At 44.7% G+C, this 68,374-nt stretch overlaps 1 protein-coding gene and 1 non-coding gene across 2 annotated transcripts; one reads left to right on the forward strand and one right to left on the reverse strand.

The window, feature by feature from the left end:
* Nucleotides 1-31,683: 31,683 nt before the first annotated feature.
* trnav-uac lies at nucleotides 31,684-31,756 on the forward strand. Its single transcript has one exon. It is a non-coding gene; the product is annotated as a tRNA-Val (tRNA).
* Nucleotides 31,757-39,488: 7,732 nt separating this feature from the next.
* Nucleotides 39,489-55,101, reverse strand: si:dkey-251i10.3 (UTP14A small subunit processome component). The gene is made up of 14 exons (XM_042340707.1): nucleotides 54,980-55,101; nucleotides 52,722-52,800; nucleotides 51,614-51,684; nucleotides 51,159-51,223; nucleotides 50,648-50,796; nucleotides 49,370-49,525; nucleotides 48,926-49,045; nucleotides 48,501-48,595; nucleotides 47,290-47,413; nucleotides 45,844-45,921; nucleotides 43,384-44,295; nucleotides 42,862-43,055; nucleotides 42,230-42,329; nucleotides 39,489-40,407 (listed from the first exon to the last, which is right to left on the reverse strand). The coding sequence occupies exons 1-14, from the start codon at nucleotides 55,021-55,023 to the stop codon at nucleotides 40,123-40,125; spliced, it is 2,472 nt and encodes an 823-aa protein (XP_042196641.1). The 5' UTR covers nucleotides 55,024-55,101; the 3' UTR covers nucleotides 39,489-40,122.
* Nucleotides 55,102-68,374: the final 13,273 nt, after the last annotated feature.

The following is a 68,374-nucleotide window of genomic DNA, read 5'->3' on the forward strand; positions in this document are numbered from 1 at the left end:
CAGAGTAAAGAGCAGCTTGATGCTGTGATGGTGAGGCAGGTATTCTGGAGGAACGAAATCAGATGGGACAAAGGGCCTTCTTCATCCAAACCAAACCTATGATCTTGTGAGGAGCCATCATATCCAAACCTGATCCTCTCCACATGTGACATGTCAAACACATGCTCCAGAAGGAGGCCACCACCAGAGTCCTGGTCAATGTTCTCCCTCTGTCTGAGGTTAGTCACAGGCTATTCATCTTTACTCCAGCTGAGGTTGGCTGATTCAGCACAGGCCAGGAATCAAACCTGGGACCTTCCTGATCCACCTGGCTCAGGGCCACACACAGGAGGGGATTGTCTTTACGACAGCTGCACACATCTCCATGTTCCAGCAGAGATCACGCGATCGCAGCGAAGAACAGGAACTGTGAATGATTTTTCCCTCTCTTCTCCAGCCAAGCTTTGTTGAGACTAATCACAGCCTTTCTACTTGCCGTCTCTGTGAAATCAAGGAACTCAACACATTTGAGGGATCAATGCTGGGATTCTCCTGGTCTACATGGGTCAGTTTAATTCCAGGCAGTCCGTTTTCCCAATAAGGTTATCCTTTGTGTATCTGGTAAGCATCCTGCAAAGCTCTCTACCACGTACTGCATCGTTGAAGGGCTTTTGACAGCAAGTGCCAACAATCACCGATGTGGTCACCTCATTCATTGCTCATGTCGAAACTGACATCAAAAGTGTAAGCTGCGTTCCAGAGTCATACGTCATCTTCTGCAGCAAAGAACCCCCTTCATCAGTCTGTCTCACCCATATTTTAACAAGAGTTTTCCCAAGTTGGCTTTTCTTGGAACTTAAGACGTCTCTGGAAAATACCCAGTGTGCTTAACAAACAACACCTCATTCATTTTATTTTGGAAAAAAGAAATGATCTGAAGCATTTTTAGATCGAAATTACTTTTTAGGGCAAAAGGCAGTGACATTAAAAGGCAATAGCATACGTCCAACCACTTCTTCAGACGATCTGCCCGTCTATAATAATAATAATAATCCTTGCATTTGATATAGAGTCTTATCACATCGTTGACACATCTCAAAGCGCTTCACAGAATATATTGTGAAGTGCATTGACTGTGCATTTTGTGGGCAAAACGCAGCATCCAGTTGTGCACAGCAACGTCCCACAGTGGTGGATTGAGTGACCTAATTATTATTTAATTACTTTGTTGAAGGGATTGTTAACCCTGGAAAGCGATCCGCAAATCAACTAACACCCGGGTTCCTACTTACTGCTAGGTAAACAGAGGCGTGTGGAATAAGGAAACTTGCCTACGGTTTTGCCCTGCCTGGGAATAAAGGCAAGAATAAAGTCTTCTCACTTGTGAGGAGAGTGAGCTAACCACTGTGCTACAGGACTCTATCTGTCTATTTATGTACAGGATTCCTATGGATTTTTTAAAAGTAAAAGCTGATCAGCTGCCATGTCATAGTTTGCAGGCAGAATTCTCATGACCAGCGAGCTGTTTTGGAGAGGTTGTATTGTATTATGGGGAACTGAAAAGCAAACAGTTGACTTATGATGCAACCAGTTCCCAACTATAAAACCACTGTACTGGTGGAGCTAGGCTTTCCCATGTGGATTCAGTACAGTATAGCTCCCATGGTGATGGGTTTCCGCATTTGTCAGACACCCGGCTGACCAGAAAAAAATACCTCCGTGTGTCACAATCCTGAGGAACTGTATCAAAGTTTCAAATGACTGTTTGGTTCTAATCCAGACACTATTTTTAAATATACTTTTAAAACAAGTTTTTTTGCTGAGCTCATCTATTCACTAAACTTGCACTCTAAAACGGTTGTATTTTTTCTCCAGAAAAATAAATTCTTTTACAACTTTCACACCTCCCGAAGGAACAGACTTAAAAGCCGGGGACTCAAGTTAACGCTCCTCAAGTCTGAACCCAGACATTTGCCCGGTTCAGTTGAGTGTTGGTGGCTGTTCAAATGTGTTGTGTGTGTGTGTGTTTGCGAGGGAGGGGTCATTTGAGGAGTCCTGTAGCTCAGTGGTTAGAACACTCGCTTTGCAAGCGAGAGACCTGAGTTCAATTCCAGGCAGAGGGCGAAACCTTGGGCAAGTTTCCTTACTCCACACAGAGCCTAATAATAATCCCTCCAAAAAAAACAATAATAAATTGGTCATTTTCAATCCACGACTGTTTGTGGGACATTGCTGTGCGCAATTGGCTGCCGCGTTCGCCCACAAATATACAGTCAATTCACTTTACAGTGTGTTCTGTGAAGCGCTTTGGGACGTCCTCCCGACATGGAAAGCGCTATATCAAATGCAAGGATTATTATTATTATTTCACATCATCTCACACCCGAGCCCAATCCTTGACTCACCAGATGGTGCACACACCCCTACATTCCAGCAGGGGTCACTGCATAGCAGACGCCAACCTTTTAGTTACATTTTTAAAACTTGTCCAACTTTCTTTCTCGAGAATAAGCAAATGCCTTCTTCTCAAGTCGAAGCGACTCAAAGTGCTTGCAGGGGCAGCTAACGACTGGTCCAGAGCAGCAGACTGGGGGACCTGTTTCTATCGAAACAGCCACCAGCAAAATAAAATAAAACAAAACAAAATAAAACAGCCATGAACTTTTTTTGCTTAGTGTTAGGCAAATGTCAATGCAGGAAGCAGATGCGGTGAAGTTGGTTTGGGGTTTGGTCCGGTGGGACTGGAGGGGGGGGGTGGGCGGGGGTGTGGGAGTTGGGGGTTGGGGAAAAGAATAGGAACAGTATAAAAAGTTTCCTTTTTGGCTTTCATTTCATTCCTATGTTGTTGCATTTCCTTTCGTGTCGTTTCCTATCTGGGATCTTTGCCTTTTATCATGACCCATGTGTGGGCTGCGCTCTCGCTCTCTCTCCTCTCTCTCTCCACATTCAGTCGAGTGAGTGAGTCTCTCTCTCTCTCTCTCTAACTCTGGGGCTGAAATAATTCTCTTTGTTGCTCCAAATACAGCCAGCAGCGGAGTCCTTCATACGATTTTGAACACGCATGCCTATTTCCTACAGCAGTGAACAGTACACATTGAGTTTTTTTTTTACACAGGGCTTTGTGCTTTATACCGAAGCCGCACATAAGCACACACACATAAACACACACACACACACAACAGAGTACTTTTTGTTAGGCCTCTCTACAATATCTCACTCACTGGCCACACTCATGTGTCTGCAGGGGGGGTTGCAGTTAAGACAAAAGCAGCAGTGAGTGTAGATGGAAAGAACGTGTGTGATGCCGTGCAGTGTCACTTTAGCTTGCAATTCACCTGCTCTTGCCTCAACCATATTTTCCACCCTGCAGCACCGGATGAATCCCAAACATTGTGTTTGCAAGGCCCAAGGTATTTATTTACCTTTCGGCTGACTCCAAGGGTTCATAGATACATATATTATATATGTATAGAAAAAGAATGATAGCACATAATGCATTTTTTTTGTGGGGAATGGTGTCACTGCTCTTGTATTCAGACTCTACAAACAATAGGACAATTCAGAAGATGTATTATAATAATATTTATCCTTATATTTGATGTAGTCCTTTTCACGTCTTCTAAACGTTTCAAAGTGCTTCACAGAATAGACTGTAAAGTCAATTGACTGTATATTTGTGGGCGATAGGCGGCAGCCAATTATGCACGGCAGTGTCCCGCAAACAGTCGTGGTTTGAAGTATCAAATTTATTATTGTTTTATTTTCTTGAGGGATTATTATTAGGCGTGTGGAGTAAGGAAACTTGCCCAAGGTTTCCCCCTGCCGGGATTTAAACCCAGGTCTCTCGCTTGCAAAGCGAGTGCTCTAACTACTGAGCTACAGGACTCCACTGAAATATTTTGCTTCAATAAAGTTGAATTTTGTCGTAAGGAACCCAAACAAAGACACAAGTGTTGGGTACGATATAGCGCATCATTTGGTGCATTTTCTCGTTTTTTACCCAAAGACAAACGAAACATACAAAAATAATGAGAGTTCCTTAAGAAAGGTGGCTCCAATATATACGGGGTCCCTAGTTCTGTAATCTCATTGGTTTTTACTTGTTCATTCCAATTCAGCTTCTGAGACTGAGAATTCAGATCATTATCTCAAGCAATGTTAAACACAAGCAAACCAGTTTCCCTAGTTCTTGTTACACGTTTCATGGCTCTTTCTGGGACATTCACCTTCAAATACACAGTCACTTCACTTCATGGTAAATCCTGTGAAGCGCTTTGAGATGTCCTCCTGACGTGAAAGGTGCTTTACCAAATGCGAGGATTATTATCATTATTACTCAACTAACAGTTTAGTTTAGTTTCAGGTTTACTTAAAAAATATGCACACTAAAATAATCGCCCAGAAACATTCACAGGCAAATATTCACATGCAAACATTCACACATAAATATTCACATGCAAATATTTGCATGGGTACAATATACCACAATAATACTTTGCACTTATTATCATCTTTCACACGGAATAACATCTTGAAGCAATCTGAAGGTGCAAAATGGGAAACCAAGCAAGGTGGAATGTGGGGGGTTGCCCAAAGGCATGGTTGGTGAGGTATCTTTTCAGAGGGCATCTGAGACAAGGGAGGGAGGGAGCAAGACAGAGCAAGTTCCAGAGAGTGGTGGTTATAGTCATGAGTGGACTGGATATCAGGAAATTTCCCGAGTGTGATTATATCGTAGCATAGCGGTTAGAGTACGCGCCTCGCAAGTGAGAGGTTTGATTCCTAGGCAGAGCGAAACCTTAGGCAGCTTTCCTTACTCCACGCGCTTCTGTTTACCCAGCAGTAAGTAGGAACCGGTTGCTGGTCGATTGGCAGATTGTTTTCCAGGAGCAATAATCCCTCCGAAAAACCAATTCAAATTTGGTCACTCAATCCACGACTGTTTGTGGGACGCTGCTGTGCGGAATTGGTTTCGCCACAAAATACAGTCAATTCACTTTACAGTATAAGCTGTGAAGCGCTTTGAGACGTCTCGAAAACGTGATAAGGCGTTATATCAAATGCAAGGATTATTATAATTGTTATTATGATCGGCTCCCGCTGCTTACCACTCTTTACAGCCTAATTCAGAGGTTCCGTTTAAGCCCCAACAAGTTTTATGCTCTTTATCGTGCCCCACCACGAATCGATACCCACATTTTTCATGACAATCCCGAGTACTTTCAGGGAGCCAGTCCAACACTGAGTTACGGTGGATGAAAGTGAACCAAAGCCCAGGATGGCTTGGACATCTCTCTGGGGCAGTAACAGCAGGAGTTTAATGCACTTTATTGTAGGTCTTAATTGATCTGCTTTCTGCCGTTCTGGCTTCTCTTTGATCTTGGTAAAATCTCAACTTCTCAAAGCAGTGAAAATGTATTTCAGTTTGATCGGTTGGTGAGGTACCTTTTCCGAAGGCTTCTGACACCCAGGGAGGGAGGAGGTGAGGCAGAGGGATTTCCAGTGTTTGACTTGTCAGATCTCCTTACGTGTTCAAGCCCCATGTCAGTCTAGGCCGACACTCTAGTGCAGCGCTGGGGGTGCTCTATGTTGTTGGAGGTGTCATCCTTCAACTGAGATAGAGAACTGAATCAGGCTGCCTGTTCAGGTAGATGTTGAAGATTCGGCAGCCAGTGACACCCAAACACTGAGCGGTGTGTGTGGGGAGCGACTAGGGCATGACCATAAAGTTAGCGGGAGAAAGGTCACTTGGAGGCTTCTTGAACATAGGAACAGGAGTAGGCCATTCAGCCCTTCGAGTCTGTTCTACCATTTAATTAGATCATGGCTGATCTGTACCTCAACTAATCTTTTCAATTCCAATTTCCTGCTTTCTCCCCATATCCTTTAATAACCTGAGCTACCAAAAATCTATCAGCCTCCCTCTTGAAGGTGTGGATGGATTCTAGCAGATGATCAGAGTGGAGGTGGAAACGTCAGGCGTGAGATGTTTTGAAGTGACAGAGTGCTATCATAATGCAAGTTCTTTCTTCTTAACAGGAAGGGTATTCATAAACAGTGAAATAGATTATCTATCCTGTGAGGGCGAAACCTTAGGCAAGTTTCCTTACTCCACACGTGTGTTTACCTAGCAGTAAGTAGGAACCCGGTTGTTCATCAATCAGTGGATCACTTCCCGGGGGTAATAATCCCTCAAACAATAACTAAATAAATAAATAATTGCTGTCTCAATCCACAACTGTTTGTGGGACACTGCTGTGTGCAATTGGCTGCCGTATTTCATCCAGAAAATACACAGTTAATTCACTTTACAGCATATTCTTGTGAATCACTTTGAGACATCTCAACGATGCGATAAGGCGCTATATCAAATGCAAGGATGATTGTTATTCTAAAACCGATTGTTGCTCTGAAAACACTCTCTCTACACATAATCTGGTTATGCTCTTCAGAGCATAGTACACGAGCTACTGAGTGTTGACATGTAATAATTATTAATTGCAGATAAAACAGCACACGGCCCAGTTTTAGGGCTCAGCATTTTGGCAGGGGGAGTGATTTGGAGGACAAGCTCAGGCTGGTGTTGTGAGGGAACTGGATTAATCATTGTTAGAGATACAGTGGTTCACTCACTCACCCTCCCTCCCTCCCTCCCTCGCCAGCTTGTCATTCAGCTGTGTCAGTGTGCAGCAGTTCAGCTCCCTCCCCCCACTCTCACCCTCTCTCACACACACACACACACAGTGACTCCTTCAGTCCACTTCCCCTCCTCCATGTGTTCCTCACTGCTTGAAAAGAACATTATATTGGAATCAGCTGAAATAGATACAAGAGTTGATTGAAGGGACGTGCAGCCCACTGTCGCATGATCCAATTGTTATCAGTGCTTCCCATTCTTTTGCTTACTATTCTCAGCCCAGGTGGGAGGGGTGTTGGGTTGAGGGGGCAAGGGGTAGGGGGGGGTGGGCAAGGGCTGACGAGGCGAGGGCTGTGGGGTTCGAGAGATGGTGGGAAGAGAGGTTTGTGCTGAATGACCCTGATTGCCGTGCCAGTTGGGTATGACCACCAGTGGGCAGCTAACCACCGCACATTCCCCAGACGTCTCAGTGCCTCTGTGCGGCCGAGCCTTCAGTTCCTATTGCCCCGAACCTCTGGAGGGTGCGAGACGGAGGGATTTCCAAAGAATGTGGGCAAAGTGGCTGAAAGCTTGGGGGGCACAAGGATGGGAGAGAGTGAGTGAGAGGAGTGGGAGGGGGAGTTGGCCTGTAGCAGATCACTAGAAGTGAGGGTGAGGGCGTGGAGGTCTTTGAAGGCTAGAAACGAGGATTGTGACGACAATTCCCTCGTGAATAGGGAGCCAGTGAAGCCTTGCGTTATATAAAACATATGTAATGAGAGGTTTCTGCTTTTTTACATTTTTTGATTATTACAGGCGTCCTGTAACTCAGCGGTTAGAGCACTCGCTTTGCAAGCGAGAGACCTGGGTTCGATTCCCGGCAGGGTGAAACCTTGGGCAAGTTTCCTTACTCCACACGCTTGATAGTAATCCCTCAAAAAAATAAAATATTGGTCATTTCAATCCACGACTGTTTGTGGGACATTGCTGTGCGCAATTGACTGCCGCATTTCGCCCACAAATATACAATCAATTCACTTTACAGTCTATTCTGTGAAGCGCTTTGAGATGTCGAGAAGACTGAAAAGCGCTATATCAAATGCACGGATTATTATTATTATTGTTACCACACTCACACATTAAAAACAAGGTTTCAGAATTTGTTTTGAAAACAGCACTGTCCAGGGAATAAAAATAATAATAATAATCCTTGCAATTGATATAGTAGTTTATCACGTCGATGCGATGTCTCAAAGCACTTCACAGAATATACTGTAAAGTGGATGGACTGCGTATTTGTGGGTGAAACGCGGCAACCAATTGCGCGCAGCAGTGTCGCACAAACAGTCATGGACTGAGAGACCAAATTTTTTTTTTGTGCGGAGGGATTATTAGCCCCAGAAAACGATCCACCAATCGACGAACAACCGGGAAATAACGTGGCTAACGTTTTATTTCTTCTTCAAAAAGCCTGCACCATCCCGATGTATTGCTGAAAAACACACTGTCTTGTCGTCGCTTGTGTCTGGTGTTGTGATGAAAGCGATGCCATAGCTTCTCCGCTTTCATCCCCTTCTTGGAAAAAAGGGTCAAAACAAACACTATAAAGAAATAAATATCCACCAATTTACCCCTTCCCCCGCCTGTCTGCCCCATACAATAAAATCAATTCCTTTTTGTACGTCAGTCTTGGGCACCGGCAGGAGGTCTGCCCCTGGCTGAACGCTTGCTGAGTTCTCCCTCTTTTGTGTTTCTTCTTTCTCTCTCTCTCTCTCTCTCCCTCGCTCTCTTTCAGCCTGTTCGCTACTACAGTACGTCTCTCTGACTTGTCCACGTGAGCGGAATCATTTCCACATGGCTTCCCGTCGGCTGATTTTCCCTCAGCTCTGAACTCTGCCCCACTTACATTGCTGAGAGCTCAAACTCCAAAGTACCATCCTGTGTTCGTGCCCACGAGGCTATAGCGCTCAGTAACATCTCCATGCTAATCAACTCCCCAACATGGCTGTGTGTGGTAAAGACCCTCCCCTTCTAAACACAACATCTTACAATGATCTCCCGTAGCTTATTGGTCTGAGCACTTACCTCGCAAGTGAGAGGACCCGGGTTTGATTCCCAAGTAGGGCAAAACCTTAGGCAACTTTCCTTACTCCACACGCCTCTGTTTACCCAGCAGCAAGCAGGAACCCTGTTGTTTAGTCACATCACTGAGACGTCTCAAAGCGCTTCACGTGATTTACCGTAAAATGTAGCGATCGTGTATTTGTAGGCAAAGGCGCACAGCAATGTCTCACAAACAACCTCAAATGAATGCTCAATTTTATTTGGTAGATTGTTGGCCAGGACAGCGGGAGAAACTCCCTTCTTATGGACTTGAGACATTCTGCAGGGATTGCTCTGGTGGGAATTTGGAACGAGGACTTTTATTGTGCTGATATGTGGCTCTCTATTCTTGTACAATAGATCTGTGAATAGCAGTGTGTACTATTGGGAGCCCACATTCATCCACTCCAATTGCTGACAAAGGGCAGGTGTACTTTCTAATACATTTATATTGCTACTTATGGCAATAATAATGGCAATAATAATACAGTAGTGATATAGGAAGCTCAGCCCTGCTCCTTCAAGGCAAATACCCAAAGGTTGCCTTGCCAGGGAAACAAATAACAGTATATTATTCACATGGGTCTAAAAATGGGAGAGGGACGGTCAAAATAGGGACTGAAAATTTACTAATAATCATGTTTCCGGACCCATTTTTCTGCTTACAAGTAGAAAATAACAATTGTTGCATTTCACGCAGCACCTTCCGTGTTCCTCTGGCGCGTTCCAATGTAAACTGCGTTCGTTTTGAAGCCTGTTTTCCACAGGTTCTTTTAAGAATCCTAAGAAGAAACACACGGCTTCGAATATGAAGACTAAAATCGAAGAACTTGCCAAACTTCTGCGCTGTGCGAAACACGTAAAGGACCTCTCCTCTCCTCTCCCTTACTGGTTAGCACTCAATAACCAGAAAAATCTTCAAAGTAAGAGACTAAGGATAGGATCAGCATAAAGCACTCGTCCCGCCCTCTCCTCTCAAATGGATAAAGAACAATTCTCTACTCTTGTGAATCGCCTGGTATTTGAACAGCCGGTATTTAGGACCCAGAGGTGGTTGCTGAGGCTGAAATAGTCCTACAGCAACTGCTCCTCTTTCTCTCTCGCTCTCTCTCTCTTTCCAGTCCAGCTGCAACAAGAAAGCCAGAATAATTCCGTGGAGGAAGCGGAGCTAACTAAAATACTTCAGCTAAATAGATTTTTTTTTTGTTCGTTGGTTTGTTTGTTTCCAACACCGAACCTTTTTGCCTAGCAGCGAGTCGGAACCGGCTGTTAATCGATCAGCGGATCGCTTTTCCAGGGGGTAATAATCCCTTCGAAAAAGAAAAAAATAATTTGGTCACTTCAATCCACGACTGCTTGTGGGACGCTGCTGTGCGCAATTGGTTGCCGCGTTTCGCCCACAAAATACACATTCAATTCACTTTACAGTGTATTCTGTGAAGCGCTTTGAGACGTCTCGAATAGGTGATAAGGCCCTGTATCAAATGCAAGGATTATTATTATTTTACATGAAAGATTAAAGGCTGGGGAAAGAGGTGACGGCTCAATTTAAAGGCACAGACCCTGGTGCGATGCTGCAAGTAAGTGATTGATTCCTGAGTGGGAAGCTGTGAGTTGGAGTGCCTTCCTGGCTGGCCAGTGCGCCTGGTTCATGGGGACGAACACTCGCTGGCTGGACTTCTGACTCTCCCTCCGTGTACCGGCTCCAACAATGACCGCACAACATAGAATGCTGAATACTCAGGACAGGAGCAAATACAAGCCCCAAGATGGGAATGAGTTGGTCTTTGATAGCCCGGCTGCAGGACCGAAAGCACTTGGACGTTGCTGGCAGTGGATAAGGATTTCAACAGCAATGATTTATCCGAAGTAATGAAGCAGGAAATTTCAGGATAAAGCGAAGGTCAGCCAACGACTTAATCCTGCTCCTTCAAGGCAAATTCACAAAGAGTTCCTCGGCTGTTGAAGGGGTACAGTGCAGTTGGAGCAGAGGACGGGAAGGAAAAGCACTACGAAGGGAAAAAATAACAGCGTATTATTGACACAGATCGAAACATTGGGTGCTGGACAGTCAAAATAGTGACTGGAAATTCACAGCACGTAAAAGTTTACTAAAATTCTCCAACGACCATTTACTGTTTGGTTAAAAATAAATCGCCCCACTTCTATTCATTGTTTCTTGGTCCTCTTTAGGAGGTACCTGAGATATCAACTAGTCCTCTGGAGCTCTCTCCTTCCTTTCCATCCTTAAATCCCAAATCATCAAACCTATCACGTTTCATCCACATTATGAAGTCAATTCACTTTACAGTATATTCTGTGAAGTGTTTTGAGACATCTCGAAGAGCACTATAATGCACTATATCAAATGCAAGGATTATTATTATTATTATTATTATTACCTCTTCAATTATGTGTGTGGTCACTTCTCTTGAGCCCTTTCGTTCATCCCCGCCACTGTGAAGGGCTCGTGCTGGTATCCCACGTGAAAGTCGCTGTATAAATATACGTTGTTGCAAAATGATCATTACTGAAACGCCCACAACCACATCCTGAAAGTCAAAGAGGTGAAGCTCAGCGAGAAGCCACCTGATGAGAAGTGATTGTGCGATAAAATACAAATCCACTTTACAGTATAATCTGTGAAGCGCTTTGAGACCTTTCAACCACGCGATAAGGTTCTATATCAATATCGAAGGATTGTTATCGTTATTATAAAATCCTGCCGATTTAATGAACGCAAACAACGCGTTAACATTTATTAATTTAACGTCTGGGGCTCCGGATTGAACTCTATCGATAAAATCCTTGGTGTAATGGCTGTCGGATTATTGTTCTGTGCCATCTGTCAGTGCTAAACGTAAATGAGATATCAGGCTAGGGCACACTATTGTAGCAGAGCAGAGGGAGCTTTACTCTGAATCTACTAAACCATTGCTACACACTGACCTGGCAGTGCTAGATAATAGTAATCCTTCCATTTGATATAGCGCCTTATCTCATCGTTGAGACGTCTCAAAGCGCTTCACAGGATATGCTGTAAAGTGGATCAACTGTGTATTTTGTGGGCAAACTGCGGTAGCCAGTTTCCAAACAGCAATGTCTCACAAACAGCCACAGAGTGAGTGACCGGTTTTATTTGGGGGATTGTTGGCCAGGACACCCAGAGAAACTCCCTTCTCTTTTCGAATAGTGTCGTGGGATCTTTGACATTCACCTGAACAAGCAGATGGGACCTCGGTTTAACGTCTCATCCGAAGGACAGCACCTCTAACGATGCAACACCCCCATGACTGCATTGGAGTGTCAGCTTAGATTATTCCAAGTCCCGACATGGGGCTTGAACCCACAACCTTCTGGCACACACTGAACTGCTGAAAGTGTTCCATTTCCCATCGCCTCGGTGAACACATTTAAAGTAAGAAAGTAAGAAGGGAACAATATATAGATGAGTTCTCACCTGTGACAACAGGCTCATTGTCATAATTAACTTATAAAACGCTTCCTCATGACTGGAGTAAACCTTCAATCTATTCCACTGAATGTGACATGAAATATTACAGAGGGAACATGGAATAGATGGTGTGAATGATGGAACTTGCCACAAACCGAGATCCAGTCACTTGTCACAGAGCAGTGAGACACTGAACGGATCACAGGACATTGTCAACGCCTAGGGAGGTTTGAGTGGATTATCGGTATTACCTATATCCCAGGGCGCCAGAGAAACATACAGTGTATAATGGAGAAGACAGAGGAATTGAGAAATTTATTATATCATTCAGCAGTAAATTCCTGGCTAGATTTATAGTGCACCTTCAACACAGTTGAAACGTGTACCATTGGAACCTGTAGCACAGTGATCACAGCACAGAAACAGACCATTCAACCTAAGTAGTCCGTGCCGGTGTTTATACTTCACACAAACCCCCACACCTCTTAGGCCCCTCACCTATAGACCCCTATCTATTCCTTTCTTCCTGGTGTATGCATCAAATGTGGGGACTGGCGTTCGCCCTGTGTATGATGTTTCCAATATTCCCAACCTGCACAGCACAAAGCTGAGGGAGAATACGCATGTGAACTTCCCATTCAACATATAGTGGCCATGTGCAACATTGCAGATTTTACTCAACATCTCCACTCAGTTCCCCGGGAAACTGGGAAAAATCAGCTGAGAGAGAGAGAGGGAGAACGAGAGCCAGGAATTCCATCACTTTTGCCAAAGACCATCATAAATCACCCGTGCCTGTTGCAGCCTTGAAAGAAATCTGTGTTCAAATCTATGTGTGCTTATCCTCCGCACTCTCATCTATAAATAAAGGATATTCAATGAGTAACTGTAGAAGGCAAGTTTTTCCGGGAGCGAGGGCAACACCACAGCTCATGAATGGAATAAAATGTAATCACACGGTCACCCATCGAGCATTCCAAAAATCTTCCAAATTTTTAAAAAAAAACACGTTCAAAAAAAAAAAAGTTTTTTTATAACAAGTCTCGTTGCAAACACCACTCTTCCAAGCCAAACCACAACAATAAATGACATTTGTAGAGCACCTTTCACGTCGGGAGGATGTGCCAAGGTGATGGACCGTCAGGGATTCGGACCCAAGCTAGAGGTTGGGATCAGGAGGGGTGGAGGGCAGGGAGGGTAGGGGTAGGAGGGTGCCCTAAAGCGAAGTTGAAGCAACAGGCCTCAAAGGAGGCAAGGGAGTGGGGTGAGGCAAAGGGATGTTGGATGGTGTTCCAGAGGGTGTGGGCAGAAAAGCTGAAGGCTCGACCGCCGATGATGGGGCGGGTACGGCGGGGGACGTGGAGCAGTCCAGAGCCCGCTGAGCAGAGAGAGAGGACAGGTCGATGTGGAGTTAGCAGGTCACAGAGGTAGGGAGGAGCAAGGCCGTGGAGGGCTTTGAAAGCAAGCTGAACCCCACTGAAATCGGCAGTGGAACACATTATTTAAGGAGCTTCCCCCCAAAACCAAGTGATAAAAGTACAGTCTACTGCAGCCACATTAAATCGAATTATAATTCTGTCCGAATCCTACTGCCATTGGGACTGAATCCTTCAGGAATGCATCGCGCTCAGCGGTTTAATTTCAGCGTATCTCTGTCAAAGAGAGACAGAGAGAAGATTCTTCTTCATCTCCATCGTGAGAGCATCAAGCGCATGTGACAGAGTAATGTTGCAGTAATGGGTAACCTCGGTCTGTCACCTTCGTCGTAAAGACCTTGTTTGTGTCTCAGCTGGTTTGGATGATCTAACTTTGATTTGTACCATTTACACGGTCCAAGCTGTCGCGTGAACGGAGGTGCTGCCCTTCGTATGAAACATTAAACTAACGTCTCATCTGCCTGTTCAGGTAGATGTTGAAGATCCCACGGCACTACTTGTAAAGAGAAGGGAGTTTCTCTCTCCCCGTGGCCTGGCCAACAATCCTCCAAATAAAATTGGTCACTCACTCCATGGTTGTTTGTGGAACACTTGCTGTGCGCAAACCGGCTGCCGTGTTTTGCCCACAAAATACACAGTCAACCCACTTTACAGTATATTCCGTGAAGAGCTTTGAGATGCCTCGACAACATGATAAGGCGCTATGTCAAACGCGAGGATTATTATTATTATATAGACCAGAGGATTACAGGCTGGAATCCCAGTCTGTGCTGTGCTAGTCTATGTCAGACAGAGTGCAATGCACTCTTTATGGGAGCTGGTCATGTGCTTGGCATTTACGGAAAGTAGGATTGCTGTGTTTACTGTGAGATTTTTATTTCAAGCTCACATAACATCAAGGGGGAAACTACTTCCCTTTTACCAAGTTGCTCTGCGCTACCCTGCGCGTTATTGACACACTTTCCAGACGGTAGCAATTTGCACTCGATCCGTCTTAGTAAATTTCAACCAAAGGAAGCATTCAAGCAGCGGTTCAGTGGTATTAATAGGATGCCGATTGAAGAACTCACAGGAGATGGGAGTGTTCCCGGATTTATGGGGATTTGAGCATTAACATGAATTTCTGCAGTGTGGGCGGGTTTGTCAGGATATGTATAAGTATGACACTTGCTCTGCAATGCATGTTATGCCTGAACAGACAGAAAAGTGCACAGCGCATATAGAGATACCTTCACAAAGTGGACACTGAACCAGATTCACCTATTTGGGCCGCTAACATGTACACAACAAGAGATCTCTGTGAAGGGAAGCGTTTGCTTGCCCAGAGCGGATCAGATTACAGGGCTCAGCCCTGTATCTGTCGGCAAGAGCAATCCGTCACAGTCCACTCGAGCTCCGTGCATCTGAGCAGTTCCAGATTCCTGCTGTTATTCAAAAGGTTTTTCCTCCTTGTTCCCTGTGTGCAGTTTGTCCAAACACTGACCCAGCACAAGCAGAGAGTAATCTCAACACCGCTGTCACTTATGTAGGTGGTAAAAGCTTCTGAGCTTCACAGCTAAGCAAGAGGCGTGCGCACAGTGGCAGCTGGATAACGTCCACACAGCAGTTTTACACAGCGAAGGGCCTCAGAAAAGATCCAAAAGCCATCATTCGGTTATTGGTTCCAGCTCTCCATCGGGACTTTAATGCACAGGACAGGCTGACACTCTAATGAAGTGCTGGGGATGAGTTCCATTGTCAGAGATCCCATCAGTCGGATGAGATGTTAAACCAAGGTCCCGTCTGTCTGTTCAGGCGAAGTTAGAGATCCCATGGCAACAAAAACACCAACACCAACAACAACTTGCGTTTATATAGCGCTCTTCACGCGGTGTAGCGTCCCAAAGTGCTTGATAGTGGAGGAGCACAACACCGAGCCAGGGAAGAGGCGGGGGTGGGTGAGGGAGGAGGTGACCATAGGCACAGTTAAAGAGGAAAGTCTTCAGATGTGATCTGAAAATGGGGAGTGAGGGGGCGAGGTGAAGGGATCGAGGGAGAGAGTTCCATAGTTTTGGGGCCCAGTGGCTGAAAGCACGGCCGCTGATGGTGGAGTGGAGGGGATGAGACGCAAGCAGGAGACTGGAGCCAGCTGAGCTGAGACGATGGGCAGTGGAGTGGGGAGTAAACAAGTCGGAAAGGAAGGGAGGTGCCAGGGCGTGAAAGGATTTTCAAAAAGAGGAGGGAGTTTCTCCCGGGATCTTGGTCAGCAATCTTCAAGATAAAATTGTTCACTCACTTCATAAGTCTCTGTGGGACATTGCTGTCTGCAAATTGGCTGCCTCATTAGCCCAGAAAGTAGACAATCAATAACTTTACAGAAATTTGTTTAATCGCAGTGAAACATTCACTAAATGACAGATGCTACATCAAATGCAAGGATTATTATTATCGATTTATTATTTCCATACTCCCTCCACTTATATTACTATAAAAACCCATTCACTCATTCTCCTACCCTGATTGCCTCAGGGTGAACAGTCACATAGGGCATCAAGTCAGTGACTCCTGTGGAGGGAGCTAGATTTATTTTGCTCAGCCAGGTGTCTGATGCATCCTGCTTACCTAAGCCCAGACAGAGTTAGGTGTAGGCTGGTGAGAGCCATGGCTTAGAGACCCCAGAGCGCTAAGACCCCATAACTTGTAATTGAGAACAGCGGTAAACTAGAGGTTTGCCTTGCAGGAGTATCAGGAGCTGGGTGGGAAGAATCTATAAACCCAGTGACTGGTCTGCCCTTCTGCCGACGTGAGAGGATGGTTGGTATGTCAGCAACGGTGCCCTGGAGTATTAATAGAGTGTGGAGGGCGTGCAAAGGGAACTATTCTCAGAGAAAAACCACATCCTGTGTCTAGGAGTGACAGCTGCTTTGGTGAGCAAAGACGATGAAGTGGAAGTGAGGACCGAGTTGATGTGGGGAAGGAAGATCTGGTTTGGTTTAAAAGAAACATGCTTCAGGGGAGATGTATGTTGTGTGATGGCTGTTCCAAACCAAGGTCTCAGAGCAAACCACGGTAGCCTGTTGAACTTTTCAACCTTCATGAACTTCTGGCTCTGCATTTTGGGCCTAGAATAAAAGAAATTCAATCGGCCAAATATAGGAGGCAAGGGAAAGAGGGAACACCTTAAGGTAATAATAATAATCCTTGCATTTGATATTACGCCTCATTATGTCATGGAGACGGTTCAAAGTGCTTCACAGGATATACTGTAAAGTGGATTGACTGTGTATTTTGTATACAAAATGCAGCAGCCAGTAGCACACAGCAATGTCCCAGAAACAGTCGTGGAGTGAGTGAACAATTTTTGAATAGTGTCATGGGATCTTTACCGCCTCTCCTCTCACCTCAACCTTCACGGCTCTGTCCTTGACTGGTTCAAATCATACCTCTCACACTGCTTCCACTTCATCTCCACAAACAGTTTCTCCTTTAGTCCCCTCACCGTCTCGTTCAGCGTTGCTCAGGGCTCTGTCCTAGGTCTCCTCCTCTTCAATATCTATATGCTCCCTCTGGGTGACATCATCCGCAGACGTGGGGTCAACTTCCACATGTATGTGGATGTCACCCAACTGTACCTCTCTGCCTCCACCCTTGACTCCAGGATCATTGCGGTGCTGACAGAATGTCTGTCAGACATCAAGTCCTGGATGAGAGCTAACTTTCTTCAGTTGAACGTCAACAAGACCGAGGCTCTCCTGATTGCCTCACGTCAGCACCTTCACATCTCAGGCGCTGACAGCATCACCATCCATGTTTGCACACTCCTCTTTACTAAGCCAGTCCAGAACCTTGGGGTCTTGCTTGACCCTCAACTATTCTTTTTACCCCACATCTGCGCCATGACCCGCTCTGCCTTCCCCACTTCCGCAACGTGGCCGTTCCGCCACTGTCTCACACCGCAGGCCACCAAAACCCTCATACACCCATTCATAACATTGAGGCTCGACTATGCAAACTCTTTGCTTGTCGGCCTCCCCAACTCCTCCCTCCACAGGCTACAGATCATCCAGAACTCTGCAACTCGTGTCCTCTCCCGCACCAGGCTCCATGACCCTATCACCCCCATCCTCGCCTGACTCCACTGGCTTCCCGTCACACAGAGGATACAGTTCAAGATCCTGGTCCTCACTTTCAAAGCCCTCCATGGCCTTGCTCCCACCTACCTCTGCGACCTCCTAACCTCCTGCTAACCTGCTGGCTCCCTGCGCTCAGCGGGCTCCGGTCTGCTTCGCATTCCCCGCCTCTTCCGCCCCATCAATGGCAGCCGGACCTTCAGCCACTCTGCCCCCATCCTCTGGAACTCCGTCCTGCAGTCCCTCTGCCTCGCCCCCTCCCTTGCCTCCTTCAAGACCCATCTCAAGACCCTCCTCTTTCACCCTGATTTCGATCACCCTCCTTCTCCCACTGCCCTCCCCAGTCTCGACTCCCAGCTCAGGTCCGAAACACCGACTGTCCAGCACCTTGGGACATCCTCCCGACGTGAAAGGCACTATACAAATGTAATTTTGTTTCTGTTGTTGTTGTTTAATGTCTCATCCGAAGGACAGCACCTCCGACAATGGAATGGAATAGGAATGGAATACCCTGCCCGCCCTCCCCCCCAGCGTTACATTATAGGCTGCAGTAGTAGCTTTCGCTACTCACCCCAAAGCTGTTCCTTACAGTCTCTTTCTGAAACAGGCCTCAATGACAAAGGTCAAGAACTATTTGCTTTGAAGCCCAAATCTCTGCAGACACTGACTGTTTGCCAGCCAAGAATCAGGGTCAATAGCCTTTGCGGGAGGAGACATCTCCCACCCCACACCCCCGACCCACACACACGCACATACACACACACAGACACGTTTCCCTCCTCTTTTTCCTCTGCTTGTCTTTCCTCTTCATCACTTGAACGGAACGGAACAAAGCTCTGCCCTCCATGACAGAGTGCTGCAAGATCTCCGATTACATGCAGAACCCACAGTGAAACTCTGCCTCTGTTGGTGACTACAGTTTGTGTGCAATAAGCAATGCACCTGGTTCCTCCCGCTTTATTACCGAGCTAATGAACACCGCGAAAAATCTAAATTGTCACGTACATTTAACACAGTGTAAACAGCATCTTACAGTGCCAAACTGTATGACCTGTCGTTATCACCGTGGTGCTATATTGAAGAACGTCCACCTGACAATGTGATGTGTCTGTGGGACATTGCTGTTCGCAATTGGCTGCCGCGTTCCAGTACGTTCTGTGAAGCGCTTTGAGACGTCTCAACAACGTGATAAGACGCTATATCAAATGCAAGGACTATTATTATTACTAAAATTGTTGCAAATATAAATGTGCAGCAACGTGCATCTGGACAGTATTCCACACTAATGTAAGGCCATCCTTCCAAACCCCACCCCACGGTGATAACTGCATACCAGCATTTCTAGTCGTTACATTTTGGTACTGTATGGTACAGTTTACAACAACAATATTACATTACATTTGTATAGTTCCTTTCAAGTCACGTCCTTTACTCAACCACGGTGAGTAATGTGCTTAATGTGCAGTTTGCCTACAAAATACGCAGTGCCGACACTTTACAGTAAATCCCCTGAAGCGCTCTGAGATGTCCTCCCAAATATGAAAGGCGCTGATAGCAAATGCAACGATCATTTCCTTTATTATTTTGCGAGGCATCACTCGGTGAAAAACAATGGAAATCTTAAATAGCGGGAGAAACGAAGATATGTTTGCAGCAAGTAGTCAGCTGCGTGTCCGAAAAATCTGGGCCACAGATTTCCACTGGCCCTTGTTAATATTTATGAAGGTTAGACACGGAAGTCACTTGCTGGTGAGATATCCTCGGCTGAGGGTTACGTTGATGAGTTCCTTGCTCTAAAGAGTTTTGTTTTCAGTTTGCAATAAGCATGACCTCCCTTGAGGGTGGATCTCTTAGCAGAATGCATCAGCTCATTGTAATGTGCATGTCAAAGAGACACAGAAATATTAGTGCTGTATAGTAAACCCCAGTGTTTAGCTGCCTGCAGGAGTTATGGTAAAGAGCACACTATGGACCGAATGCTTTTATGGACCTTATTAATAAGTAACAAATGTTTTACAGCCACTGTGTATTGTATTTCCATTCCTATTTCAAAATAATAATCCTTGTATTTGATATAGCGCCTTATCACATCGTCGAGACGTCTCAAAGCGCTTCACAGGATATACTGTAAAGTGAATTGACTGTATATTTTGTGGGCGAAATGCGGGAGCCAATTACGCACAGCAGAATCCCACAAACAGTCGTACATTGAATGACAAAATTATTATTATTTATTATTAATTTCCAGATTTATAAAATAAGTTGGAATGTCATCTAAAATATGAATCCCCCCACTCCTCCCCTCACCCCCATTCCTTCCCTAACCCCCTTTTCCCCCATTCTCTGAACCTTGGGGTCTTGTTTAACCCTCAACTATTTTTTCTACCCCACATCTGTGCCATGACTCACTCTGCCTTCCCCACCTCCGCAACATCGCCCGGCTCCGCCACTGTCTCACACCCCAGGCCACCGAAACCCTCATACACCCTATCGAGGCTTAACTTTGCAAACTCATTGCTTGTCGACCTCCCCAACTCCTCCCTCCATAGGCTGCAGATCATCCAGAACTCTGCAGCCCGTGTCCTCTCCCGCATCAGGCTCCGCGATTTTATCACCCCCATCCTCGTCCAACTCCACTGCTTCCCATCCCACAGAGGATACAGTTCAAGATCCTGGTCCTACCTCTGGTTGCTCCCCCCTACCTTTGCAACCTCCTAAACCCCTAACATCCTGTTCGCTCCCTCCGCTCTGTTCCCCCTCCGACTTGCTTCAGGTCTGCCACCTCGCTCGCCCCACTATTGGCGGGCGAGCCTTCTGCCACTCTACCCCCCACCCTCTGGAACTCCATCCCACAGTCCCTCCACCTCACCCCCTCCATCGCCACCTTCAAGACCCACCTCAAGACCCTCCTCTTCTACTGTGCTTTCGATCTCCCTGATTCCCCCCCCTGCCCTCCACCCTCCCTGACCCCGACACCCAGCTCGGGTCCATAACTCTGTCTGTCCAGTGCCTTGGGACATCCTCCCAACATGAAAGGCGCTTTACAAATGTAATTTTGTTGTTGTTCTCCTCTAAACGCATGATTCTTTGTCCATCCACGAGGGTACACCCCACATGGACTATTTGCTAACGTTAACTCATATCACCCATTATTCTTGCGTGAGCCTTGAAACCGAGTGTCGGAAGGCTTTGACTATAGGGAGGGAGAGTACCTGAGTCTGACACTGTCTCCTTCTATACATCCCCCATCAATGCCCCCCACATTCCCTTCCCAGGGGGGCTGTGGATAGTGATCAGGAATTGTGGAGTCCCGTAGCATAGTGGTTAGTGCCCTCGCCTCGCAAGCGAGAGGACCTGAGTTCGATTCCCAGGCGGAGAAAAACTTTAGGCATGTTTCCTTGCTCCACCGGCCTCTGCTTACCCAGCGGATAAACAGGCGGATTTGGTGGATCGCTTTCTGGGGCGTAATAATCGCTGAAAAACAAAGTGATCACTCAATCCACAAATGTTTCTGTGGCACTGCTGTACGCAATTGGCTGCCACGTTTCACCACAAAATACACTGTCAATCCACTTTACAAATATTCTGTGAAGCGCTTTGAGACATTTCAACAACACTATATATGTAAGGATTATTATTATTAAGGTCCCTGACCAGCATTTATTTGCGTCAGTTTTACATTTCACCTCTGGGAAAGAAGCTCACTATATTTGAAAATATCCTATAAAATGCCTGTGACAAACTGGGTAAGATATGACGTGCTTTAGAGCAATTCAGGATCTTAATCTAGACAAGACCTGGTTTGCTTAACAATGGAAACTTACAGTTAAATAATGCGATGTATGCCACAGGTATTTCTGCTTTGCTTTTTGGTGCAAAATGCTACACTTTACTGCAAATGCCTTGAGGTGTTTTTAGAAATGCCTCTGACTGAAAGGCACGATATCGAATGCAAGGATTACTTTACTTTTTATTAAAACCTGCATTAGAGTGGAATAAGGGATTCAACACCTCGCCTCCAAACTCCTCCATTGCGTTCCCCTCCCCACCCCACTCCCCCATCCCTAATCTGACGAGTATCAGACAGAAACAGTCCTGAAGCTCAGTGAGCGGAGCAAACATATTATATCAGAGACGAGAATGAGTGTTTTCTTCACACATTGCCTGAGTGGGTTCAGTGTGTGTGTGTGTCTGTGTGAGTGTGTGTGAATACAAGCTACGGCTGTCTTTGGTTTGCAGTCGTTTGTGTTTTGTTCCATGCATTACCGAACCTCCCACCCACCCTCTCCATGCTGTTCGCTGTGTTTGGTGCATAAGAAAGCCTTCTAAGTGAGCAGCAATAAGAACATAAGAATTGCTAGATGAACGAAGACCAAGGTCCATTCAGTTCACCTTCCAACATCCTGGCGGTCGGATGCATCTGCCATATCCCAAACTATATACTGTATCCCAAGATATTATTTCCTTATCACAATGTAGCTAATTTGCTTTCGAAAGAAGAAATCATTTGTTATTTTATTTTGGTCAGCCTGGTGATGATGATGGGTTTCCGCATGTCAGGCAGTCGGCTGACCAAAAATCGACACTCTCTGCTTCTGCCATCTCCCGAGGAAGCCTGTTCTATACGTTTACTACTTGCTCACAGCAAACCAAAGGAGCGAATCCGAGCACTGAGATTTCTTTCTGACGCCTGCATCACAGAAGTGCGGTCCAGTAGCTTAGTGTTAGAGCACTCACCCTGCAGCTGAGAGGACCTGGGTTTGTTTCCCAGGTAGGTCAAAACCTTAGGCAAATTTCCCTACTCCATGTGCCTCTGTTTACCCAGCAGCAAGCAGGAACCGACTGTTAGTCGACTGATGGATTGCTTTTCCGGTGTAATAATCCCTTCAAAAAAAAATAATAGTAGTAATTTGGTCGCTCAATTCACGACTGTTTGTGGAACACTGCTATGCGTAATTGGTGGCCGCGTTTCGCCCACAAAATATACAGTCAATTCGCTTTACAAGATTTTCTGTGAAGTGCTTTGAGAAGTCTTGAAGACGCGATACTACTACTACAACAACAACTTGCATTTATATAGTGCCCTTAATGCGGGGTAGTGTCCCGGGGGGCTTCATTAGGTGCTATAATAAATGCAAGGATTATTATTATTATTATTATTATTACAGAGGCTGGGCCATATGTGCTGCAGCACACATCCAGCAGCATCTGAGGACGTGCTGGTGTGATTCTATTATTCCACTTGTCGCATCTCGTTGCTGTCCTTGTCCCAGTGTGGCTGAGCAAGCCTCAAGCTCTCTGCCTCTGGCCTCGTGGCCTCGCCCCAGCCCACACAGTGGGGTGGGGGCGGGGGTGAAGAGTGAGGCTTCCCCCACGGGCTGGAACTCTTTGAGCTTTCAGGAGATGCGACTGGAAGTGGCAGCGGGGAAACCACATGGGAGGGTGCACTCAGCAGGGAGCCTGATTAAAGCTGCAGGACTCTGCCATTTGTGGCTAAAAATAGCTCGAGTATTAAAGCCACTGAAAATAAAAGCCTTCTGTTTAAATATTCCAAAATAGCGCGCCTCCTTTCTCTCCCCCCTCCCACAAAAAAAAACAATATCTCTCATCCAAAGCAATACTTTGATTTCTTTGCTTTCAGTGTTGCTCCGCATACCACACACTACTGCTCTCTGAGTTCTGGCTAACAGTCAGGCCGACAGCGAACAGCCCAGTTGATGTACAACAGGCAGAGATAGGTCAGAACTGTCCAGAAGCATGAAACAATCGCCTGAAACAGGAATCTCTCGGATCCCATGCCCCTAATTTCTAGAAATCCTTCCCTCTACCCCTCCGTCTTCCCCCCATATCATCAGTGAGTAGGCCTGGAGGAGCTATGTAGCTTGAGATTATGAAAGAGCTGAGTGTGCGCAGCTGAAGCACCTGTGAGTTAATGCTCGGGGTCTGTTTGTCACTGGACGGTTGCAAGACCTTAATCTCATGGAATAAGTCCCGTCCCTCGGATGAGACATTAAAAGGAAGTCAAGTCTGCCTGTTCAGTTAGATGTTAAAGATCCCATGGCACCATTCGAAAAGAGAGGGTGTCCTGGCTAATAATCCCACCCCCCCAAATAAAAAACTGGTACCATTTGTTTCATGGCTGTTTGTGGGATATTGCTGTGTGCAATGGGGGTGCCGCATTCGCCTAGAAATATACAGTCACTCCGTTTCACAGTAAGTCCTGCGAAACGCTTTGAGACATCTTTCTGACGTGATACCAAATGCAAGGATTATTATTATTATAAAACACGCAAGTCTTTGTGCTCACACTCTGTGTTCTTGCTGCACAGCTTGAGCCCAGCGAGACTCTTCAATGACTGAGGTTGTTGCTGGTTGAGAATAAGAAGTTTTGTGCCTAACAGCATTGAGGAACGTAAAGGGAGAGGGTTGTTGGCCGTGAACAGTGACTCTGAGGAGCGTTAATACTCATTGCGAGTTGGTTTCAACGCAACACAATGTGTGAGTGAGAGAACTGGATGGCAATTACTGATGACCTTTCCTGGATTTACGCGAGCTGTGTTAAGCCATGTGGGCAGGCAGCGGGGACTGACCTTGGACCTTTGGCACCGCCTGGCATCTTGTACATTCACTGCTCTGTAATCTGCACTGATGCTAATCCAGTTAATTACACACTTTGGCGTTAGCAACTCTTCCACACCGGATTCCACGATTATGTTGTAAACGGCCATTGTTGCGGCTGAATTTTCTTTTCTTCTCTTTGACCGAGCCTTCAGCTCCCCTCTCGACTCTCTTCCCCCTCCTCGCTCCCTCCGCTCCCCTCACCCTGACCATTTCCCCCCTGCTCGGGTCATGACCCAACTGTGCAGCGCCTTGGGACATCCTCCTGACGTGAAAGGCGCTTTATAAATGGAATCTTGTTGTTGTTGTTGTTGTTGTTTTGGAAAAACATTCAAATTCTAATTCCTTGTAACCGTTTGAAAAACCAAATGGCCCGGAATCCTGACTGTCGTAGCCGTTCATTTTGTTCACAAAGTAGAGCTTGTTGTCCAGGCTGACTCTCCAAAGCAGCGTTAGGGTGTCAGAGGTGCCGTCCTTCAGAGGAGACATGAAACCGAGGTCCCGTTTGCCTGTTCAAGTGGCAATAAAGATCCCGTAAACACTATTCGAAAAGAGAATGATTTTTCTCCCAGGGTGCTGGCCAACAATCCCCTCGATAAAATTGGCTGTTCACATCATAGCTGTTTGGGGGACGATTCTGTTTGCAAATCGGCCGCCTCGTTCGCCTACGAATACAGTCATGACACTTCACGGAAACTTTATGAAGTGTTTTGAGGCGTTCCTGACTCCATAGGCGTGATATCAAATGCAAAGATTGTTATTACTAGTTGGCTTTTGACGGCAAGCCTATTTTTTTTTTGCGGGGGAGGATTTAGCAAATACTAAACAAACGGCGGTGGGTTATATCTCCATACAAACACTATATTTAGAATCAGACTCCAGTTTTACTTGGCCTCCGCTAAGTCTCCGGTGTCACATATTGCATTGATCATTGATGCTGGTGTAGGGAGTTGCCTGTCACAGCCACTGATCTTCTCGACTGCTGTTTGAGACTCCTCCCTGTATGTCAGCCACCCTCCCCCCTCGACCCTCTCCTTAACCCCCCACCCCCCTTGAATTCTACATAAAGGTCAACGGACACAGGGAATGAATACCAAAGCAGTTATTGAATCAAAAGGTTCAGATGAATGCAGTAACCTTGAGTGTTTCGAAAATATCACGTCAGTGAACATGGTTAGATTGTTGCCTTGAAGTTATTTCCCGGTATCATGGTTTATTTAGTAGGGTGGTTGGTTCAGTCATACCTGCATCTTTATGTGAGCAGGGGCTCTCTTTTAGTGGTGGTAGCTGAATGTTCCCTCGTCACTTGTTAACAATGCAGGACAGGGAAGTCACTGCTGGAGAAACAGTAGCAGATTACCTGCAGGGACACTCTTGCATCCAGGATAATAATACTAATAATCCTTGCATTTGATATAGATCCTTATCACGCCATCGAGACATCTCAAAGCGCTTCACAAAATATATTGTAAAGTGGATTGACTGTGTATTTTCTGTGCAAAACACTGCAGCCAATTGGCACAGCAGTGTCCCATAAACAGTCGTGGAGTGAGTGACCAATTTATTTTTGAGAGATTATTACCCCTGGAAAACGACCGCCTATCGTTTAACGACCGGAACCCGGTTACTTACTGCTAGATAAACAGAGGCGTGCGGAGTAAGGAAACTTGCCTAAGGTTTCGCCCTATCCGGGAATCAAACCCAGGTCCTCTCGCTTGCGAGGCAAGCCCACTAACCACTACCCTGCAGGACTCTGGGATAGTTGACACAGGGTATAACCTTGTAATGCAGTGCAAGCCCAGCCTTATGGGGTTAACATGCACGATTTCATTGGTATTGAAAATACTGGATTTGTTTCACCTACAAAGGTACTCCGCTCTCAAGTCCCTTGTTCCCCTCTCTTCCCGAACGTCTCCTATTCCCGTAAGTCACCTTGGTAACATCAGCCACCTCCGCTCCCTTAAAGCACAGGTGCATGCCGCTGAACCGACCTGGCTTAAATCAAACTTAAGGTCCATCATCAGATCTGGCTGGACCTTATCAAATCCTATTGCTCCAAGACAATCTTGGAGGCCAAAGACAACCCCAGGCTCCTCTTCCTCATTACCAACTGGCTACTCCACCCACCCTTTCACGCCTCGTCCATCCTCACCTCAAATGCTAACTGCGAGGTGATGCTGGACTTCCTCGAATCCAAAGTCAAGGGGATCTACTCAGCTGCCTCTGCCACTGCATCTGCTACCTCCTCCCCATCTCCTCCTCCCACTCCGGCCCCTACCCATTCCTCCCTCCACACCTTCGAACCTGTCTCCGACTCCTCTCTCACCACCACTATAACCCGCATGAAACCGACCAGCTGTTCCCTCGACCCCATCCCTACTTGTCTCCTAGCTCCACCTCCTTGCTCGTCTATTCACAGACTTCATGAACCTCTCCCTGTCCACTGGTACTGTTCACACCCCACTAAAAAATGCCGTCATCACTCCTATTCCTTAAAAAAAAACCTCCCTGGACCCATCTCTATCTCAAACTACCGCCCCATCTCCAACCTCCCTTTTCTCTCCAAGGTCTTGGAACAAGTTGTTGCTTCCCAGCTTTGCTCCTTCCTCGCCCGCCACTCCCTTCATGAATCCCTCCAATCGAGTTTCCGTGCCGCCCACAGCACAGAAACCGCTCTGGTCAAAGTGACAAATGACATTCTGTCCATCTGTGACCAGGGCTCCCTCTGCCTCCTCGTCCTCCTTGACCTCTCTGCTGCCTTCAACACAGTTGACCATTCTATCCTCATCCACCGCCTCTCCTCTCACCTCAACCTTCACGGCTCTGTCCTTGACTGGTTCAGATCATACCTCTCACACTGCTTCCACTTCATCTCCACAAACAGTTTCTCCTCCAGCCCCTGCACCATCTTGTGTGGTGTTCCTCAAGGCTCTGTCCTTGGTCCCCTCCTCTTCAATATCTATATGCTCCCCCTTGGTGACATCATCCCCAGACATGTGGTCAACTTACACGTGTATGCGGACGACACCCAACTCTACCTCTCTGCCTCCACCCTTGACTCCAGGACCATTGCTGTCCTTACTGAATGTCTGACAGATATCAAGTCCTGGATGAGAGCTAATTTTCTTCAGTTGAATGTCACAAGACCAAGGCTCTCCCGTCAGCACCTCTACACCTCAGGCGCTGACAGCATCACCATCCATGGTTCCTCCCCTACCCCCCCCCTATTCCCCCCTTCTCGGAACCTTGGGGTCTTGTTTGACCCTCAACTATCCTTTCTACCCCACATCTGTGCCATGACTCGCTCTGCCTTCCCCACCTCCGCAACATCGCCTGGCTCCGCCACTGTCTCAAACCGCAGGCCACCGAAACCCCATACAAGCTATCGAGGCTTAACTATGCAAACTCATTGCTTGTTGGCCTCCCTAACTCCTCCCTCCATAGGCTGCAGATCATCCAGAAGTCTGCAGCCCGTGTCCTCTCCCGCATCAGGCTCCGTGACACTATCACCCCCATCCTTGCCCAACTCCACTGGCTTCCTATCACACAGAGGATACAGTTCAAGATCCTGGTCCTCACCTTCAAAGCCCTCCATAGTCTTGTTCCCCCCTACCTCTGCAACCTCGTAACCTCCTACCATCCTGCTCACTCCCTCCGCTCATGTGGCTCCGGCCTGCTTCACATCCCCCACCTCGCTCACCCCACTATTGGCGGGCGGGCGTTCTGCCACTCTGCCCCCACCCTCTTAAACTCCATCCCGCAGTCCTTCTGCCTCACCACATCCCTTGCCTCCTTCAAAACCCATCTCAAGACCCTCCTCTTCGACTGCGTTTTCGATCTCCCTGCTTCCCCCCCTGCCCTCCGCCCTTCCCGATCCTGACCCCCAGCTCAGCTCCTAAACTCTGACTATCCAGTGCCTTGGGACGTCCTCCCGACATCGAAGGTGCTATACAAATGTAATTTTGTTGTTGTCATCGATGATGCAATTGTTACAGTTATAGCAAACTACAGGAGAGACAATATTAGTCTAGTGCGGTTGATTAAAGCCTTTCACATTATTATAATAATAAAGATTATCTTTGCATTTGACAAAGCGTTGAAACGGCTCAAAGCACTTCCACGTTAATTATAATAATAATAATCGTATAACAATCGTTGCATTTCATGTAGCACCTTATCACATTGTCAAAACGTCACCAAAGCACTTCAGAGAATTTTACTGGAAAGTGTAGTTACTTGTTGGCTAACGCGGCAGTCAATTTATACACAGCAATGTATCACAGGCTGCCATAAAATGAACCACCAGTTTTATCTGGGGGATTGTTGGCTCAGGACAAAGCTTTCTTTTCTTTCTAACGTCTCATCTGAAGGCCACCACCTCTGACAATGCAGTGTTTCCTCCGCACTGGACTGCCAGTTTAGACAAAGAGGTCAAAGTTCCAGCTTGATACACAGGACTTCAACCCACAACCTTTTTCCTCAGCGGTTGAGAGTGTTACTAACTGAGCTTGGCTGACACCTTGTTAACAAGAAAACATAGTCTTTCACACATTTGAGATCAGACAGACACCTAATTGAGAGAATTTCGTTCTGGTCATATTACAGCACTGTTGGCAACGTGCAGTAATTGCAAGGTCCGGTATAATTGTGTCAGTCTGGCACAGTGGTAGCACTCTCGCCTCTGAGTCAGAAGGTTGTGGGTTCAAGCCTCATGTCGGGACTTGGAATCACATCGTCCAAGCTGACGATCCAACGCAATGCTGTGTTGCATTGTCGGAGGTGCTGTCCTTCAGGTGAGATGTTAAAGATCCCATGACACAATTCAAAAAGACAAGGGAGTTTCTCCCAATGTCGTGGTCGACAATCCCTCAGATAAAATTGGTTACTCACTCCATGGCTGTTTGTGGGAGCTACATATGCGCAGTCACTACACTTCACAGAAAAATCCTGCGAAGTGCTTTCAGACATCATGTTGACGTGCTAAGGCGCTGTATTAAATGCAAAGATTATGAAGATTATCACTCAGGTTCCACATCGAGGCAGCTTTCAGCCTCATGCGTGGTGAAAACCTTTGTGATGACATGATGTATAGCTCAGTGCAATCTAAGGCATTGAGTGGCTGGTTACAACATGTTCTTATCACTTAAGGCAAACCTCTTGCGGATCCGTTGTTGGTCTGCATTATTGCCTTCTAAAAAAACATTAAAAATATTGTGTCGAATTTGCATGCAGGGTAATGAGAGTTACAATTGTTCTTTCACAAGGTCGGGAGATCCACGGTCCCCGTGTGCCACAGACACAAGCAAAGTCTGAAGGTCGTTCTCATGCATGGAAGAATATTGGCAACACACCAGGATGGGAGTGCTGGAGAATATTTGTGCCCAACTGTTGATTATCACAACAACAACTTGTATTTCCATTGTGCCCTTCAGGATAGCGTCTTGAAGCTGTTTCTGGTGGTCTCACAAGATGGCACTTCAAACAATGCTGTATGCTCCCACAATACTGCAACACATCCCTGGATAGGAATTTCAGCCAAGACTATATGAGCTCCAAGTCCCAACATGAGGCTTGAACCCACAACCTGCTGACTCAGCTGAACTGAGTCTGGCTGACACACCAACTGAACCCATGTGATGGTAAAGTTCACAACAACTGGAATTTGGTCATTCAAATCCATGACTGTTTGTGGGACACTGCTGTGCGTAGTTAGCTGCCGCGTTTCTCCCTTAAAATACACTTGGCTTCTTCACAGCTCAGCCTCCGTCTTTGTTTTACGTGTCTGGGACTTTAGGTGTTTTGTGTGGTTGGAAACAGTCCAGCTCACACCTTTTGTTGCTACTCCCAGCTCACGCCACTTTGCTCACAGCTTCCATCCCCTACAATAATTTACACTTCACACAGATAAAAAAAAATCCACATGCCACATCTTGATTGTTTCTAAACCTACGGTTGAGAGGTATCTAAGTGATGAGGGATAGAAGACCAGCACTTGATGCTGTGTCCACACATCCCACAGTCCCTTTGTCTCGTCCCCTCCCTTGCCTCCTTCAAGGCCCGTCTCAAGACCCTCCTCTTCTTCCAAGCCTTTGGTCACTCTCGTATCTCCACCCTTCCTACCATCCACCCCTCCTCATCCCAACCCACAGCTCAGGTGCAAATCCTTGACTGTCCAGCACCTTGGGGCATCCTCCCAATGTGGAAGGCGCTATATATATGTAATTTGTTGTTGTTGTTGTCTCACGCTGTCTCTCCTCTCCCCATCCTCCAGAGTCACACAGCTCACCAAAACACACCGTCCGGGTTCAGACATGCAGATGGCCAATGGGCAGGTTCTGAAAGGCAAGCAGTCGTGTTGTAGAATCTCCCCTCTCCCGCACCCCCTCAGGGCAAATCATCGCCTTCGGGTAGGAGGGAAAAAGACAAATACCTTAAAAAGAGTCAACTACAGGGGGTTGGGGAAAGGGCAGGTACGTGGGACTGAAAGGATTGCTCTTGAGCGAGCTGGCACCGACACGTCGGGCCGAATGGGCTCCTTCTGTGCCGTAGATTTCTATGGTTCTACAGTTCTATGGAAGAAAACTGAAGGTATTCTTGTCGCACGACCCAAAGCTCTGGGACAAAGTTTGGTAACCGTGATTGTAGTTGTTTGGCAGCGGGAAAAGGTAATACAATACAACACAGACACAAAATTACATTTGTATAGTGCCTTTCACATCGGGAGGATTTCCCAATGATGCCAACGTTAACGGACTTGAACTCCTACTATGCAAATCGAAATGAAACAAAAACCCATTTGACCACAGCCACTCGCACTTGCAAAGCAGCTTCCACACCAACACACAAAAAACCCTCCAGCGTAAGCTTTTAAGACACACGGAGACGTGGGAGTGCGGCGCGAGCTTAAAGCAGTTTAACATAATACGGTTGACACTTACACAGCGACTTTCGCGTTCAGGAGGACGTCTCTCGAAAGTGTTTGGCAGTTGAACAGCTCATTCCCACGACTGTTTGTGGGACACTGCTGTAGGAAACCGGCGGCCGCATCGTACCCACAGTTACTAATACTTGCGCTTTGACACAACAACAGTAATAGTGATAATAATAGTGAACCTTGCATTCGATGCGGCGCCTTATCGCATCTTCGAGACGTCTCAAAGCGCACCACAGACACTGTACAGCGCTATCCTGTACTTGCAGGTGTCCCGGAAGCACTTCGAGACGTCTCTACGGTGCGATAAGGCGCCGCATCAAATGCTAAGATTATTTTTATTATTATTATTAGTATTATTGTTTTTGCAGTTAAATGCAACAGTGCATGATTGCTCCGCTGCTTTCCTCTGTTGTGAGGTCCGATTGCAATCAATTGGTTCCATAGTGTAGTGGTTATCACGTCTGCTTTACACGCAGAAGGTCCTGGGTTCGAGCCCCAGTGGAACCACTATTTTTTTTTAAATTTTTTAAAAAAAATTTTGGGGGTGGAAAAACACACCTGTGTACGTGTGTGTTTTGTGACAAGAACCCCCCCCCCCCCCACCCCCCAACCATCCCGTCGCTTTCGAGTGTTTTGAACTCTTCTTGATTTACAATCTAAAATGGGCCAAAAGAAAACAAACCTCTCCCCCCAATGCCCCCCACCCCCACCCCCCCCCAAAAAAAATAATGCAGAATAAAACAAATTGCAATGACCAGACAACGTATGTTCTCCCCCCACCCCCTCCCCAATAAGAAATGTACTAAAATAATCCATACTAAACCAGGAAACTAACAATTATTATTATTATTATTATTATTATTAAGTGCTGAAGGTTTGCTGTGGGTTTTGAATCCAATGACATCCACAACCTGGTGACCAGACTGTTCCTGAGAAACCAGACCCAGACTGGGACTGATCCTAATAACACGTAACCTTTGGCAGCAAATTTTTTCTACCCCCCCCCCCCCCACCATCTACCCCCCCCCCCCCACCCCATCCTACCACCTCCAAAAAAAAAGGGGTGAGCAAAAAAAAAAAAAAAATTCTTTTTGCACTAATTTCTTTTTTGCAGCCCCACAGGTGCAAATTCCTGCGATGCAATGGCTTCGGAAGTGCAACAAAATAAAAAGAAAGAAACCATAAAAGCGCACGTGTTTTTTTAAAAAAAACGAGAAAGGAATTCATCACAAGGAAAGGGACGAGAGAGAAAAGAGAGAGAAAAAAAGAGAGGATAGAGAGAGAGAGAGAGAGAGGATAGAGAGAGAGAGAGAGAGGGGAGAGGGCAGTGTGGGCTGAGCTGGAGATGGGCGATCAGCTGATAAACCGATACATTTGGCTCCTGAGGCTGTTACTGTTTTGCTGCTCCCGACGCGTCTGCATTTCTTTGCAAAATAAAATGCATCTCTCTCTCTGTCTGTCTGTCTGTCTGTCTGTCTGTCTATCTATCTATCTATCTATCTATCTATCTATCTATCTATCTATCTATCTCTCTCTATCTCTGTCTGTCTGTCTATCTATCTATCTATCTCTGTCTGTCTGTCTGTCTGTCTATCTGTCTGTCTGTCTGTCTGTCTCTATCTATCTATCTATCTATCTGTCTGTCTGTCTGTCTGTCTGTCTGTCTATCTATCTATCTATCTATCCATATATATATATATATATCAAAAATAATCCCTTTAAAACCTTCTTAGGAAGTAGCCGGGGAAGCAGGAAGGAAGGAGGCAGTCAGGGAGGGAGGAGAGAGTTTCAGGGTGTTGTGGGAGGGTGTTGTGCTTGGGGGTGTGGGTGGGAGTGGGGGAGTGGGGGGGTGTTGTGCTTGGGGGTGTGGGTGGGAGTGGGGGAGTGGGGGGGTGTTGTGGTTGGGGGTGTGGGTGGGAGGGGTGGGGTGGGGAGTGGGGGGGTGTTGTGGTTGGGGGTGTGGGTGGGAGGGGTGGGGTGGGGGAGTGGGGGGGTGTTGTGGTTGGGGGTGTGGGTGGGAGGGGTGGGGTGGGGGAGTGGGGGGGTGTTGTGGTTGGGGGTGTGGGTGGGAGGGGTGGGGTGGGGGAGTGGGGGGTGTTGTGGTTGGGGGTGTGGGTGGGAGGGGTGGGGTGGGGGAGTGGGGGGGTGTTGTGGTTGGGGGTGTGGGTGGGAGGGGTGGGGTGGGGGAGTGGGGGGGTGTTGTGGTTGGGGGTGTGGGTGGGAGGGGTGGGGTGGGGGAGTGGGGGGTGTTGTGGTTGGGGGTGTGGGTGGGAGGGGTGGGGTGGGGGTTGCTTTCCAAGTGTTTGGGCAGTGGGTTGAGAGCTTTGTTGGGATTGCCCTCTCCAGGCAAATGTGTTTGTTTCAGCCCAGGGCTGTATTCCTCTCCCTTTGTTTTTTTCTCTCTCTCCCTGTGCATTGGGTGGGGGGGGGGGGGGTTGGGGGGTGTGTGTGCTTCAGCGCCTCCTGCTGGGTCCCAAGGGTCAGCAGCTCGTTAAGAGATTTCCCCCACCTTCCTTTCCTCCCCCCCCCCACCCCCACCGCACTCCCCTCCACCCACTTCCCCTCTCCTCCACTCTAAATCCCGCAGCTCTCAAAAGAGAACCTTCCGAGCAAAAATGAACACAAAGCGAACGAGGCAGATTTCCGTCAGGAAATGATATCTTGGGAATACGGCGTATAGTTTGGGACACGACGACACGCGCACACGACCGGCAGGGATGGTGGAAGCCCAACTGGACGGACCCTCGGTCTTCTTTCTTAGAAGCAGTTCCTACGTCGTTAACGTCGCCTCTGACCTGCCCCAATGCTGGAGCGCAGTCGGGCTGGTCTGGATCCCAGCCTGACCTGCGTGTCATTTCCCAGCACGAACATCTGTCGTTTTTGAGTTCACGAAAACAGGCGGCGAGTGTGTGTAACATAAGTACACACCTTATGCCATCTGCAGGTCACAGCTGGTTTTACTATCCCACCTGAGCAGCGCTGCTCAGTGCTGTGCCTCGCAACAGAGCTCTCGCGTGGCCTTTTACAAGGCCTTAGTTACAGTTCGAGTGCTGTTGTTTCACGCCTGAATTTGCAGGAGTTGGAAATAAACTCATCTCTTAATACTGTACTTTCTCTCTCTGTCTGTCTGTCTGTCTGTCTCGCTCTCTCCCCAAATCATCAAATTCACTGCACTTCGCAACGTCAGATTTATTTTCGTCCACAACTTTATGCAGTCTGAACACCTCAGCTGTCGTTAACAGCAATGATAAATAATCCTTGCATTTGATATATAACATAACATAAGAAATGCTAGGAGAAAAAAAAGACCACGGTCCATCTAATTCGCCTTTCACCTTCCTGGCGGTCGCATGCACATATGTCCTGAACTACCTTTGTACTATATCCCATCGTGTTAATTCCTAAGAGAATAAGAAAATATAGCACTTTATCACATCGTCGAGAAGTCTCAAAGCCCTTCACAGAATATACTGTAGAGTGAATTGACTGTATATTTGGTGGTCAAAACACAGCAGCCAATTGCGCACAGCAGTGTCCCACAAACAGTCCTAATAGTAGGATCATTTCTCACCCATTGTCTTCATCATCAGTTTTTGGTGCAGAAATGTTCATGGAGAGCTTTACTGCGTTGACAAGTTCCTGACTCTTCAGCAATGGGAAGGTGTCTGGGACAACCTCTTCGCTCACTGGCTATTTAGTTCCATTGTGTGCACTTCAAGGCAGTTGCAACCCTCAGTCACTTGAGCTCCAACAGAAAGGACAATGTCACAACAACCTACTGAGGGCAGCCTCACACTTTTCACATCCTTTTATGTTTTCTTGTTCCTCTCGGGAGGGATCAAAGCTGTTTGATTACCTGGCACAGACAACAACGACAACAACTTGCATTTATATAGCCCTCACGCAGGGTAGGATGCTAGAGCGCTTGACCGTGGCAGATCACCAGGCCGAGTTGGTGAGGGGGGGAGGCAGAGTCGAGTGTGGGTTTAGTCTGAGCTTGGACCGGCCAGAGAGAATGCATTTTAACTCTCCCTTTATATATTGTGCAGCTCCTTAACATAGTGTGATCATGCATCCCTGATTTCCCCAAATTTGCCTTGTCCTTAGTACAGCAACACAGTGAGCAAGGACAATAAAATTTTAAATCAGATACGCTCATCAAGAGTCATTACCACACACTTCTCCAGTGACTGCCAACATCAGGAATTGTGGCCAGTTCATTTTTTTGTGCGCGTGTCGAGATTTGGTTTACAAAATATGGTGACCCTACCTTAACACCGCTTTTCAACATTTCCCTGACTGTCAATGACCCACGAACTGACCCTTTGTGCTTGTTATTAACGGTTTAAACTTTAACTTCTGCCCATTGTCTTTGCTGTGTCGCTCTGGTCTTACTTGTTCTCCTCTATCCCATAAAGGGGCATCTCCAGGCCAGTCATTCCAGTAACATCCAAAAATATTAACCCCTCTTTAGTTGTTGATCATTCTGCTGGGCAATTTCAGCCTATTTGCTTTTATGATAATAATCCTTACAATTGTCATACAGCACCTTATCACATCTCCGAAAACGTCTGAAAGCAGAGTGGGAGGGAAGAAAGCAGTTATGAACTTGGAAACACATCATATACTGCAAGAATATTTATTGTATTTTACATAGTGCCTTTAACATCAGGAGAACATCTTAAAGTGCTTCAGGGAATTTACAGTGAAGTGGAGTGACTTTATTTCATAGGCAAACGCAGCAGCCCAATTGCGCATAGCAATGTCCCACAAACAGCCCTGAAACGAATAACCAATTTTTTTTTCGAGGGGATTGTTGCCAGGACATCGGGAGAAACTCCTTCATTAAGTGAATACCTGAATTACATGGAATTCATAATTTACACCGCAACTTTGAACTCCTGAGTCTGGAATTGAGAGCCAGTCTGGTGTGTTTAAAAAACTTCTTTTACGTGACAAGACATTATGTACACTCAGACCCTGGCCGTCCAGCGAGCCGGAACATACAGCTTCAGTGTAAAGTGGATTGACTGTGTATTTTTGGGCGAAACATGGCAGCCAGTTTGCACACAACAATGTCCCACAAACAGCCATGGAGTGAGTGATCAATTTTATTTGGAGGATATATTGGTCAGGACACCAGGAAAACTCCTTTCTCTTTTTGAATAGTGCCATGGAATCTTTAACGTCCACCTGAACAAGCAGGTGGCTTAACATCTCATCTGAAGGAAGGATTTCACATCGTCAGAAAAAAAATTCTCTGCAGTTTTGATGCTTAATGTCCTTTAGTAGCCAGGCCACAGATGCTTCTCATTTTACTCTACTCTTGAAATAGACCATAAAGTCACAACGTTACGTTCGGAGGCTTGCATTCCCTGCTAGAGTTTCAAGGGCTTGCGGAGAGGTTAAATACAGCATTCTGCATTATTTATTGAACAGAGCTTATTTATTTCACAAGATGTGACTAGGGAGCGTAATAATAGCTGCCTGCCATCTTTAAGATGGAGTTCAACTGCTCCTCTCAGTAATGAAAGGGGGGGTGGGGGGAGTTTAGCACTGCGTATTGGTGATGACATATTTGTGTCCCATAACTAACACAAGGCAACCTAACTTTATGCATTTGGGAAAAAAGGAGAAAACAAAATGTGAAGGGACAGAGGGAAAGAAGTGCAGGTTATTGAGCCACCACCTCTCTTGTAACAAATAACTCACAGACAGACAGATAGATGCCTGTGAGCAGGTACTGAAAGTACAGTGACTTGGGCAGGAAAACAAATCCCTTTGTAGAGATAGAATGGCTGACTCAACATTTGGACTGATGGTGGGTGGTCTCTGTGCACAGGTTTCACACCCCACCCAAGCTCAATGCTGTGGGACAATTGCAGATTCATTTAAGATCTTGTGAGCAGCACTGCATTACTGGTTGGGAAGCACGGCATGTAGTAACCAGTAAACTAATCGAGGTTGCATTGTTGGAGGTTCCGTGCTTCAGATGAGACGGGTGGATGTTAAAAGATCCCATTGCACGATTCGAACAGTGAAGTGAATTTGCGAAGTTTCAGGGCTTTGGTTTCTGTAATGAGAACAGAAACCTGCACACAGAGAGGGAAAAAGTAACACACGCAGTGTTTCCCATCTCCCTGAAACGTCTTGCTGACGTGAAATGCACTATACAAATGTAATGTGTTGTTGCTGTTGAATTTCTACTGTTGTCTACGCCAACAATTCCCCCAGATAAAATTGATCATTCGATTCATACACATTTGGGGGACATCGCTGTGTGCAAAGTTGGCTGCTGTGTTCGTCTACAAATACAGTCATTACACTTTACACTTGGAAAAGTTTTGAGACATCTCGACAATGTAATAAAATAAATCATTATATCAAATGCAATATTTATTATTGTAAATGAAATAGCGACAGCAGGTAGCATTTGCGGGAATAGCAACAAAACTGGGATTAACATCAGACATGCTGCACAGCAGGGAAGGGTGTAGAAATTGATCCAGGATCACACAACAGGGGAAAGTTAAGACTTATTCCAAGCCCACTGTGAGCAGTGATTGAAGCACATTTTATTTCTAATGGGCAGAACACAGGCAGATAACAATATGCTCAACGCTTCTGATTTTGAGGGTTTATTAATTCGATTTTTCATTTTTTAAAGCAATTTTTAGCAATTTTAGTGCTTTTAGAAATTAAGGTTTTTCAGGGCTTTGGTTTCTGTAATGAGAACACAAACCTGCACACAGAGAGGGGAAGAGTAACACACGCAGTGTTTTCCATCTCCCAAATGCTTCACCACTTTTACCTGCAGGCACAGAGAGGGAGAGGCAGAGCGATGCGTGTATAGTTGGCACACCAGAATACCACCAAGAGCGAGCAAAAGAGAAACACCTCACCTGGGAGTTACCGTTTCAGGTGTTCATTGGACTAAACGCTGATTTCATTTCCTTTGTATTTCAGACATGTTATTGGTTAAAACCAAAAATCAGATTGGCTACTCTGCTTTCCTTCACAGCAGTCACAATAATAATAATAATCCTACAAAACAATCCTACAAAATAACTCATTGTACGAAGAGTGTTGATACAAGTCACTTTGTCAAATGCAAGCGTAATTAATTACGCCAAATGGGTGCAGCAGCAAAGTAAAGTGGATGCCATAAAACAAATATAAACACAGGGCAATTTGAATGTCAGTCAGTAAGTCAGTCCCATATTTTAATTCAACACAATGTTTTGCAAATTGAGATTATTTTAAAATAGCAGTTCTGAATTAGAAGTCCCCTTTGGAGACAATGATATAAAGCAATCGTTACCTCTCACCTACCTCACTCCACCGCAGGAACATTGGGATCCTTCTCTAGGGTGCACTATATATATAGTCTATAGGCTGATCATTTTGGTGCTAAATGGAATTAGATCACTGGCTGCTCAACAGGAATAAACAAGGGCACAACTATTTAACCTGGATAAACAGGATGCTTCAAAAGAACGAGGGGGAAAGACAGGAATGGGCAAATGTCATAATAATAATCCTTGCATTTGATATAGCGCTTTTCACGTCTTCTAGACGTCTCAAAGCGCTTCACAGAATAGTCTGTAAAGTGAATTGACTCTATATTTGTGGGTGAAACGTGGCAGCCAATTGTGCACAGCAGTATCCCACAAACAGTTGTGGATTGAAAATGACCAATTTATTATTGTTTAGTTTTGGAGGGATTATTATTAGGCGTGTGGGGGTAAGGAAACTTGCCCAAGGTTTTGCCCTGCCTGGAGTTGAACCCAGGTGTCTTGCTTGCCAGGCGAGTGCTCTAACCAGAGCTACAGGACTCCACCATGGCCTCTAAGATGCATCAGATGTCCAGATTCTTGAAACTAAGACTCAACGGTGACCATTAATGGAATATTGAAAGTAACGCAAGGAAAAGTCCCAGTGACGGCTTGGTGTGCTCACCCACACAGCCGGAAACGGCAGAGCCGCCCATCAATCAAACCTCCCCTTCTTTGCTAGATGACAGGGTTTTAGATTGCTACAGAGGAGTATGTGGGAGGTACACAAGCCTGAGCCCGCTGGGCTGTAATTATTTATTAATACAGAATGCGAGGCATCTGTATTGCAGTCATATGTGGTGCAGTATTGGAAGCAGCCCTATAGGGGGCACTGTGAGTACATTTCTCAGATGACACAAACTGATCAATGATGAGGAGTGTCGAAATAATTACTTCTGAATGAAATCCGTTAAAAATGTAATTTCCCTTTGCCAGCAATGGTATTTTGTTCAACAAAATATCATCCGTGATACAAATATTACTTTTTCTTCTGGTAACGAACCTCCAGTTAAACAAACGGGCGATAAATATTATGGTTCATTTTGTTTGCATTAGAAATGCACACTCTTAACCTCAAACCAGTGTTTCAAGTCTCCCCTAATATATATATTTAAGCGTTAAAAAAAATCAAGAAGGTTGGCATAATTTTCTGTAAAAATATTGGGTCAATAAGTCAAAAATAGTCAATTTCCATTGAAAACAAATGTAAAATTCTCCAATCCATTGAATCTTAAACGAACAGTAATCTCCACTTTAATGGCTAATTTGTGCAACTCAACAGGTGTGTGTGTGTGTGTGTGCGCGCGCGTGCACACAATCTGCTCCGTTGCTTCATCGAACAGGATGATGCATTTCAATGAAGACATCTGGTCAATAAGTTGTTTTCCTCAAAGCGGACAGATCCACAAGTGTGGCTGGCGAGCTTGAGTGACCGGCCACGCTTTGGGATGTAATGAACGCACCCACAACCATAGTGAGTGAGGGAAGTGTTCTGAACAAGGCAAGAGCTTGCCACGTGCCCCACATTTGTCTTGTGATTTAGAACGCTTTGCCACCCCGCTTCGCTGGCTTCCTCGGCTTCTTCCACTGCCTTTTTTGGCCTCCATCAGAATTCTGTTCCATATTTGAATTCATGTGTCTTCTCTGATCCTGAGTTACATCCTCCTCGGAGATTGGCTCAATTATAGCCCCCATCTTCGTAACAATTTTGGGTAAAGTCAGTCTCTTAGTGGCTTTCTCGGTGTTCCACGTTTTCCCAATAGGAGCTCGGATGCTCTTCTCAAAATGCTCCCGGTGGGAAAATGGGAATGGTAGTTCACTCACCTAAATGAGAGCAAACAGAAAAAATTAGCACGGAGATAGACAATTCTCATTTGGTGAGTGACTGCAGCCTGTAAATAAAGAGTTTGTTTTACACAAATCTGCATATATACATCGCACTGAGAGATGCCAGAGGACAATCGCCTTGCTCCCTTCTCACCACTTCCTGTGAAGAGGCGGGAACAGTTTTTTTTAAAAAAAAGCAACAGTTCTAGTGTTGTTTTTGGGCTGGACGAACCATCTGGTGGGCAGGGTGAGTGATGAGAGGGAGATGATTGCCACGACAGACTCATTGAGCGCACCAGTCAATCACATATTTCACGTACAAGTGGAAAGAAGATTAAAGGGCAATCGTTTGCTTTACATCAGAGGGACAGACAGCACTCTCCCAGCTAGGCCGGCAGTGCTAAAGCCACGTCCACACACCACAAGTCTCATTGATGACCCAGTCCGCACTCTAACCATCAATAATTCCTTGGATTCGTACCTCGGACAGAAAGACAGCATAAGAGTGATGCTAAGGTAACAACCTTGTGAAAAACAAATGACTATACAAGAGGCAGGTTTTTTCGTGTCCAATTAGCACTGGGGTGGGCGAAAGAGCCCTTTTGTCAAGTGACATTTAAGAACAGTTCAATAGAGAAAAATATGATAATCAGCCACTTCTTTCAACAGAAGAGGTATTACAGTGTCAAGAATGGTTTCAGGACGGCCGCTGATCAGCGCACATGGCATCTGGAGCTTCCAGAAACACAATCCAACTCTGCAATCGATGCACAAGAAAATATAAAGTCTTTATTCGGGACATGGAATCGGCATACAAGCTGGATCATGTAATCAGAACGTACAGTTCAATTCAGCCAGAGAATAAATAGAATGACATTGGCTTCAGGACAAGTAACAGTTTCAGTTTTTAATCTGACCTTCAGCCTTCATTTATACATCACCCCCCACTCCTCTCCCAATCTGTTTCCATTGTGTGCACTGTCCAGCAAGTCTTAAAGTGACTGGACTTTTAATCATCCCAAAATTACAACACATTTCTCAGCACTAAGTCTGTAGTTAGGGCAAACCACTGCGGTCCAACATAATGTTTGGATCTTGCAATGGAAACTCTTTCCGTGTGAATTTCCTGCATGTCTTATTCGTGTCGAAATAAGTTAAAGGAGTCACACTAAGGAGAAGGTCCCATTCCATACCCTCTGTTTGTACTTTAGAATCATAAAAATTTGGGAACAGAAGGAGGCTACTGAGCCCATCTAGTTGGTGCTAGTTTCTTCACTGGAGCTAACTACTCCTATCCTAATTCCCTGCTGATTCCCTGTATGTTTATATATGTATATATATACATTATATTATATATATAAAAAAAGGCAAGGGAAGCAAGTGCTGGAAGATGGAAAACTTCCACCTCTCTTGGGTAGGTCCAGTGTTACACAGAACAGAATTTGTATCCTTCAGGGAGTACAGAAACCAGTCCCTAGTTGGGAGCTTCATTGGCTAGATTCTTTCCTGCTCCTTTACACACTTTTCAACATTGCCCAGTGCTTCAATTTCCCATCCTTTTAGATGCATTGCACAGAGACTCATAACTTTATAGTGACTTGTGCGGAATGACCACTTACTTTGGAATGGTACTGAAATAAACCAGACTCTCACTACGCATGAAAACCTTATCAACAGTTCCTGGATTCAAAGCCTGATCTAAAAGGTGAAAGCAGTGTAAGCTGATGTACTCTGTTCCCCTTTGGGAGAACACCCCAGTCATTCACTCCGGAAAAATACACATAGCAACAGGAACCTGATCACAGGGGCAATCCCTTACCTGGAAACCCGCGACTGCAATATCTCGCTTTTCACTGATAATGACATTCGGCAATTTCTGGTCCTTCCTGGGAGGAGCTGGAGCAGCTTCAATAAGAAACCTGGCAAAAGATAGAGCAGGAATCAGAAGTTAAATGCACAATAGGAATGCAGTTGAGTTAACCTAATGCTATAATAATCCTTGCATTTGATATGATGCCTTATCACGTCTTCAAGATGTCTTAAAGCCCTTCATACAACATACTGTAAAATGAATTGACTATATATTTTGTTGGAGAAACTCGGCAGACGTGAATTGAGTGGCCACATTTTTATTATTAGTTTCCAGCTAAACTGGAGGTCATATTTAGAATAGAAGAGCTTTATTTTAATAGAATTTTAAGCAGTCAGATTAACACTTTCTGCTTCAAAACATTCTACTCATAATAAGCAGCAACACAGAGTGCAGAGAGTATCCAACAAGCTGAAATCACTGGTAATAAAATAGAAAATAAATTCAACATGGCTTCTGCTAAATACCCGTCCTTTGACCAAGGAGGGAATTCTATCCACACAATAAATATAATGCAATCCGCAGTGGCGGATGGTACAGAGCAGCTACACATACACAAACAGCGTCAGCCCCAAACTTACTTCCTTCTCTTTCTCTTGCTGGTGTGCAGGCCCACTCCTCCCCACTCGCCCCAGCCTGGCAGGGTCAAGTCGACGTGCTTGGGTTTGTTGGCGTTAATCTGCTTCTGCTTTTCCTTCATGAAATCATCAATGACATTGTCTGATGCAAAGGCCTCTCGGATGATCATGCGTTGGTCCTCCTGCACCTCTTCATTCTGACGTGAACAAGTTTTGAGTTAAAAACAACCCCAGGGTGGAAGAAGCCACTGACACCACCACATGTTGCATGTAAACTGAAGTACCGGTATTACACGCTCCATATTTTACACAGAATTACAATAGATAGATATGGCATGGAGTCAGGCCATTTAGCCCAAACGCACACAAGCCCCCACTGCTCCTATCTCAACTGTTTTGATTGCTTATGTTTTATTTTAAAAAATGCCACTTTACCCATTAATTATCCCATTCTGGACCCGGTTCCTGCAGTTGTTGGGAGAGAAAGCGTGAAAGTATTGAATCCGCAGCATTAATAGTTCTTACCTCCTCTTCTATGGCTGTTGGAACCAAAGGGGCACTAATGGTTTTGGATGGAACCATCAGCACATTCTCAATGTCGATGAGTTTATCTTTTTTGCTCTTTTTCTTTTCAGGTTTAGCATTTGCTGAGTTTGAGGAGTTCTCTGAAGCTCCTGGCTGGCTTTGGGCTGGGTCTGCCTCCGAGACCTCGTGAATGTCACAGGATCCTTCCTGACCAAGAGCATCGAGTTCCTCCATCGTCCTTTTGCGATCCAACTGTTGATCCAGTAGGGGCTCCTCACGCTCTTCCGGGATTTGTTCTTCTTTACTTTCCGCTGGTTTCTTTTGCAGCTTTTTGCTCCGAGCTTTTTTAGCTTTGATCCCCGCGAGTTTTGGTTTCTTCTCAGACAATTTCTGAAAGAGTTGGTTGAACTCATTTACATCTTCGTCAAAACCATCCTCTTTCTCGTCCGGATCTGTGGGGATGGTTTTCTCTTTATCTTCCTCAGTTGCTTTCAGATTTTTTCTGCCCTTGGTCTTTTTCAGATTTCCTCCGTTTACTGTCTCATCCAGAGGACCTGGTGACCCAACCGGTTTCTTCTTACGCTGTCTACGATTCCGCCGTCGTTCCTCAAACTCTCGCAACAAAGTCTCGTCTTCGGAAAGTTGCTCTTCGTCCTCTGAAGCTTCGTTCTCATCCACCTTCACAGGCTGGATTTCCTCGGTTTCCTGTGGCTCACTGCTCTGAGCGACAGTGCTGAGTTTTCCCAGCATCCAAGGATTGTCCGGCGTTCCTGACTGAACATCGTTCACAAAATCAGGAATGATCTCGCCACCTGTCTCTTCTTCCACCTCATCCTCGCTTTCCGAGGGAACCAGGAGTTTTGCGGTCAGGGCTTTGTTCTTCTCTAGCTGTTCCTGGATTGCGTTCCGAGCCTAAGAGGAAAAAATGAGACGTATTTACAACAGTCGAAAGCTTATCTACTTGGTCACCGCAGATCGCTTCAATCAACCAATTAATATAATGCATTCCTGTCCAAAAAATAATATTGTTGCTACCAAATATAATTCTCAAAGTAAGAACACACTGTTTTTCCATAAGAAAATGTTCAGGCCTCGTCCTGTCCCAAAACCTTTCATGTTTCAAGGGATAATCAAGTCTGTTGTGGGCTATGCATTCTTCTCTCCAGAATTATTCTTATATTAACATGATAATAATAATAATCCTTGTATTTGGTATAGCGCTTCACAGAATATACTGTATTGTGTGGGCGAAACTGTATATTTGCCTGTCATTGAGAGTACTTCACAGGATATATTGTAACGTGGTGCGACTGTTTTCTTCCAAGGATTGAATAAAAAGTTATTATTCGAGGGCTAGATCAGACATTTCTCCTTTCATAGTGTGGGGGTACATCAGAAAAAGGGCTCAACTACCAGCTCAAAGAATAGTCTAGAAACACAGTAGAGTTAATTACCTTCCGCTCTGAAGTAACAATGTAAAAAGTACGATCATCTTATATAATAATAATCCTTGAATTTGATATAGCGCTTTTCACATCTTCTAGATGTTGCAAAGCACTTCACAGAATATATTGTAAAGTGAATTGACTGGATTTTTGTGGGCGAAACGCAGCTGCCAATTGCGCACAATTGTGTCCCACAAACAGTCATTGATTGAAGTGACCAAATTATTATTGTTTTTTTCTTGAGTGATTATTATCAGGGATATGGAGTAAGGAAAATTGCCAAGGTTTCGCCCTACTGGGAATCTAACCCAGGTCTCTCGCTTGTGAGGCGAGTGCTCTAACCATTGAACTACAGGTCTCCACAAACTTCTGCTTTTAGTAGAGGAAGAGGAAGTTCTGTGACAAGTGAACTCTGACAGACAAGAAATTTGGATTCTAATATATGCATTGCACTTTGACTCATCAGATTGGGTGACCGGCAACCCAAAGGAACCTTTCAAATCCAATAATAGCAGCACAAAACTAATTGGTAACTTTAACTTGCTGCGCTTGGAAGTCAAAAAGAGTTATTGCAGCAGTCATGTCAGACAGAATGCAGAAATTGCCCGAAACAGAAAAAATGTAGTCACCCTTTACAGCTAAAATTGAGGGAAGAGGAATGAATACAACGCAATGTAAATAGATTTTTGAGTGATAAGACAGACATTCTGCTCCATAGGCTGCTAAAACTACCGGTTCTTTGGGAGTTAGCCAGTAGGGCTTACATTCCTTCTTGTAACACTGGCATCCATTATATGTGCAAAAAAGACTCTTGTATGATCATTCTTTCTTTAAGAGTGTACAAAATGTTGTCGTGCGCATACCTTATGGGTATTACATTTCAAGGTAAAGATCTGCTTTCTAGAGAGACCAATCAAAACATCTTACAATAAGATTGTGCTTTGAGAAGTCATACTTACAAGGATAACATTTCATGACAGCTGCCATTCTTTAAAATTTAAAAAACACACCTTACCTCGTTGTCATACTTTGCCATTATAACTTTAGATTTCGCCCATTTTCCACTGTTTTGATGTCGAAGTGACATTCGTTCCTAAGAGAAAAGAAACAGCGCTTAATCAAGGGTTAACAACCATAGGATCAAATAAGTCTCCTTCAGGAGTGGGTTGCAAGATCATTTTTATTGAAGTAAACACACAAACCCAAGAATCTAGAGCAGTGAGGCCACATGTCAAACTGGTTTGTTCTGCACACCTCTGTCAGCAAGCACGTCCCTAAACTCCTTTTCTATCCACAGACTAACATTTCTATCTGTAGCTCCTACTCTGCTTCAGGCATTTCCATTGCTCCCAATCACCCCTTTGAGCACTCTTCAACCTGCTGATCTTAGTCCAATTTCACCAACTGCACATCACACTCCTGTCTCTCACTCAGTCCTAAAAACTCTTCCATCTTTTGAGCTACTAATGGCTTCACATCTGATTCTGTCTGAGATTACCATGACAACAAGTCTGCACGTTTGACACCAGTTTCCTTATTTGACAATCTGTTAATGATCCATTAGCTGCCCCTTTGAAAATGTAGTCAGTAAAACTGAATTCTCGATTTTTTCTCAATGTCTGGTGCTGACTTGTCCTCCTCCACCCTATAATGGCTCAACAATTCCAGTTCTGTTGAAGGGTGAAACCCGGAATATTAATGTACTTTTTTTTAAAAAAGCTGAAGATCCTAAAGACTTCCAAGATCCTCTATCGTTTTCCAAATTCTCTTCATGCCCTCGCACCTCTCTACCTTTCCGACCTGCTTACCCCCCCACTCTACCACCCGCTGCCTCCGCTCGTCCAGCCCCGGCCTCCTGTTCATCCTTCGCCCCCTCCGCTCCACTATCGGCGGCAGTGCTTTGAGCCACTACGCCGCAAAGCTCTGGAACTCTCTCTCCCAATCTCTGTGCCTTGGCCCTTCCCTCCCCACTTTCAAATCCTGGCTAAAGACCTTCCTTTTTGATCGTGCTTATGGTCACCTCCTTCTCCCCCGGCTCGGGGTCAGACTCCGCCACTATTAGATGCTCCGGGATGCTAACCGGCGTGAAGGGCACTATAAAAATGCAAGTTGTTACTGTCAAATGACAATACTATGTATTTGCAGCACTTTCTGGTTTTAGCAGGAAATTGTAACTAAAGAGCATCAATATAGTGTGAGTGCAGTCCTGCCCAAATCAGAATAGACTGGATTTATTCAGACCTGATCGATCCTCAATCAACTCACTTATCCGCAAAGTGGAAAGACAGTGTACAGATGCAATTACTAGGTTGAGTGAGGTTTTGCTTTCAAAGCCAGACATTTTGTGGAGTTTAATTGATGACGACAGGAAAGGAATGCAAAATAACCATACTGACTGAACACTTTAGGAATCAGGGCAACTAGAATGAAGAATACGGCTAAATTGCTTGTGATTTCCCACCTTGATTCGTATACTCTCCAACTTCTTCATCTCCTCAAGAGCTGCCTCAGGATTAGTCTTCTTTAGTTCTTCAAAGTCCTTCAGAAACTGCTTCTTCTTGGCCTTCTTCAGCACCCTGTGAAACCTGCAAACATACAGCTCGTTAGAATTCTCCAGAGTCAAAACAGGTTAATAACTGAGACAATATTCCGCACCAAAACATAAATCCATTTTGAATGGTATTGTATCAGGCCCATGTGGCCGTGCTGCACATGTCTAGGGCAGCTTTAAAATCAAATGCAGCAGGAATAGAAATGTCTGGTGGGCAGCTGAGCAGAATCCCTGCGGTGTAAATTTGAGAACCTTTTCCCTTTCCTGAGATTCTCTCACCGTAGGTGAACGAAATGAGTCGGTGGCCTTCGGCCAGGAACCTGTCAATGGCATTTTTGATCCAAACCACTAACAGCTGAGCAAGAGCACCCCACAGTGTTGACCAGTAATTTTGTTTTCTGTGTGCACGGTGTCCAGCCTCTTGTCAGCACGTATACCGCATGGACACAAAAACAATACCTCACTGTTCGGTGAGTCAAGGTTTGAACTTGATGTAAGAGCAGCTGTGAGACATAGTGTCTCTGCTTCTTCCAAACACTGCACTGCCAGTCATCTCGCTCCATTTACCCAGCAAACAATCTCAATGCAAATGCAGGATTTTTTCCACTCAGTGAAGCAATCTTTGCTGTAGTGAACATCTCCAAATGATAAACACAAGTAACTGTGAGGCGCTTTGAGAAGCCTCGACAACATGAGGCGATATATCAAATGCATTCCAATACAGCAAACCCCTGGTTTACTGGACTCCGGAATTTGAACCCAGCTGGACTACGCCCGAAACCGATAATGTTTAAACTGTCCGTGGGCCCATTGACTTGTAGACTCGTGACTCCTAGCATGTGCCAACCCCATGCTGAGCAGCCTCGCTGCCCTCACTGACCTTCTCAATGGCCAGGGATATTGACTTTGACTCGACAGCTTACTATCTTCTGTTTGCGGGATTCAAGTAATTACTGGAACTGGAATTGTAATTATGATTTGCTGGAAATTCCCGTTCGCCAGACCAGAGCTCCCTCATTTAACAATGAACAGAGTTCATTGTTAAATGAGGGAGCTCCAAGTTGAACTGCTTAAACACAACGTTGAGCTCAAAATTATAAAACTTTGGTTCCAAAAATTACTTTTTGCTCTTTATTTTCTTTGATCTTTTCGCTTTGGCTTCGTAGTAAGATTGAAGGGCTCTGGCTTTCTGAAGCTCGGCTCGACGGGCTTTAGCCTAGAATAAAATCAGAAAACGTGGTTTAAGAGGAATGCTCTCGTCTTCTGTGCCCCAAATATAAAATGGAACCAGGAAAGAGAAACATTGATAGAATTAGTTCTGGGGGAAAAAAAAACACAACTCAATCGCTTGCTTGAAAACCAATGAAACAGGTTGCTCGGGCAGGGCTGTGCAAGGAAACACAAATTGCCGCACAAATCGCTTTAACACTGGAATTGATACGGCTTCATTATCAGCAGCGTAAATAGGGTACCACTTGTGTGTAGGTGTCACGTCTATATGGAAGACTGCATGTGTGTATGTGTGTGTGAGAGGGAGACAGCGTACCTCATCCAGGCTCATAGCTTGGAGAGAAGCCCTCTCTGCTGCAGTCAGGAGTGGCTCATTCACGGGCTGATTGTTCTTATGCAGCAAGTTAAAAATCTCCTGTTCCAGAGGTGTCCGTGCCTGAAATAAACAAATAACCGGTAATTCTTGCTACCGCAAACAAAACCCGCTTATCTCAGAGCTTCTCTGCAGTATACAGAATTATATTTTGCAAAACAAACACCCCTCCCACCCTCCAAGGACAAAATGCATTTTCCAATCCAGGCACAGGGAAATTTCCATGTGTAATTGATATACAGATGTGGAACTCTCAGTCTGGTTTGGATGCACTAGACACCCGGTTATCTGAACATAATCTACGTTACACATGAGTCAGACACAGATGGCCTCAGATAGCAGAGCATTACACTGATTCCCACTGAGTACCGATTGAGTAAGCTGTACCTTCCAGCCAGCTATCATTTCTTCCATTGGCTTGACTGTGAATGATTCCTGGTTCAGTGGGAAGACAAGCTGCTCTGCTCTCCGATTCTGGAACACTACGTGATCCCATTTTGCCACTTCCTTCGATGTTTTCTTATCGGCCACTGATCTTTGAATCTGTTAAGATAAACAAAGCATAACCATATCTACTGCAACAGGATTCAAATAATTATCTATTTTGGCCAATCTGCTATCAAAACAAGGGTATCATTCTAGCCATATTTGGTACACAGTTCATTCACTTTACAGAGAAGCCATCCAGAAACTCCTTCTCAGGTCAGCCAGGGATGGGCAATAAATGCTGTTCCTGCAGCAAGGTCCACATCCTGAGATGAATGAATGAATCAGTAACACAACTGTACTAGTGAGAACACAAAAGATGTTTTCAAACAGAATGCCAGGGTTAAAACAGCTCATATTCTGCACTGTTAGAAATTAATCACCTGACTAATAACGCAGATTTTAACCATGAACAGTCAAAATAAAAACCCATCGAACACTTGGACCTTGGAGAATGAATCCTTGAATCAAACAGGATCTCCTTGCTGTAAACCATTCCATCAGCCAGCTGAGGAGTTCTGTGAACCACGAAACATCCAAACAATCAAACCGTATACTCCCACCACTACCTTCCAGTGTAATTTTGTATCCCTTCTCCGAAAACAAATGACTCTATCCGCACATTCATACATACAAGGTGTGTACACACAGACACTTTTTTTTAAACTCTACTAATGCTGCATTAAAGGAAAATCTGGTGACTGAAGGAAAGGAGCAGTGAAGATTCAAGAGGACAATCGAGAGCAGTGAGCCACCGCATCCCTCTGATCGGCTCTGGACTAGGACAGGCCTGAAGGGGTTAGCATTTCTTGTGTGCCACTTCCGAAGGAATCAACCAACAACAACAAATTACATTTGTATAGCGGCTTTCATGTCAGGAGGACGTCCCAAAGCGTTGGGACCAACTTAGGTCATTCACAATGCACAATTTGCCAGATAAACACTGAATTCTGTGGTTATCATAAGACACAAATATTTCCCTCCGCAAGTTGTGGGTGTTGTTGTACATCAGAAAACATGGTTCTCACCCTTGAGATGTGGATTTAATTCTAACCTTGACAGTTCGAACTTAAGAACAAGCTTTCAGCACAGTAATAACAAGTAATAAACAAAATGGATTTGTTCGAATCCTACGGGCAAAAGCTTTTCCTGCAATCCAAATGAGAACATTTAGCTCACCTTTTCAGTCACTTGCTTGCTGAGAGGTAAATCTAGAGTCTTGTTCTTCTTCTTAAATCTGGTGAGCTGTTTCTTCACAGTATTGAGCGAGGTAGCAGATGGTCGTATTGTTTGAAGAAGATCTGACAGTTCGATCTTCTCACCCGCACCTGACAGAAATTGCATTGTGAGTAAATTACATTAAACAAAACCTTGTCATAGAAAATTGGGACAATTAAACAATAAAAAAATCAAAATATTTAATCGTCTAAATGATCGTGTGAAGTTAGAAAAAAATCATGCTTAGAATATGCAAATACTCTGTCACAAACTGTTGTTAAATAATCCCTCCATTTTTGTATTTGATACAGCGCCTTTCACATCAGGAGGACATCCCACAGTGCTTCACAGGATTCATTGTGACGTGTATGCCCTCTGAGATATTACCCTACATGAAGGAATGCTATATAAATGCAAGTTGTTGCATTAGTGACTGTATTTTTGTAGGTGAACATCTCCAAATCGCCCATACCTCCTGAACTGATGGTGAACTCGGACACCTGCAAACTGGCCTCCGTCCTCTCTGTCAGCTTTCTCCTAGAATCACACAGAAAGGACTGAATGAGGAACAAGGATCCAACAAAAGTGTTCATATGACAATACCACCAAAATCATTTCATATAGAAAACTGATGATTAGAAACAACAATAGGAAATAATTCAAAACTTTCCAGGTCAATTTGAACAAAGTGCCATAATTATAGGACGTGGCCAATATCAATCTCAATGCCCAAAACAAACACACATTGAATACTGTTCACCATAATAGCCCAAATGTGAATATTCTACAACCAATTTTATTTGGGGAATTGTTAGCCAGGACACTTATCTCAGTTTGGAAAGAATAAACATTTATTGATCAAGCAAACAGTTAAATGAGAATAATGTAAGGCACAGCCACACATTCAAGGTGTTAAGGTTCCTTTACCTTTTTTTCCCATCCAGGGAACTGATTGCCTCCAGCAGCTTCTGATGCTTGCTCTCATCGTCACTGCCCTCCTGTGGAATAGATCAAAATAAAAACGTCTCAGCAAAAGGAAGACAATACTTTAGACTTGCGTTAAAAAAGACTGTCATTCACATCTATTGGCTGATTGAATTCTAGATGGCTTCTTTCATAAAGAATCTTCACCAGCTTAATGGAGTAAACATAGAATTGCATTGATGATTCTGTTATAATACGTGTACATCAAATCCCACTTTTCAAGTATAGATCAAGTTTCTCCTTAAAGATCATCCCGTTAGTCTAGTCCAATGGTCTGCATGAAATCATAACAGCATGGAACATTTTAAGCTCAAACTATTATCTTCATGGTTGTGAATTCTGGGAGCAGGCATAATTTTGCACATTTTCTGCACTCAATAATAATAATCCTTGCATTTGATATAATGCTTTTCACGTCTTCTAGATGTCCCAAAGCGCTTCACAGAACACACTGTAAAGTGAATTGACTGTATATTTGTGGGCGAACACGGCAGCCACACAGCAATGTCCCACAAACAGTCGTAGATTAAAAATGACCAATTTATTATTGTTTTTTGTTTTGTTTTTTGTTTTGGAGGGATTATTATTATTATTAAGATGTCTACAACCATGCTGTTTCAAATGAGAGGAATAAACAGATTTGGTCGTGGTTTGGCCCGAGTTAACTTATATCAATTATGATAGTAATAGAAGTGCTACAATTAGCTTGGGCCCTGGGTCAGGGACAAATCAGCCAGTATTTCTGCTGCACTATTAAGTACTCATGCGCCTGCACTCCCAAGTCGCTTTGCTTCTCTGCTCCTTGCAAGATACTGCCATTCAACATATACTCCTTCCCTTGGTTTTTCTGCCGAAAGAATCACCTCACATTTCGCTTCAATAAGCTTTTAAGATTGTTATGGTGTTGTAAATGTCTAATAGCACCTCACATTTTTCTCTTCGGAATACCATATTGATTTGATTGCAGGGCTGAGATTAGCCAACATTTTAAACATTAACCACCTATTAATTTATTAATGTTTCAGAGCAAAACATTTGAAAGATACAATACCTCATTCTCACTGTCACTCATGACATGTTTTGTCTGAAATAAATTCTCCTCTTCTTCATCTTTAGGGCCAAGTAAATCCCTGGGAAACACAAAACAGTCAACTGTAATAATAATGATCCTTGTATTTGATTTCATGCCAAGTGGACATTCCAAAGTACTTTGGGGCAATAGTGACTGAAGGCTCGGGCACTGATGATGGTGTGGAGCGGTTGGTTGGGACACACACAGCAGGCCTGTGTTAGTTGAGTAAACGGGGAGGATGGAATGTGGTACAAGCAAGTCAGAGAGGTAGAGAGGTGCTTGGGCATGAATAGATTTATGTTAGGATAAGGACCTTGAAATCAATCTGAGTCAGGTACAGGGTGAATGGTATGCAGGACATCCACCCTCATACACGCCTTCATTACATCGAGGCTCGACTATGCAAACTCTCTGCTTGTCGGCCTCCCCAACTCCTCCCTCCACAGGCTGCAGATCATCCAGAAGCCCGTGTCCTCTCCCACACTAGGCTCCGTGACCCTATCATCCCCATCCTCGCCCGACTCCACTGTCTTCCCATCACACAGAGGATACAGTTCAAGATTCTGGTCCTCACCTTCAAAGCCCTTCACGGTCTTCCTCCCCCCTACCTGTCACCTCCTAACGCCCCCCCCCCCCCCCCACCATCCTGCTCGCTCCCTCTGCTCAGCGGGCTGCGGCCTGCTTCATGTCCCCCACCTTGCTCGCCCCACTATTGGAGGGCTGACCTTCCGCCACTCTGCTCTCACCCTCTGGAACTCCATCTCACCCACTCCCTCGCCACCTTCAAGACCCTCCTCAAAACCATCCTCTTCGACGGTGCTTTTGATCTCCCTGGATCCCCCCCCGCCCTCCAACCTCCCTGACCCCCAGCTCAGGTCCGTAACTGTCTGTCCAGCGCCTTGGGACGTCCTCCCGACGTGAAAGTCACTATACAAATGTAATTTTGTTATTGTTGTTGAGTGGCGGAGTTTGGGCATCAGCTTAATCTTGTGGATGTTGAAACTGAGGGAGGCCATCAAGCGAATGACCGATTTTATCTGGGAAGATTAACACGGTGGTGGCCACCGTTTTGGTCAGCCAACTACATAAATTTTTCGGCGTTGAATTTTTTGCCAAGAATTTATAGCAGTGCCATGGGTATTGCGGCTTGGGGCTCGGTAGCTACGGGAAACAAGGTATTGAATTGGTGCCTGGACTGGTGCTGGGCATTTGGCGAGTCACTTCTTGATGAGCTACTTTTTGACGCTTCAAGGGCTCCGGGACGCCACACGAGTGAAGGGCGCTATATAAATGCAAGTTGTTGTTGTTGACACCTCAAAAGTGAGCCGAAGGCCAGTGGAACGGGTGTAACGGGATAACTATGGCACAAGAACACCACCTGATATTTTTACAGCGCCTTTCACGTCGGGAGGACCTCCCAAGACCCTTGAAGGTTCAGGGATTTCGTCACGGCCGTAAATGAAGAAAAATTCAATGAGGAAAAACTTTATTGAATCAGCCACCGCTGGTTTAACATCTCATCAGAAGGACGGCAACTCGCGACCGTACAGTGCTCGCTCACCCCCAGCACCGCACTGGAGCATCGGGAGCTCCTGACAGAGAGAGCGCCACCAAACCGAGCCGAGCCGACACCCGAGGGCGCGACTGGAGTTAATTAATGGCTGAGTGTAAGTGAAGCTCTGGCTCTAAAGCCATCTCCCCCCACACTCTCACTCCACCCCCACTCCTCCCCTCTCACTCCCCATCACTCACTCCACCCCCTCCCCCTCCATTCCCCCTCTCACTCCCCCTCTCACTCCACCCCCACTTCTCCCCTCTCCCCCTTCTCTCACTCCACCCCCACTCCCCCTCTCTCACTCCACCCCCACTCCCCTCTCCCCCTCTCATTTCACCCCACTCCCCCTCTCTCACTCCAACCCCCACTCTCTCACTCCAACCCCCACTCTCTCACTCCAACCCCCACTCTCTCACTCCAACCCCCACTCTCTCACTCCAACCCCCACTCTCTCACTCCAACCCCCACTCTCTCACTCCCCCCCCCCTCTCACTCCCCCCCCCTCTCTCACTCGCCCCCCTCTCTCACTCCCCTCCCCTCTCTCACTCCCCTCCCCTCTCTCACTCCCCTCCCCCTCTCTCACTCCCCCCCCCTCTCTCACTCCCCCCCCCTCCCTCGGTCTCTCACTCAGTGTCAGTCCCCGGCCACCCCAGGCCCTGTGTCAGGCCGCGCTGCCGCTCACCTGGCGCTGAGGGTTCGCCGCTCGCGGCCTGTAGCCGCCGCCATGGCCTCTCCCACTCCCCCTCTCAGCTCCCGCACATGGGGACACCCGGCAACGCGCTGCCGCCAACCCGCGCCGCAAAATGTCGCAAAAGGCGCCGGCGCGCCAGCGCTTTGCAGCAGCGCCGTAAAGTGGATTACTCGGCCTGTCCTCGGTTTCCAGGGTAACGGCGGCGGCGCTCTCTGTGGCCAAGTGGGTGTGGGAGGGGGGGTGTGTGGGGGAGGGGAGGGGGTGTGTGGGGGAGGGGAGGGGGGGGTGGGGGAGGGGAGGGGGTGTGTGGGGGAGGGGAGGGGGTGTGTGGGGGAGGGGAGGGGGGGGGGGGGGGGGGGTGTGTGGGGGAGGGGAGGGATGGATGTGTGGGGGAGGGGAGGGGTGTGTGGGGGAGGGGAGGGGGTGTGTGGGGGAGGGGAGGGGGGGTGGGGGAGGGGAGGGGGGGTGGGGGAGGGGAGGGATGGGAGGGGTGTGTGGGGGAGGGGAGGGATGGATGTGTGGGGGAGGGGAGGGGTGTGTGGGGGGGGAGGGATGGATGTTTGGGGGAGGGGAGGGGTGTGTGGGGGAGGGGAGGGGGGTGTGGGGGAGGGGAGGGATGGGAGGGGTGTGGGGGAGGGGAGGGATGGATGTGTGGGGGAGGGGAGGGGTGTGTGGGGGAGGGGAGGGGGGGTGTGGGGGAGGGGAGGGGGGGTGTGGGGGAGGGGAGGGATGGATGTGTGGGGGAGGGGAGGGATGGATGTGTGGGGGAGGGGAGGGGTGTGTGGGGGAGGGGAGGGGTGTGTGGGGGAGGGGAGGGGTGTGTGGGGGAGGGGAGGGATGGGTATGGGGGGAAGGGGAGGGGTGGTGTGGGGAGGGGAGGGGGGTGTGTGGTGTGGGGGAGGGGAGGGGGTGTGTGGTGTGGGGGAGGGGAGGGGGTGTGTGGGGGCTTGTTATGGATGTGAAAGAAACTGTTTTAGGGGCAGGTAATAATAATAACAACAATAGTAATAACAATAGTAATAACAATAATAATAACAATAATAATCCTTGTGTTTGATACGGCTCTTGTCAAGTCTTCGAGACGTCTCAAAGCGCTTCACGGGATGTACCCGTAACGCGTAGCGACCGCGTGTTTTTGCGGGTGAAACGCGGCAGCCGATCGCGCCCGGGCAGCGTCCCCCTCCCCCCCCCCCCCCCAGCAAGCAGCCGCGGATCGAGGGGACCGAAGTATTGTTTCTTTTCTTTTTGTTTGGAAGGGATTTATTGCCCCCGGAAAAGCCACCAGGTTCCCACTCGCTGCGAGGTAAACACAGCGCCTGTGGAGTAAGGAAACTTGCTAAGGAGGTTTTTTTTTCTTCTTTTTTTTCCCCGGCTGCCTGCCGCGTTTCGCCCACAAAATATACAGTCGATTCGCTTTACAGTATATCCCGTGACGCTCTTTGAGACATCTCGATGACGTCGTTAAGGCGCTGTATCAAGTGCAAATATTATTAGTTATTATAAGGGTTCGCCCTACCCGGGATTTGAACCCGGGTCCTCTTGCTTGCAAGGCGACTGCTCTAACTGTTACACTGCAGGACCTCCACATATTAGGTGTCTCATTTTTAATTAGAAAAAATGTAAACCCGCAAAGCTGTTTTTTTTTAACTTTGCAGACCTTTTCTAACACAGTTTCAACAGCGATAATCCCAACGGTCTACTCCACTGCTACCCATATTGGAGGCAACTCATAATATTGTGCTAGGTTTGGGGTAGTGTTTGGTGGGCCACAAACAGATTTCTGGTAACACCCTGACTCCAGGTGATAATAGTAATCTTTGCATTTGAGAGAGCGCCTTATCACGTCGTTGGGACGTCTCAAACCGCTTACAGGATATACTGTAAAGTGGATAGCCTGTGCGTTTTGTGAAAGAAATGCGGCAGCCATTTGCGCACAGCAGTGTCCCACAAACAGCCCGGGGTGAGTGATCGGTCTTAATTGGAAGAATGTTTGTGCTTCTCAGATTCCTTCCTGCGTCTGTATACAGGTACAATAATTCACCTTCAAGGTGCGGGAGGAATTCCTGCAGCTGTGGGAGCGCTGGCGTCATTCTAGCGTTGTTTACCATCTGGTCTTATGTGTATTGTTCCCAAAATGGAACACCTTTACAGTGCCGTATAGTACAGTACAGTGTAGTACTGTATAGTACTGTATGCAGCATTCCCTCTACTGGTCCAGCTAAGAACTGCTGCAATTATCAGCTCCATGGCTATAGTCTTTCTAAAGTACATTAATGAGAACATTGCTGGAGGTAACACTGCCAACACTTAAAATTTAGGGATGCTGTAGTTATCATAAACACAATTGGGTATAGACTCTTTAATATTTGGTTGTGTACAAAAAATATCTTCCAGTGATTTCCAGTGTAATTGAATGTTAGGTTTGTATCAAATAGGTAATATTTATTATTTAGCAAAGTGTTCTAATTTAAAACATTTTCCAACTATTTTAGCTTGCACTGGATGATTCAGCTCATGGCACAAAGATCAAGCTTGTTAAACTGCTGTCTTCAGTTCCAGTTATGCAATTCACCAGATTGCGCTTTTGAAGATCGGCACACGACAGATTTGGCTTGCTTCTCTGAACCAACATTGGAAGAAAGCAAAAATCCCATTTACAGAGCATTTTGAAAAATAGGCAAAGCAATTAAGCGGGGGAGGGGGAAGTTGAAAAGAGTTTAGACAGCAAAAAAATATTTTATCTCATTTCATTTGAGGCAGCCTGCAAGTGAACTAACTGCACTTGAATCTTTGTCTCTTGAGCTGGAAAATCGTCCTGTACACTTTCATGAGCTAAAAGAGAACATTTAAAATTATAATTCTTGACAATAAATAAATATGTTTTATAGAAATTTATTATACACAGTTAATTCGTACTGAAACGCACAACTCTTTCTGACCGTACATGACCCTTGGTATCTGAAGCCATTTCATGGCCAACGGTGGGTGGAACGCCCCTGTGTAATAATAATAATCTTTGCATTTGATATAGCGCCTCATCACATTGGGAGCAAGTCTCAAAGCATTTTGCAGGATTTTCTATAAAGTTTATTGATCATGTATTTTGCAGACGAACATGGTGACCAATTTGCACACAGCAATGCACCACGCACTGTTATGCATTGAAAGAGCACATGCAATATTAATTAGTGCTGGTCACTTAGAATTGAATCTCACCAGTGGTTTTAGTTATTTGCCAGGTCCTCTGGAACTCGATCCCAAAACCACTGTTTTTCTTTCTTCCTGCCTATAATCTTATTTCCTTGACTGTGCATTTGGTCAACATCATTAAGTCTCTCTTTCCGTGCTCGGTCCAGCATTAAATTTTTCGAGCGATCTAAGATATCCCTTTACATTAAGGGCACTATAGAAATGGAAGTTGTTATTGGCCCATTAGGTAAGGAAGTCCTTGTGGATCAATAATATCCCAATTCCATTGCACTTCTGTGGTTGTGCTGCCTATGGTTTTCTTAATGCTTGGCCCCATAACGGTACTCTCTTGTCATTTCTTTTTCTTTTTGTCCATCAGTGTGACTAACAGGCACACTGCCCACATTTTAACAGGACCCTTTTGGAGTCATATATTGCCTCTGTTCTGTTTTCCTCTGATTGAAAGTGCTGACATAGATCCCGATCCCCTCGCGTGGTAATGTGTTTTAAATTTCAAATAATTCTAATGGTATTATTCCTTAATAAATTCCTCACTCCACATACCTGATAATAATCCCTCAAAAAAATAAATAAATTGGTCACTTCAATCCATAACTGTTTGTGAGACACTGCTGTGTGCAATTGGCTGCTGCCTTTTGCCCATAAGTGTACAGTCAATTCACTTTACAGTATATTCTGTGAGGTGCTTTGAGATGTCTAGAAGACATGGCTTAGATTTCCTATTAATAATAAATAATAATAATCCTTGCATATATCAAATGCAAGGATTATTATTATTTTCATTAATAAGAGATCCAAGCTATGTAAATGCAGGAATTTCTTTCAGTAATACGTGTGTCATGCTGACCTGTAGAAACTCTGCTTTGATGTGATCCACTTCACATTTCATACTAAATTTTTGCAATGAGCTAGAATCCTAAAAATGTCATCTCTGTAGCTCGAATGTAACTTTCCTCATGACACAAACAGACAACCTCAAATGTTAATGGTCAAGCTTTATGTTGGGATTTTAAATTCAACGTCTAGGTTGACACAGCGATGCAGTGCTGAGGATGTACACACTGCATTGACGGAGATACGTTCTTCAGATGAGACATTAAATTGAGGCCTCATCCTCTGCTCAGTTGTATGTTAAAAATCCCACAGCATTATTCAAAAACAGAAGAGTATTTCTCCTGGTTTCTTGACCAACAATCCCCCAGCTTCATGGCTGTTCGTGAGACATTGCTGTGTCAAATTGGCTGCTGCATTATATTGTAAAAATACCCTGTCACATACTGTACAGTAAATCCTGTGATGCACTTTGAGATGTTTTGATGACATGATGAAGTGCTGAATCAAATGCAAGGATTCTTCTAATTACTAAATAAGCTAGTGGGTACTTTCAGATATCAGCAAACATGAGCAACAGGACCAACAGACATCATGCAAAGAATAACATAATTAATGACTCTGTTGCGGATGCATTATTTAACAGGTCAGCTCATGCAGTGTGTGGCAATGAATTATTTAGCAGATAATACAAATACAGAATTAATGAACTGGTCACTGCTAAATCTGCTGTACCTACACAGTGTCCGGGTTCTCACTTCAATCCCAGATAGTACAGCAATGTGTTACAGCAAAATCCCAATGTGTACAGCAGTGAAGGTACTTCTCACTGCAAAGCTTTCTTCGGGAGGTAATTTAAAGAGGAACAATGTCATTTCCTTGCTATATTCATTGACTTCTCTTTTTAATCATTGGTAGCATTTCTAATTATTTTGGTAATAGGTTGTTGTCTCAATGGTTGCTGTGACATTTTTTTTGCTAAAAATGTTGTAAGTAAATGACGTCAATATGGGCTTATCGTTCCCATGTGAAGCTTGCCTCCGTAGTCATTATTTAATTAAATTGGTGTCATGGGGCCAGTGTTATACAGGAACTGAACCCTCAATTAGATCACAGTCTTAACAGGAAATGAGATGTCATGGCAACCCAGGACCTCTATATAAGTGGCGAAAGAGGACTTCTGATCAGTGAGTAAAAGGTGGATGAGAATGAGTCACATCGCTCAAGACAAAACAAATCAGTAATAATAATCCTTGCATTTCATATATGATTTCACCCACAAAAATATACAGTCAACTCACATTACAGTATATTCTGTGAAGAGCTTTGAGAAATCTCGAAGTGATGAGGCGCTATATGAAATGCAAGGATTATTATTATTATTATCGTTGAAACATCTCAAAGCGCTTCACAGACTACATTGCAAAGCGGATTGACTGTATTTTGTGGGCGAAACACATATATAAATGATATAATGAAAAGGAATCACTGCATTCCTGAAATCTGGATTTCCTCTTTTAAGATACCACTAGAAAGATTTATGTTTTATCTGAAAACACTGCCTGTAACCCTGTGTGAAAGTTACTGGGCTTAGAAGCCTTGTGTGACTTTTGGTTTGTGTTAGGTGGGAAATCATTCAAATGATGGGGGTTATGAATAGTTTACATCTGGTGGTAGCTCAGTAATTCAGATATACATTTTTTTCCCATTTCAAACTTGTTCTCGGGAGCTACAGTAAAAACTACGCCAATTGGAGTTCAATAAGTAATGAGTTAAAAGATGTAAAAACGAATACTAATCTGTCATATGATCTTAAACATAGCCAGTGGAACAATTCAGAAATGGCTACCCACCCCTAGTGTTGGTAATTGTTTGACCCCTTCGATACCACTTTTCACCAACACTCTTATTAAAATAACCTGTTAATATTTATTTCTTAACCTCAGTTGTCCTTTCATTAAATTCTCCTGGACAGGCTCTGTATCACAAACTAGTTATTTAGATGTGCCCTTTCTCTTTTATCGCTCACAAGGATGCAGAATACCACCATATTTCATTAAATGTTCCCACATCAGGGCATGAGATGCTAATCTAAGATGACACTCAGTGCAATATTGGGGGGTTTCTGTATTGTCTTTCAGATTAGATGCTAAACTGATCTCTCGTTTGTTTCTTCCTCAGGTGGATGTTAAAGATCCCAATGAGTTTCTCTCAGTGTTCTGGGCAACACTCCTGCAGGTAAATTGGTCATTCAATTCATCTTTCTTTGTGGATCTTGCTCTGTTCCAAATGGTTGTCCTGTTTGCACACAAAACCAGTAAATATAATTGGCAAATGTGCCTTGAGACATTGGTGTGATGAAGTGCTATCTTTCTAATACTCCTTAAAACAGCTCCGCAGTACTGGGAACCCTAACACAGGTCCCTTGTAACCTCTGAGAACCCCAATACAGGTCCCTGGTACCCCCTAAATACCCAATGCAGGGCCTCATTACCCTCTGAGAACTGTAACACAGGTCCTTATACTCTGGCTTTTCCACTTTTAGTGATGTTGATAGTGACTCTGTTTCTGGTCACTTACTCTGTCTTGCCTGCTTTCCCTTTGCAAGCCTGCTTCTATTTATATGATTCTATGTATTTTTTTTAAATAATCATTAGCAAACCAAATCTTCTTCCATAATTTTTTGAACATCAGGAGGTGGAAAGGCATGAGAGGTTAGGATACAGAATCTAATGATGGTTTTGGTAAAGCTTATGGTATAAATTAATCCCTTACTACACAACATGATTTTGTCTCCTCCAGCTTCATCATTAGGTTGTCATTAACAAAAATATTGTGACTTTGATATCCTTTATAACCTTTGCTTTTTTTCCCCCCAGTTTTTGACATTAAGAATTTAGTAGTCTGCTCACGAAGGCTGTGTGGTCCCTTAGGCTGATAATAAATCTGGGCTAGGGTGCTAGGTACCCTTTCTATCTTCCTGGGATTCAGTTTGGTATGCTCCTTTCAAATTAATTGTTCAGAAATTGAGCCTTCTACTTTGTCACAAAATCCAGCAATCCAGGTTATTTTGTCTGCCCATCATCATGATCATACAGCTTTTCAGAGGTATCTTTATCTCTGGCAGGTGAACAGGCATCACTTCAGCTTCTCTGGACACGTTAATGATGTCTCAGCAACTGTTCAGATTTTTGCCCACAATGTCCTTGAATCTTTTCCTCAGCAGCTTTCAATTCTTTAATTCCTTAATACTTTTGACTTAGGATTCAGGGTTTTAGGGATTTTAGCTTGGAGCTCTTTCATTTCCTTTGCTAATCCATCCTGCAAGGATTCCCCGTTTTGTATAGGAATAGCATCTTTCTGCACAATGCCTTTGTAAAACTTAGCAGGGTTCCCGAATCCTGCCTGTACACTTATTCACAGTGTCTTGGTTCTCTTGAGATCCCTTCAATGATTTTTTTCTTATTTTGCTGATTTTCTTTTTATGGAATATGGAAAGCACCAAATGTACTGCCTCACATTGCTTTTCTCAGCATTACATGAGTAGATTTGAAGTCTGGCTTGAATATCTCTTGAATATTCAGCGCCTTGGGATGTCCCCCTGATGTGAAAGGCACGATACAAATGTAATTTGTTGTTGTTGTTATACCTTAAGAAACACAATTTGTAATATAAATTATAATAATGTCAGTGTTTTACTCAGTGTTTCAATACAAGGAGAAGAACAAATGGTGAATACATAGGAAGTGTTTTATTATTAAAGGATATGTAATAAAGTACACTTAGGCCACATGACTTTCCACTTGGTTGAGGAACAGTATATTGTTTGGTGCGAGGGCAATATTGGAGAGAAACATAAGGACACGGCAAAAAGAAACTGGCAGATCCACGACTGTTTGTGGGACACTACTGTGCACAATTGGCTGCCTCGTTTCGCCCACAAAATATAGAGCCAATTCACTTTACAGTATATTCTGTGAAGCACTTTGAGACGTCTCAAAAGATCAAATGCAAGAATTGTTATTATTATAATTATTAGAAGTGTGGGTATCATTACCATCAATAAAATATTTAAATGAAATGCTATTATGTTTTGTGCTATTCTTTCACAATTTAAAACCCATTTCGTATCTCATATCTTTGTATAAAATCTCCTCTGAGAAATGCTTTTTCAAGGTTGAAGGCTCCTCGATTATCCAGTTTTTTTTTAGTTCATCCCTCTGACATTGGTAAACCGATTTGTTGCATTGCTCTCAATTGTCTCCAGTGCTTTCTGTTGAGCGATCAGATCTGGATGCAGTAAATATGGGTGTGGTATAATCAAAGCAGTTTGAGCATGATTTCTGCAGGTTAGAACCTATTTTGTTCAGCAGTGCAGCCTGGAATCTTTGTTTATTTTTAAACAAATAAAATCTAACAAGTTGCAGAACACTATGTAAACATATAACTGTAGAACAAAAATAAGATGTAATATAAATCAAAACAAATACGCAAAAGAACAAAGAAAACCGATTGCATTTCTTATTGCTGTCTCACACTGTTTGGACATGGTGAGCAACAAGTCAGCTAACGCCCCTAGGGCTTTTTCACTTTCCCCGTTGTTAAATTCAATTTGTGGCTTAAACTGATGAATGCCGTAAGGGAGACAAGTACATTAAGATGTGATTAAATCATGACTTTGGTATGAGGAACCCTCTCAAACTTAGCGTCTTCCCGGATTAGTATCAGTGAGCAGCTAAATCTTACTAATGCTTTTGTTAGATCCTCATATTTGCACAATGTGCCATGCTGGAATAATCACCGTGGCCATTTATAGCACTGTTGCGCAAGGGGCAAGTTATTGAAAAATTGTTGGGCCAGATCATGTTTGATGTTCAAAAAAGAATGTGCGACTGTGGCAGTTTACCACAGTCTCATACGAATCTCTCGAATCGAAACAATATGTCATGGGATCAGGCATTCCACAGTGATTAAAATGTTAAAGGCAATGAAACCAGTGGTTGTCTTGTGTATGTAATGTATACATCAGGTTAAGTTTCTTTTGGGAAGGAATATATGTAACATATAATATGTAACAAACAAAATATTGTATATATACATGTAATACCTGTAATGTAAACGTTTTGACTTGGTGGTGTTGGTTGTTTCCCACAAATAGCCATGAAATGAATGACCAATTTTATTTGGGGGATTGGGGGCCAGGATGTTGGGAGAAACTCCCTTCTCTTTTGAATAGTGCCACGGGATCTTTAATGTGCACCTGAACAGGCAGATGGGACTTTGATTTGATGCCTCATCCGAAGGATAACGCCTCCAACAGTGCAGCACACCCCAGGACTGCATTGGAGCGCCAGCTCAGACTGTGACTTATTGGGAGGGGGAATAAATGGGAGATATGATGGGATATTTATCACCGTAACTATAAGCTACATTCGTACCAACATTGTGTGCAAAGGCATATCTTCAAAACAAAGCAGCCTTCTGTCTAAATATATCAGTGGAACATACATGTTTTGTAATCTATAGCTTTCTTTTCTAAAGAATGTCATCTCTTTTGTATCTTTTGACGGATGATCCACATACACACGAACACAAAGAAAAAGGGTGTGTCTGTTTGCTAATCATTCTTTACACTGCCAGTGCATAATTGGCATATGTACAACATGCCACATAATGTGCTGTATCTGTAATTTACATAGAGTAAGAATGAAGGATACAGCTCGGAACAAAACAGTCTCAGTATCATTTCCAATCAAGCTCTGTCTAAGAGTCCCGGCATCACTTGTCAGGAAGAGGCATCATCAGTGTAGTATAAGCTGCAGGATGTCAATACAAAATAATTCTGGATGTAGAATGAAGAACCATTCAAATACAATGATCAAGTTATCATGTGCACCTACAATGATGTGGTTGACAGTTGCTAATATGCATTGTTAGTGCAATTTTAAAAGTGTGGCAGATGCATGTATATATTTATGGTTTATTAAGGGTACATCATGGACATGCACTGTGATATATTACCATAGACGTTCAAGGACTGAGAGGGGAGATGAGATTATTGCAAAGGTAATGACAATATTGCTTCATTTGTATCTGTCCTTAACATGATTTGAAACAAAGGGAGTATCCGGAAGGGTACAGCAAATTGACATTTGTTGATGATTTCTGCCTATCACAATCAATAAAGTGTCAAATCTGTTGAAAACAGACAAGGAATTATTATTTGGAGCTGCTGTATTTAGGATAATATAACATGTAACATTTTCTGGGAGATTTCACAAACTGCCCTTGAGTTCAGCAAAAATCCCTCTAAACCCCTGATTATCAAGCGCCTTCAGACATCCTCCCGACTGAAAGGCGCTATATAAACGTAATTTAATTTGATGTTGTTGTAATGCAAATTATTAGTGCTCCAAGACGCTACCCTGCATGCAGGTCGCTATGTACATACAAGTTGTTGTTGTAATGCAAATCATCAGTACAAATAATTAGTACAGGCTAGTGGCTCTGTGCAGGAGAGTGACATCTATGCGCTAACAGAAGACAGCCATTTTTTAGCCCGGGAAGCCAGTTAATCACTGCTGGAAGCTTGATGTACTGGTCCTCGCTGTTCTAACAAAGTTGTCGTGTTCCGAGCCACGCAGATTGAGAAATTGAGAAAAATTGCAATTTCAAATCCTGATGTATGCTGTGTCAGCATATCTCAGCCCAGGCAACAATTGGGGCATTTCAGTTGGCCTATAGTGGGTTTGAGTGAGGGGAAAATCAGCCAGGGTTCCCCACTACTCATCACAATCAAGAACCCTCGCCTGCGCTGGAACATGTGTCTGTGTGGACATCAACCACACACAGAAAATGCACAGTCACTATATTTTCCAGTGTGCTATATTTTCCAGTATATCCTGTGAAGCGCTTTGGGGCAGCCTCCAGACATGGAAGGCGCTACGTCTATTGTGAGGATTTATTATTTTATTATTTATTATCAGGTGAAGACAAGGTCGGGCTGAAAGAAGAAATGTCCGAGTCCACTGGCAGCTGACAAAGTCCGTGTCTAACACACACAAACAGAGGAAGCAGCTCTTCAGTGAGAGATTGCCTGCGTTCTTCCTAGTGAGAAACCTGGGTAAGGAGCGTGCAGTGCAGCACACAGCCAAGGTTGAAACGAGCAGCAGAGAAAAACACAACATGGTGGCACTGAGCTCAAGTTTCAAAGAAGGGAATAACTGAATTAGAGAAATGACTGCATAGGATGACCTATGCTGATGCAAACTCCTCCACTTAACTCAATTTTCTATTTTGATGAAATCATCGAAATTACAGCACAGAGGGATGATATCAAGATATTACTATAATACTATATTGCTTGTTTGCTTGAATTTTTTGAAGTGTCATCCATGATTATGTAGGATTGAAATGAACTTTTGGTCTCTGGAAGTAGAGCCTGTAGGGTTGTTTAAAGGAATAGGTTCTGTTACAAACCAAGAAATAAAAAAATACTACTTTAGCTGGAGGTTTCAGGAAAAAAATGGATGATGTAAAAAGTATGCCTTTTCATACTGTGTCATTGTATGATATATATGTACCTCAATAAACAATATTACTGTATTATTTATGTGCCTCTACTGTTTAATATTATACATATATAAATATGTATCAGAGTTCAGATGTTACTGATAATAATGGAGCCTGTTTTGGGGCAAGCAAGACCTTTAATCTGTGAGGGGAATGTCGATGTTGCAGCTGACATTAAAAGTGTGACATTTAACATCAAAAACATTAATAATCTAATCAAAAGGCAGTGCAGTGATTAATATTAAGACCAAATTGATAGAGCCTTGCATTCCCCCAAGCCTGGACCATAAACATAAAATTAATTGGGTGGAGCAAATAACCTTCACCTCACACCTTTCATCATATATTCTGGAGAAATCATTTTGAAAGGCAAGAGCCTTTGATAGGTCTCGTCACATTGCTGGCCACTCATGATGCTATTTACCGCTATTTACTTCAAAGCAGTAATTTATCTTTACATATTGCTCCATAAATGATCGATTCTATTTGAGCCACTGCTAAAGTGCCAGGAAAAAAGACTCATGGCAAAGCCACCAAGGTTCTGCGTGCAATATTTTCCTCATTCATTATTTTCTAGGAACCACACACTGATATGTGTGCTTTTAGTTATTTCTTTGTGTCTTTTGTGATCTCTATCTCCTATCTCTATCAGTTACAATTCATGTTCCACACTTGGTTGTGTCAGAACTTGCAAACTATACAGTAAAACTTCAAGGCATTAGCTCTCGAGTAGGACTTTGCCTTAAACCACTCTTCGTAGCTGGGACAAGGCCAGGCAGCGGAGAAGGAAACACCGCAAGAGAAAATAAACCTGGAATTGTCCACACATTTCCAGCAGGGGTCACTGGTTAATGACCCTGGCTTACTTTTTCCTTCCTTTGGTAGGTGAGGCAATTGTACTCCCACCATTGCAACTCCCACTAACTCAATACAGACCAAAGGTTAATTCTGGGACATTCCTGTAAGACTAACACAACATACAGTATTAGTACCTACTTGCCGCCCTTCCCAACAGAGACTTGAGTCCATGTTGAATGATATGGGTTCTTCACAGGAACCACACAGTAATAATTTATTGCATTTTTAAAAAATAATATTCTCTGTAAATTCCTCGATTCCCTCTATAATAGTTCCCATCCACCCTCGGCAAACCCTGTGACCGAGGACAGCAGCAATCGTACAGTAGAAAGAATTGCATCTATTAATAGAATGCCTTAGCAGCATTTCGTAAGAATTCTTGTTAGGAGGTGTTAGGAACATCGTAGCAACTGTTAGGAATCACTGCTTGTAACTGTGCTGACTAGTAATAATTTGCACCGTGACTGATACTGCCTGCTGCTGTGTTGTCTAAACACCCAGAGCTGATCTTGTTTTTTATATGAGCAAGACATAAGTTGAGAGGAGAAGTGGGAGCTTAAAACACATTGTTCGCTAACGTTGGCAAGCATTTTGTCTTACGCCTGCATTGAGAAATCCCATTATAAGCCCCAAATGAAAAATTTCCTTGTGTTAGCGAACATGTGTTTAATAAAATACAATGATAATTCTTCCATTTAATATAGCGCCTTTCACGTCAGGACAGCATTCCAAAGTGCTTCACAGAATATACTGTAAAACATGGTGACTATGGTTTGCAGATAAATCCCATGATCCAGACTTTTAAAATGCTGAGAGGAAAGAATAATGTGGATGCAAGCAGATTATTTAATTTAGACTGAGTCTAGCCTGGAGGCATAAAGTGAATGAGCTTCAAGCAAGATTTGAAATTAGAAA

The sequence above is a fragment of the Callorhinchus milii genome, unplaced genomic scaffold (genome assembly GCF_018977255.1).
Source record: "Callorhinchus milii isolate IMCB2004 unplaced genomic scaffold, IMCB_Cmil_1.0 Scaffold15, whole genome shotgun sequence".
NCBI classification, from domain to species: domain Eukaryota; kingdom Metazoa; phylum Chordata; class Chondrichthyes; order Chimaeriformes; family Callorhinchidae; genus Callorhinchus; species Callorhinchus milii.

Excerpts from the sequence above, each read along its gene's own strand:
- si:dkey-251i10.3 (XM_042340707.1), bottom strand. The coding sequence starts at position 55,023 with ATGGCGGCGGCTACAGGCCGCGAGCGGCGAACCCTCAGCGCCAG. Across the intron at positions 52,801-54,979 it reads CGGCGAACCCTCAGCGCCAG|GGATTTACTTGGCCCTAAAG; the intron begins GTGAGCGGCAGC and ends TGTGTTTCCCAG. Across the intron at positions 45,922-47,289 it reads TGGAGAGTATACGAATCAAG|GAACGAATGTCACTTCGACA; the intron begins GTGGGAAATCAC and ends CTTTTCTCTTAG.